This window comes from Lygodium microphyllum, chromosome 17, assembly GCF_053477565.2.
Source record: "Lygodium microphyllum isolate KBCC chromosome 17, Lygodium_microphyllum_v1.1.10, whole genome shotgun sequence".
NCBI lineage: Eukaryota > Viridiplantae > Streptophyta > Polypodiopsida > Schizaeales > Lygodiaceae > Lygodium > Lygodium microphyllum.
This window is the reverse complement of record NC_141151.1, coordinates 138,064,310-138,136,398: the sequence shown is the minus strand read 5'-3', so window position 1 is coordinate 138,136,398 and position 72,089 is coordinate 138,064,310. Positions and strand designations below refer to the sequence as shown.

Below are 72,089 nucleotides of genomic sequence, written 5' to 3'. Positions count from 1 at the left end.
TTCTATTTTCTTAGTTGGGAGACAAGAGCACTATGGTAATCAAACATGTTTTGTCTAGTGCAATGGTGTGTATATGTGATTATCTTCTTTTTTCACAATTACAAGCTTGTGTATTGGCAAGAGACCCTTTCATCAACAACACAATATGCTAATGGAATTGCAAGTCCCATGCTGCTTGAACTTGTTGTTCAGATAATGCATTTTGTTAGAATATAGTCCTCTAGATTGTTTAATTTTCACTTTAATTGTGGTGGAAAATTGAAACTAGTTTTAGTTAAAAAAACATGCTTGAACAAATTGATAGTCTGGCATGCTATCAACTAACCATCATAGTTGTATGTTTTCTATCTAGATAGCCACACAATTGGGTGACATCATTCTTGAATCATAGATGGACTACACTCATTGTGTTTAGGATCTATCTTGGGTACAACACATTCTCAGAGATGCTTCAAAAGTCATCAACTCCACTATCATCTCAATTCCCCTAATCCTTGAGATGTGAAGACCAAGGGATCGTATAATTCTTATTTCTCTATACAAACTTCTCTCATCAAGTATTTGTCATATATTGTGATTGTGTATTGTTATATATTCTATGTGCTCTTTACTTGCCCCAACCCTTTCCATCCCTAAGAGTTTGGAAGAGGAGGGATATTAATGTTGAATTTAAAATTGGATGTAGCAGCTAGAAGTAGTTTAGAAGTCTGGGAAAACATATTCCTACATGAGTAGATAAGAATGGATACAAGCCAGAGTGTATATAGACTTGTGAGGCCTATGTTACTTAAGAGTTGAAAATTACAATTAGATATTTGATGATGTCATGGAGAAGATGTATCATGCATATCATTGTGAAAAATTCTAAATTTTTCCTAGCTTTCAACAATTACAAAATAGTTGAAGGTTGCATGTTCATCATGATTGGGATATTCCATATTCATCTCAAGGCATGAGCATATCAATCTATAGCTATGAGGATAAGTATAGTTGGTCTAACAAGTCTATTTCATCTCAAATTCTATCCATCATAGCTATGTACATCGTGCTTCAGATGGTGATATTGGTCCTCTCAATCACTAATAATAATCAAATTGTTATGCACTTTCTACGATCTCATTGGAATAAATACATCACTTAGTACTTGCTTGTTGTCTACAATATTAAAAGTTTGGCTACAAGCAAGTGTCTCATGTTGCTAGTGATGAATCCTCTTATGTATGTTATGTCATGCTTTAGATGGTGATATTGCTTTTGCTCATTAGTACTAATAATCAAATTCTTATGCTCTTTCTCTCAACTCACTCGAATCAATATATCATTTAGTATTTGCGTATAGGTCTACAATTTTAAAATTTATTTGTTATAAGTAGGTGTCTCATGTTGCTAGTGGTGAACCTTCTTATGTATGCCAATGTTTGAAGCTTGTTATGCTTCTCATGCTTTGAGTGGTGACAAATTGTAATTTCTTTTAGTGAATGAAGCTTCAAATTTGTCTCATTAGTTAGAAAATGTATGCTTAGAGGTGTTTTGAGTATTATAATATGTCTATTATAACAACTATAGATAGATTTCTCTCTTGATCCATGGCATTCCCTATAATAGCTAAAGATAGATTGTTCCAACTCCCTGTTGCCAATGTCGTCCCTTACACAAGGAACTTTTAATCATTGCCTACATAGGAAAAAAAAGGGAATTCCCTATCAATTCCCTACTTAAGAATATATATAAGTAGAAAAATTAAATGATAAGAAAAATGGAACATTTCGTAGTTAGAGAAATTCCTACATAGGAAAACTTCTCTATGTAGAAAATTTCCCATAGAAAGTTTTCCCATTGGGAAATTTCCATTTCCTATGTGATTCCCTAGTTTATCTAGCTAGGAAAAGTTCTATTTTTACTATCATTTACTTTTCCTACTTATGTGTATTTTTAGTTAGGGAGTTGATAGGGAATTCCATTTTTTTCCTATGTAGGAAATGATTAAAAGTTCCTTATGGTAGACTTGCATTCCATTGGATTCTTGTTTGTGCATGGATTTGATACTTTAAAGTACATGGATGGAGTGCCAATGTTTCACACTAGGGGTTTGGACTTAGCAAGGTGGGTCCAGAGCTAGTGAATGTTGGCCAACTTCATGATATCTTGATTGGAAGTAGATCAGGGATGTTTGGAGGATGGATCCTCTAGGTTAGGATCTTTACCATTATGGTCCTTGCAGATAATCACTTTTGGGTGCTCTTCTCCTTGATTGAGATGCAATTCCTTCTTAGCTTTGGCTCTCAGCTATAGGCAAGTTCTCTAGGGGCATTTGGAAGGTGAGGACAAGAAATGTTAGCCTTCTTCATTTTTCAGGATGCTCTAATAGCCTATTGTTCATCTGTCCTACCAAAGAAGGTCAATTTCTACTTTCTAGTCTCAGTTCAAGTCTAGCACTACTTGTTGTAAGATATGAATCCACTCCTCTACCGCAGTGTTTCACTACTCTAGTGCTTGGTAGTGCTCCACCATCATCCAGCACTTCGAATTTGTGGAGCTAGTGCTATTGGAGAAGTCAAAAAAGTGTGTAGCTAAAGCCTTTGGTGATACATCCTTATCACTCATGGCAGTGTTGGTCTCTTTCATTGCGAGCTGCTTCCCTTTTCGTGGAGGCGGGGATGTAGGATACTTTGCTACTATATTGTGATCCCTAGGCAGCCAATCCATGATGAGGATTCGGAGAGTGGGAAGATGGGTTGAGGGCAAGGCCACAAGTTCAAGTTGGCAGCAAAGCCAAAGGTAGATTGTGAGTGAGAAAAGGCAAAACCAGCATGAGCGCTTTCACTTTTCCTACTAGTGGATATGTAAAGTGGTGATGGGTTGAGTTGGGTAGGAGGGTCGGGCTTTGCATCCATATTTGGCTCATCTGATTTGCTAGGAAAAGGTAGGAGCTTGGAGGAGGAGTTTGTCATGGAAGCTTGGAGTTTTTTATTTAGCTTTTTCTAGTTGTCAAGCCACTCCACCTCATAAACTCGCTAGAGTTCCGCAATGGTCTTTAACTTGAGTGGGATTGCTCCATCGGGGTGCTTTGCTCCTATTGCATGTGCACAAAGGAAGACATTCTCCTTCTCCAATCTCTTGCACTTTTCTCCAAATGTTATCTACAAAGTCCAGTTGCATTTGCTGGTATGCCTCCAGCCTTTTGTCAGGGAGCTCTGGTGGATGTGCCCTGTTGTGTCTTAGTAGTGTCTTGATCTGACTAGATCTCTTTTTTGAGGTCTTGATCCTCAGAGTGCTACACTACTAAGTCTTGATGAGGATAAGTGCTAAACTCTTTTGAGGCACTAGGCTTAGGATAAGGTTGTGATGCCATGAGGCATATTCCATGATGGATTCCGTGAGATTTTGCGGTGGATTCCATAAAATTATATTTGTTACCAGGGCTCATATACAAGGTGGATTCCTTGTGCGAAAAGTCAATGGGGAGGCCTATGCTTTTCGGGCGTCTTGTTAATTTAATGTGCAAGTGGGTGATTCCATATGGGGTGATTCCGCAAAAAACATATTTAAATTAATGGATGTTTATGAGTTTAGAGTGCGCACTCATAATAAATTAAGGTAAGGATTGAGTTCTAACCAATTTATTTATTTTGTAGCTGAAGACTACTAGGTATTAACTTTTATCGATTTAATTTTATTATTTTCTAACAAGTGTGAATGCTTCAGTTGATGTGTAGAACAGGCAACGATGGCGTTGGGAACCACTAGGCGATAGCATGTAGAAGAAATTATCATTTTTATGGGCGCGCATCTTAGGCGTGGTGCCAATATTTATTTTCACACACTTATTTATTGAAGACCCTAAAATTTATTTATTATTTTGTATGCGCATGGGCGCACGATTTAAATATTTGTTATTGTACATTGTATTTGGGCACAACCCGACTCTTTGGGCACCTAATCGCTTTAATTCTTTAGTGGGACAAAAGCAAATACAAAAGCTAAAGCGTGCTAATTGTAAATTGGACTATTTTTTGAGCTTGGAGATGAATAATATATCAAATACATACTTTGTGGAGCGCTCACACAAGGTATGGGGGGAGATTTGTACCCAATTAGTCTTTTGCTTCATGTCATGCAATTCTTTTCTCTTGTTTTTTGTGAAAAAGTAGAGCTCTTTTGTTCTTGGAACATTCCAGTGCTCGCTAGGTACACATACAATATCCGATCTGTGCCCCAGTGGTATCAGAGCGAAGTTGAGATCGAGGGCTTCCAATCACTTACAATCTCGTACGAAGGCGAAGCTTCTGGAACAATCGAGCTCTACAGTCAGTCTCACGGCAATCTGTCAATACGAGCGTGTTCTTGGTGGTGAAGAACCCCCTTCTACGTTGTTGGATCGCGAAGGACCTCTCCCAAGAAGTAGAGGACCACCTCTGAAGATCTTTTGTAAGTCTCTTTGTTATAGAGAACAGAGAAGATTAAGCTTTGAGTTAAAAGCTTAATAAGATTTATTTAAAAATCTTAGCTTCAAAAACTTTTCAAAACGCTGTGTGAGGATGTCTTTGTTGGCAACAATTCCGCCAATAGCATGCCATCATCCTGATCAACTGATTTAAAATCATTAGGCTTTAACTAAAGCTTAAGGTTATTGAATTTCCTAAAGACTAAAGCTTCTAAGCTTTACACAAAGGCTTTGATTCAATTTTCAGCCCCTCTCATAGTGGCTGTTCATATACAGGTAGTCCTGAACAGGTTTTGACTTCCATCGAAGCCCTTGTTTACACCTGTGGACTGACAGAGTTCAATTCTAGCAAACAAGATTGCTGCACGCAGACTTCACGCACGAAAATCCTCTTGGATGGAGACCGTGACATCAATTTCAACATCGCAAAGAAGAAATACTACAAAAAGCCATATATAAAAAAAAAGGCTTGTAACCCTGACTTTGAGCTACGCTCATCCCGCTAATAAGATTTCGAGTGTGTGAGGTCTTTTGGGATTTTGCAAGATGTCCGATCAAACCATGGAAGATTTTATGGCTGAAGGTGATCTACTAGAACGAATGATGGAGCAAAAACTAGATTTGATTATGATGTAGCTTCAAGAGTAACGAATAGCACATCAAACTTTGCAAGCTCAATTGGCTAATCTACAACGATCTATCACCGACCAAGATGGACTGCAATTTGAAGATCTTATACGATGTACGATCGATGCAACACTTGAAGTGCACTCTATTCGGAAAGAAACGAAGACAAACAAAAGAAATTTCAAATTTTGTACTTCCAATGGGTCACGCGATGGAAATATTGTACTTTCTTTTATCAGTCAACTTGATGATTATTTCCATGAAGAACAGTATGTTGAGAAAGACAAAATTAAGTGTGTCACTAATCATCTAGTGGACAGAGCATCCCTATGGTGGACTGTTGTCCGTAAAAGTATTGATTGTCCTACTACTTGGGAGACTTTTCAAAAGAAATTTTTGCAGAATTTCCTTTGACCCCAATTCCACAAAAAAGTAATCAAACAATGGGATCTTCTGCAAACAGAGGGATCATAAGCCAATTTCACAATATATCGAGCGTTTTTGGAATGCTTTATTGCAACTTCGAATGCTCAAAGATGTAGTTGAGGAAACCCATAAATGCAAGTTTATGTCTGGCTTACTTGGACATTTTTATGCGGAGGTGAACATGTTCAAGCCGACTCTCGAAGATGCAATTTCCTTGGCCCATGACACTGAAGACAAAATTCGAGGACGAGAGAAGCGACCACAACAATTTCAAACTAATGGTAACTTTGATTCAAAACAATTCAATTCAAAATTTTGAAGATTCAATCAAAATCATTTCTTTCCATCTTCATTCCGTAAATCTTGGACACGACCCCCTGCTTTACCATTAAACACAAATCCAAATCCTAAGCCATCTTTCCAGCCAAATCCCAACATTCCTAAACTTTCTGCTATTACCAATAATGTGTCTAAAGCCAAACTTATAGTCTCTTACAAATGTCATCAACTTGGACATCTAGCGGCGAATTGTCAATCCAAAAAGCTAACTATTCACATCAACAATTTGGAAGCAACAGAAGATGTGGAATATGAAGAAATGCCAGATTTCATGAAAAACGATGATGATATGGGTACCACTTTAGATACTTTACCAAGTATGCCAAATCTCCATTCTTTATTAATGATGAAATGTCTTGTGCATAGTAAAGAAAAGATTGTTTTACATGATGATGGGAGCACACACGACTTTATTTTTGCAAAATTTGTCAAAGAATTGAATTTACATACTGTTTCTACTCATTATCGCATCAAGGCTGCATTCTTAGGCACTAGATACAATGGAACATAAGAAGTGCATGACTTAGAAATTAAAATTGGTGACTATGTTGAACGTAGAAATTTCTTAGTTGTGCCTTTACAATCTAGTGACATTATCTAAGGAATGACTTGGCGTCATCAATATAATCTCGATATAGATTATTCCATGCATTCAATGAAGATTCATTCTAATGGGAAACAAATCACATTGCATGATATGCACACTTTCGATAATTTTCCATTGCTTAGTCATATACAAGCTAAACGAGCACTACGAAAAGATAGCAAATCCTACTTAATATGGTTGAATGAAATTGAAGCTAAAGAAAATCATATGCATTCTAGGAAAGCACAATTTCTTTCACAATTTCAAGATTGTTTTACTACTAACTTACCACCTGGCTTACCACCTATACGTCCTGAAGATCACAAAATAGACTTAATTTCTGGATCACAACCACCATGTAAAGCACCATGTAGACATAAGCAAATTGAACAGAAAGAAATTCAAGCCCAAGTTGCAGAATTGTTAACCCGAGGACTCATTAGACCCAGTAGTTCTCGATTTGCTACACCTATCCTATTAGTGAAGAAGAAAAACAATACCTATAGAATGTGCATTTATTATCGTATCCTAAATAAGATCATTGTTAAGAATAGATATTTGATTCCTAGGGTAGATGATCTTATGGACAAACTACAAGGATCTGTAATATTTAGCAAGATAGATCCTGAATCTGGATACCATCAAGTACAATTGGACACATCTGATATTTTCAAAACTGCATTTAGAACACAATTTGGACATTATGAATTCCTTGTTATGCCTTTTGGTTTAACTAATGCACCAGACACATTCCATCGTATGATGAATTGCATATTTTTGAATCATCAGCATTGTGTCATTGTTTTCTTTGATGACATATTGGTTTTCAATAAGAATGAGAATGAGCATTATGAACATCTATCCTTGGTTTTCAAATTATGGAAAGAGAATAAATTATATGTTAATCCTGAAAAGAGTGAATTTTTTAAAACACAATTCGAATACCTAGGACATATTGTTTCATCTGAAGGTATTAAATTTGACCCTAAAAAGATAGAAGCAATTTTGAATTGGCCCATACCTAAAACTATGCACGAATTACGTTCTTTCTTAGGTCTTGCTAGCTTTTACAAAAAATTTGTGAGAAATTTTTCATTGTTTGCATTACCGTTGACCAAATTGTTAAAGAAAGGCATTGTGTATCATTGGTCCGACAATCAATAAAATTCCTTTGATTTACTGAAACATGCTTTAACTCATGCTCCTATATTGCAATTACCAGACTTCAATAAACCATTTTTCCTCGTGGTCACTGATGCTAGTGGATTTGGAATAGGAGCAGTCCTTATGCAAGATTCCAATCCCATAGCCTACTCTAGCTACAAACTTAAACCCTCTAAACTTAAGTATTCTACTTATGATAAGGAATTGCTAGCTGTAGTACAAGCTTTACGTTAATGGAAACACTATTTAATGGGATCTAAATTCATGATCAAAACTGACCAATAAAGCATTAAACATCTCCTTAGTCAACCACAAATATATGACCGACACATTAAATGGGCTGCTTTTATTCAAAGTTTTCATCCACTCATACAATATCAACCCAGAAAAGAGAATGTTGTTGTCGATGCTTTAAGTAGAAGACCGACTATTCATAATATCTCTGTGATATCTTTTGACTCTCTTGTCCCTATGAAAGATATCTACGACCAAGACCCTAGTTTTCAAACTGATTGGAATAAATTAGTTTCAAATAATTGGATTCCAATGGATTCATTTTCTTATGCTGATGGATCTATGTTCTATGAAAAAAGATTATGTGTAATTGTTCCATTTCAATCATTTGTTTTGCATGAAATTCATTATCCCCCATACCAAGGCCATAGAGGAATTATTTCTACTTTGTACACTGATTGAAGATTTTTATTGTCTACACATGGAATCTGATGTATCTAACTTTGTATCTGAATGTTTAATTTTCCAAAGAGTTAAACGACACCATGGTAGACTATATGGTTTATTAATGCCTTTACCAATTCTAGAATGACCATAGAAACAGATCTCAATAGATTTTATGACTGGTTTGTCTAACCCTAAAGCTAATCATGATATGATTTGGAATATTGTCGATAGGTTTAACAAACAAGCATATTTCATTCCATGCAAGAAAATGTTAACTGCATCTCAAGCTGCTCAATTGTTTTTGAAAACTATTTTCACTAATCATGGTTTGTCAAAAGTTATTATCTCTAACCATGATTCTAGATTTTGCAATAATTTTTGGATTACTTTGTTTGCCAATTTAGGAACAAAGAGTGATTTTTCATTTGCATTTCATGATGAACTTAAAGATATGATTGTGAAAGCCCAGCAATCATACATAAAACAAGCCAACAAGAAAAGAAAAGCTATGAGTTTTAAAGTTGATGATTATATTTGAAAAGAGAAGATTACAAAGTATTGACAAACACCTTGTTGTAAAGTTAGCTCCTAGATTTTATGGACCTTTCAAAATCATTCACAAAATCAATGACAATGCATTTAAACTAGAATTACCACAACACTGAAAAATCCACAATACTTTTCATATCAGTTTGTTAAGACCTTTACATGTACATCCTGTCTATGAAAACCCTCCTTTGCTAGAAGAAGAAAAAGAAATCCTTAAACATGAAACTATTCTAGATACTGACTTTATGACCACTAGAACTAGCCGTAGATATTCTAGATATTTACCTGTATGATGTCAGGAGGCATATACACAGTGGATTCTGTGAGGTTTTGCGGTGGATTATGTAAAATTATATTTGTTGTCGAGGCTCATACAGAAGGTGGATTCCTTGTGCAAAAAGTTGATGGGGACACTTGTCCTTTTTTGGCGTCTTGTTAATTTAATGTGCAAGTGGGTGATTCCGCAAAATACACATTTAAATTAATGGACATTTATGAGTTTATAGTGTGCACTCGTAATAAATTAAGGTTAGAATTGAGTTTTAACCAATTTATTTATTTTGTAGCTGAAGACTGTTAAGTATTCACTTTTGTTGGCTTAATTTTATTATTTTCTAACAATTGTGAATGCTTCCGTTGATGTGTAGAGCAGGCAGTGGTGGCGTTGGGAAGCACTGGATAATAGCATGTAGAAGAAATTATTATTTTTATGGGGGCATATCTTAGGTGTGGCGCCAATATTTATTTTGACGCGCTTATTTATTGAAGTGCCTAACATTTATTTATTATTGTGTATGCGCATGGATGCATGATTTAAATATTTGTTATTGGACATTGTATTTGGGCACAACCCGACTCTTTAGGTGCCATCACTTCAATTCTTTAGTGGGACAAAAGCAAACACAAAAGTTAAAGCGTGCCAATTGTAAATTGGGCTATTTTTTGAGCTTGGAGATGAATAATATATCAAATACATGCTTTGTGGAGTGCTCACATAAGGCTTGGGGGGAGATTGTACCTAATTAGTCTTTTGCTTCATTTCATGCAAGTATTTTCTCTCTTTTTTTGTGCAAAAGTAGAGTTCTTTTATTCTTGGGGACCTTTTGGCACTCGCTACGTATGTATACAGCATCTGATCTGTGCACCAGGTTTGGGATGTCCATCACATGCAATGTGTGCGAGGGAGGTGGTGGAAGTTGTCAAACTAGGTAGATGAGAGTAGGTGGTGAAAAGAGAAAATTAAAGTGTTTTTCACATATCACTTTTATTGATTTGTTGGTTCCTATGTACTAGGAATTTTTCCTTTACAAAGAGGCGATTGTGGAGTATATGGGCCCAAGAAATAGGAAGAGTGGAAGGAGATAAGATATCTTTTTGGATACATTGAACCTAAATGTATCATGCTTGGGCATGTGGGAGTCAAGAAGACTCATTAGGCAATATTCTTTGTAAAGGATTAGACCAAAGATATCATTGATATGTAAGGTGGAAAACAAAGAAGGATTGGGGTCACCATTACTAGGGAGGCATAACCTATCCTTGATCGACTTGGTGGAAAGGAGGAATAGAAGGAACAACAACTAGAATGGCAGAGGAGAAGAATTGAATGACTAATTTCATTAGTATTTGAGTGTTGAGAGGTGGAACCGATGGAGATCCCTGAGTTGGAGAAAGCAACCATTATTGCTTAGCGTGCAATGACTCAAGAATCCCATACTCATCAAGATCATCACCACTTTAAGAAGTGTGCAAAACTGTAATCTCTAGAGTGCATCCATCTGATGTCCTACCCAAGAGTATTGAGTCGTATTTGCATGCATTAACTTTTGAATCCAATCTATATATTATAAGACATTACATTGAATAGCATAATTTGAGACAACAAAATGTTCAATAGGAATAGCCAAGTGTTGTATATATTAATAGAAATATACAAAAAGTATAAAAAATATATTTACATGATTTTGAATCCATCTATTATGGCTTTGTGTAGTACCTAATATCTACAAGTACTATTCTATATACATAACTAACTATATCTCCTTCCAAGAGCTAAAATAATCATCTCATCCTTTCTCACTAATCTCTTAGTCATCCTCATCATTGTTACCTCCATATCATCATACTCTTTTCTCTCCACGTCATCGCCTACTTCACTCTCCTCCTCTCTAGCACCTCTTTGCATTGATGCATCCTATAGATGTAGAAAATTCAAACTTGGAATAATGAAGAGCTTTCAAAGCATTCAAGAAAAGAAACAACATATTAAAATCTTCTTATTATGATCTCACATTGCTATTCCTCCATGACGATACCCCCTTTATACATGTGCATCCATGTAGTAAACCTATTATGATGGCACTTATAAGCCATCTCATGATGGTTAGTGGAGATTTGGCCCACAATGCTCAACTACAAAATGGAAACATTGGTAGTATTAGATATAGTCTCGGGGCAGTTCACTATATATATATATATATATATATATTCTTTATATCACCTATGTTCAAGCCTATTTATAACTATCATTATTTAAGAAATTTTCTTGAATAAAACAAAAACTTTTTAAATTCAATCTATAAACAACCCCTTTATATGCCACCCTTTTGTATGCAAAAATGTATAAATATATATTTTTAAAGCCCCTTACTTTGAAGTCACATGATACACACATATACTCATGAGTGACCCCCCTCCAGGATACAATGGATCATAAATAATTGCACATAAAAACTTAAGAAAATTTTTAGATACCTATAAAATCAGCCTCCTACATGTGATAGTCTCCTTGTCTAAAACGGAATCATCAAAATCGCTCTATGTTGCTGGGAAAAATTTGGACTTAAGAATGGGCCCTTTAGGGTATTTGACTCACTCTCTCTTTGTTGAAAAATGGGGCCATCATGAAATTTTTGCAAAGGAACTCCAAATTTGTCATAGCCTGGATCTTTAGAATAGACTCTTTGAGGTCTTTCCATAGATCTAAAGCATGCCATGGTATTCCTTCATAGTTCAAAAGGTTCTATATTTTTGTGATCCTTGGCGTGACAACTAGGGATCCTAAATGTCATGTGAAGGGTCACATCGAACTTGAATCTTTTAATATGTAAACAATCTCATGGTGTGTTAGGTCAATAAAAAGAGCTCGATGAATATATTCTAAATATCTATGGCGTGACAAATTTGGTATTCTTATATAAAAATTTCATGGTTACCCCATTTTCAAGGATAGAGTAAGTCAAACCCCCTAAAGGGGTCATTTTTTATTCTAATTTTTAAAACCCCATCTCCCTCTATTGTGGGCTGAAGATTGTGCATCCACCTTGATTTCAACTTCATTCTACTCTATACCATATAAAGTGATTTGCGTTGGCCTAGGATCCAAGCCATGCTTTGGCATTTTCTTATTTTATATTACTCTCAATTTAACCATGTATCTCTTGTGAGCAATTACCTTTCAGATTGTCTGTCATGCCCAATGGTATGAACCTCAAATGCAAAGGGGATTAAGAAAATTCTCATGCACTACAACAATGGTTATTTAGAGTTCACTCAATTCTTGGTCTTGAAAGAATTTAAAGTAATCTCGATAGTTTTAATGTATTATGCCAGATATGTAGCTCACAATCTAATTTCCCTTATTCTTATGGAGGATGCCAACCATATAATTCATTTGGTAGTACACACATGGTTGGATTTCTCTGGGCCTATCTATTGGAATACTTGTGGAGAGAGGATTGAATCACCACCAAACAAATTTCATAGATATTCTCTACTATGACTCCTCCTCTTTTGGGATAGCCCCAGCAATGGAGATAGAGCAATTCCATCTTGAGTAGGCAATGCTACTACTATTGGATTGTATGGTATTGAAGCAGTTGGGGATCATGAAGCCTCTATAGTTGAGAAAGCTAGGGGATAGGCATACGCTCACAAAGATCAACTAGGATAGAGGAATGCCCAAAAAAGGCATATATCTCAATCATAACTCTATCTGATTTATATTGCCATTGGGATTTTTTGACAAATGACCCTTACCACATCAATATTTCTCTTAACATGAATAGATTACATCCATAGAAACACAATATAACAGTTTTAGTCGCATGAAATGACATACTACTAAACATAGACTTATGCACATGATACGCACTCATATAGGGGTGTGTGTGTTTATGTCTATATATATATTATGCATAAGTATACTATATGTATGTATGTATGTATGCATAAGTATACTATATGCATATATTTCTATGTACACATGGATTATGCATACCTATACATAGGTTTTGCCTATGTATACACTATATGCATATACATCCATATACTATGTAGATGCATACACATAGGTTATGCATGCACATCAATTATACACATGCATAGGCTACAAACAACTATACATATAGGCTACACACATACAAATGTATAGGCTATGCAAACTTTGCATATGCATGCACATGTCTATTACACACACACACACACACACACACACACACACATTTATGGGTAGCTTGTGTGGACACATACACATATACACATAGGCTATGCATGTGTATACAAATGGATTATGAATACCCATTGGCTATGTATGCACATAGGCTACATGCAAGCACAACATAGGCTATGCACATGACTACATAGATACCACATACATGTATATAGATACATGTAGACTATACACATGTGCATACATATGTCTAGGCCACACACATGTACGCATATAGGCTATAGGCATACACATAGGTTATATACATGCATAGAAAAAAGAATAGGCTATGCATACACATACATAATATGCATAAGTATACCCATACACATATGCCTAGACAACACACACACACACACAAAAGCACGCGCACACGCGCACATGCACACACACACACACACACACACACACACACACACACACACACACACACACACACACACACACACACACACACACACACACACACACACACACACACATGCATATGCACAAACATGATGTATGCATAAGCATAAACATACACATAAAAATATGTATATGAGAAGCCTATACATGTGTATATGCATATATCAAATGCAGTTCCCATGTGCACACATGTACATATGCATAGCCTATGTGCATGTGCACAACCATAAACATTCACATATTTATATGCGAGACCTAATAATTATCTCAAAACTACCAATATCAAATCGAATATACTACATTTTTCCAAAGAAATTGGTGATCATATTCCCACATAACAACATATAGGCTCCTCCTAATAGCTTAATTGACATGGGCTCTAAAATTGGAATGCCTTATGGCTTAGTGATTGTATACTTGACCATCCCCATCTAAACACATATAATGTTACATACATTCACTCCATACATGTGAGACATTAGTGTCCAAAATCTTCTAATGATGCCAAGAAATGACTCAAATACCCTCACCCACTGGACTATTACAATACCATATAATGAGTACAAGAAAATTAAACCAAATATCAAATAAGCACAAGAAGCCATACCTTTGATTTTTTCAAGACTCTAGAGATTATTTCTCTAGTCCTTTTTCCTCTACTTCAGGTACTAAAGAAGAGAAATCATAAATCATGAAATCATAACGAATTAGCTCCAAGATAAGTAAATAAGAGAATTATTTGAAACATTTACCAAACATAAAATCATGAATGCTAAAAAATTATGTATTAGCTAAGTAAAGATGAGAATGATTTGAAATAGCTATCAAATATAAAATCCCTACAAAAAGTAGAAGGAACATAAAAATTTACAAACTAAATGCATCTATTAGATATGTGAGATATTACATCTATGAATGTATTTAATGTGGCACAAGAAAACCTACAAAGACTAGGCATGTTTATAGTCATAGAAAAATTCATGTTTTTTGTACCCTAGCACATTTACCAACATGGACGCAATCATGTCTGATTATAATTTTTTTCATGATAAATAAACCTTTAGTCTAGATATTCTTGACCCCTTGTAGAGTTCCATATTTGCCTCCTTCTTTAAGGAACCAACAAAAGGGTGATTGTCATTGAGAAGATAGTCTATCATTTCATCTATATCTAGCTCTATTGGATCCATCTTTGCCTCAAGGGGATCATTCTCAGCCCTTTGTTAGATGCATTTTCTATTGGTTGTCCTCTTCAAGGATTTGCAAATGGCTCACCACCTCCACTTGTGGCACCTTAGAACACACCTCACTAGTTTGTAGTTTTGCTCTTTGTGAAAGTTCCTTGACCTCTGGTTCATGAATATTCTAGTCATAATCATTAATGAAGCTCTCATAAAATCTTATACAATAGGTAGATTCATGAGTCACATCAAAGTCAAGTTAACTTGTCACACAAGTTGATGCAATTGGAGGTATTGACATTACACAATAGTCTACAATTAGCTCTTATATGATGTGATGATGTCATCTAATAGTTATCTTGCATTGGCTACATGGGCAAGGTATTCTTCCATTCAAATATCTCTAGTTCAAAACATTACCTTGAGCATTATTTGAACTCGATAAAGTTGGTATACCTAAGTCAGAGTAGAAAATAAAATGTTAAGCCTGTTCACCCTACTCTTTGAGCTTATGATTCTATCAAGCTCAATGTGTATGTGTAGCTTGAAGAAGCCCTTGTGTTTAGTTAGTCTATATATCTACTACAAATCCACTCTATGTATAAGCAAGGTTTTTTTTACATGTGTACTCTCATGTAACTTGAAGTTTTGGCTTATATATAGCCTAGCTATTGTAATCCTAATCCTAATTAACAACTTCTTGAATAGCTTTCTTAATCATAAGTACTAATTTAAAAAAATTATTTTGAGTCCTTTTTCTATCCTTTATCATATTTAAAAGCTCCTAAAAATAATTACATCATAATCCTTATTCCATTCTAATCTTCATGGTAATTCTAATTTATATTTAAAAAGTATGGCCACTCAAAAAAGTATAATTGTGTTAGGAACTAGTGATGGTTGGTGAATAAGGTAAGGAGAAGATTATCTAATGCTAAGGATAGTAGGGTAAGAATAACTTTAAACTAAAAGAATGATTAGTACCCAATGATAATGAACTAATCAAGTGTTGGCTATGCAAGCTCTAGATGCAAGTGTATCCCACTCTGAAACCATTTTGGATTTTGAAACAATATGTTTATGACTTGATCACATAGCGCCAAACTCATATGGACTAAGTGTGCTTCAGTGTCCCTAAAAAAGAACCCTAAAGTTTGGTTGATTTCATATGGATGAGTAGATAATGTGATAGGTCACTTGTATCACCACCCATACCACTCAAAGTGAGTCTTCACCTCAACTACCATTCTTTATTATCATCATGTTTAGTCCCCATGTTTGCTTCAACAACAGCTATTGGAGACACTCCAACAATTGTCATATTCATCTAGATTATAGCATTTATTGTCCAAGTAGGCCAACAGATCAACTCATGGTCTATTTTAGTAAGAATTTATCTCCATCGGATGGTGTGTGCCTCCATGAAGCACGCATGCGATGAGTGAAGATGGGATTGGGGGAGCTTCACACACACATACACACCCACACTCTCTCTCGCACACATTTACCGCCGTACTGCGCAGATGGAATGAGAGAAGAGACCGATGCAGACAAGCATGAATGTGCTTGCAATATTCTCCTCTGATCATTCCTTCAACAAATTATGAATAAAGATAGGAAAAGAGTCAACGAGAATATCTCAATACAACATTAACAAGGATCGCTGTCGTGGTCGTTTAGGGCCAGCTGTACTCTTGGCAAATTCATCAACCAAGGAAGGCCGATCGAAGGAGACGCTGTGGATGGAAACCCCATAGTGACCAGCGTCTAATTGGCTGCGCTTGTCGCAGGATCTCCCTGGCGAGCAGCCTTGTGGCAGCATCCATATTGTTGTCGTACAAGCACTGATCAATATCCGTCTGACAAGATGGTCGGTCTTCTCCTTCCTCTTCTCCGGACGATGAAAAATGACAAGTAGACGAAGAGGAGGGGCTAGATGTCTTGGAACCATAATTGAAGTCGCTCTTTGATGATAAGGTTGAATATGGAGCAGAGCTACTTGTACTGTCGCTCACGCAGCTGCTATGGTCGTCGTGAGCATGGTCTCCTGGCCGGGTGGGCGCCACGATGCAGATATCGATAAGCTTTTGTACCTTGGCTGAAGATGCTAGCTTGCCGTGCACCACACTTTCCACCAGAAAATCAAGCAGGGTCCGCTGGGATGCGAGGCTGAGACATGGACGACGGGCATGATCATCATCATCATGATTTTCTTCATGGTTGCTCCACGCGATCCTGAAGTTGAGCAGATTGATAAGGCTGTTGCAGCTGCTCGACCTCACGCGGATGCCGTTAAACTGCTGCACCACTGCCGCAGCAGCAGTTTGGATACTATTTAGCTTTCCATCATGATCTGCAGGTCGGCTGTCGGCCGCAAGGCGGCAGCGGCGCAGACTGGCCTTCTTTTTGGTACTACTTTCTGAAGATGTTATCGAATGATTGTAAGCTGGAGCTGCGTCGACGACATGGACGCCCATCTTCAGGCCATGATCGTGATCAGCTGGTGCAGGACGTGTAGCAGTGCCCTGGAAACAATATTGTACGAAGTGCAAGAGCCCCATGGATTATTGAATTTTACAGGCGGTGGGTGATCTGATCGCTGAGAAGTACCGCACTACCAAACAGACAACGCGAGCGAGCGAGCGAGAGAAAGAGAGAGCAAGAGCCGAGGTCTCACAGAGAAACACAGATGGCAGAATAAAAGTTCTCGTGGGGTGCAGGGGCTTTTATATCACTCACGTGCTTTTGACCAATCCCGCATTTGGGGGTCACGTGGCACGCGTCATCGCTTTTCGGCTTCTCCGCCATTCTACCTCGTTAGGAAACTTCAATATAGAAAAAGAAGAAGAACCACTAAAAGAAAAGGAAAAACTTGGGAAAGAGAAAATGCGGGGCGAAATCAAACAAGAAAAACCAACCAACCTCGTTAGGAAACTTGAATATAGAGCGTAAAACGCTATATATGAATCTGATTGAAAAAGGGTGGTTGTAATGTTAGGAATCTGATTGTCATGTTAGGAATCTTTGTGAGACATTCGTTAGCTTGGTTATATTATGCGTTGCTACTAGCCTCAGGGTAAATCTATCGATCTTCTAGCTTGGACCATGCAAACATCGTTGCACTTCGGAGAGCACACACATTCCAAAAGTTAACGCAAGGTGTAGACATGATGACAAGAAGTATCCACCTTCAATCCAATCCTTTCTCTCAAACAGAAGAGCCCTACGTCCATTTCGATCCTCATGGCCTTCACCACATTGCGCATAGTAGCTCCCTGTACCCGTTTTTCATCTAGCTAGACAATCATTGCTATCTTCACTCATGGCACCATTCCTTTCTCACCCAGGTTTCTTTGAGAGCTCCTCATACAGTAGCTACCTTAATATCGAGCCTCATCATACATGGCAGCATCTACACACCCTTAGTCCGAGCCACACCAAAGCATATGGAGCTTTTGAACACTTCCTATACAGGGAAACTTATTGAATGTAGGAAATTCTCTAATATTTCATAAGTACATACATATGCATTCCCTACATATAACTAGGGAATCACTTTTCCCACATGTCATAGTAGGAAATCCTAGACATGCCTATATGAATTCCCTATATACAACTAGGGAATTCTATACATACATATGCATTCCTTACATATAACTAGAGTGTCACTTTTCCCACATGTATGATACAAGGATTTCCTAGGCATACGTATACGAAGTCCCTATATATAGCTAGGGAGTTCTATTCGCAACATCTTATATTAAGGAATTATAGCTCATATAACTAAGGAATCCCATTCCCTAGATGTCATGGTACGAAATGATAGGTCAGACAACTAGGAAGTTCCATTCCCCACATCTTATATGAATTAATAAATGGACAAATCAAGACATATTTAGTCATGGTATTAAGTAACAGTCTATTGTCCTCTCTACCACGCAACAAAATGGTTTGGCTAAACACTGTAATCGTACGTTGATGGATTCAACTAGGAGTAAGCTTGTTGTTGTGGGGGCTACCTCCATCTTATTGGGAGGAAGCACTATCAATCACCTATTTTATACAAAATAGAGTCTATTCTAAAATCATCAATTCTTTCCCATTCACTTGATGGTTTGATCATCTCCTTGACTACACTTCCTTTCATGTGTTTAGCTCACCAGGATATGCCGTTTTCCCTCTAGATGATTCCAAAAAACTACAAGTTCATGCTACCCGTGTTAATTTTCTATTGGATATGGGGAGCCACATGGTGTTAAAAGGGCTACGTTTGCCTTCTGTCATGTCATATTTGATGAAGACTCACTTATCTCTACTCTTGATAATAACCATGACCACTCACCTACTGCTGTCACATTTATCAGTCAATTCCATTGATGATCTTCCTACCAAAAAGGCATCTCCCACTATAAGTTGGTAGGCTCCTCTTCATCCTATGATTGTGCCACCTATCCTGCAAGCAGTACTTGTTCCAATTGTTTCACCACCCCTTTCTCTCCTTCCTATGTCAATTCCTATCCATTCACTAGCAACCCCACAAGCTAATTTGAGGACCACACGAAAATTTGGTCACCCTACACGGCCATCAAACATTGAATTCTGTTGTGAGAAATATGATAGGCCGATTAAGGATTTTCATTAACAACAATTATATCCTCCTTGAATACAAAAGCATTAAACCAAATAGAAAATCTAAGTGATGAATGAGTTCTTTTCTACCCACCTAGTCAATGCTAAGTTATATTTCTCATGGGTAGAATACTCTCTAAGGAGGAGCTTGAAGAATGGGTTGAATGCAATTTTATAAGAAAGGGCTATGCTCATACTTGGTTGGTTCTTGAGGGATCTAGTCCTCTATCTTCTCTAGTTATAGCACACTTATCTCTTGAGAAAAGAGAGTGTATGTTACAACATTACAAGATCATGCACTTAGGTAGTCACAAGACAATGTAAGGTGTAAAGAAGATTAGTGAGGACCAATGGGAAGCAACTCAATAATGATGGTGGTCTCACAGGACAAGAGTGAAGCATAGATTAAGAATGAGTGAATGATGAGTGTAGCACACAATCTGTGGGATACCAACTAGGGTTGCCTTTATGTAGGCTACAAGTGGAAATCAACTCAATAATGATGGAGATCACACAAGAGTTAACCCAAAGCAAGCACATGAGAATAGTCACAAAAGTTGAAGCAAAGAGTGAAGCACCAACCAACAATGAGTGGATGAGTGTAACATAGAACATGTGGAATGCAAAATATGGTTGTCTTTATATGGGCTACAAGTGGAATGAGGCCCAAGAGGATGAGATTAAAGAGGAAAGAATTAGAGAGGACAAGACTTAGGAGGATCAGATCTAGGAGGAGTCTCAAAAGAGAAAACCCAATAGCACTTTATAGAGTAATATACATGTTAGCCATGGTCATGGTCTCACACTTTATGGATCATGTATTATACCGTTAGCATGGTTGGACCTTAGTTATGTTAGTCTTATGTGTGAGGCAACCTTTATTTATCTTATGAATTTTAGTGCCGCATGAAGTGCAATTTTGAGGCAGTTATGAAACATGACCTAAAGAGGCACTTTGGTGTGTCATTTTCGTGGATCTGATCATCCTGGATGTCTATGCTTGATGTATGATGGATTTATTTGGATATATTGAGGATTTGAGAGTTGGTGCCATCATCTACTGTATCTTTATCTTATTTGCAGCATGTTCTTTGTGATTAGTTCCTATAATTCTCTAATTTGTAGTGTTGAAGTTAGTGTGTCTCTATATGGTTAGTTTTGAGTTTCTATGAGTTTTGGTTATGAGATTTGGAATTTATCCCATGAAGCATTCTCTGTCTTATTATGTATTCTACATAGATCAGGCAACAACACTTTGGCAATCTTGCCATGCTTTTTTAAATCTCTAGTGTGGAAGTTTTATAGAAAAATGACTTGAATTGATGCTAGAAATTTAAAGCTCTATCAAAAAATGACCATGTTTGGGGAAGGAAACCTAATTTCCTATATGTAATTTGAAAGGTTTTCTGGGTTCAAAATTTGAGGAGAAACTTGAAGTAGTAACAACTAAGATTTGTGAAAAATGACTTTGTTTTATGGATGAACAACATATTTTCTGTATCGAGTTCGAAGGGTTTTCTGTTGGTATATGCTGCCATTGATTCTCTATGTCTCTGTATTCAAACACCATATAAAATGGCAAAGGTTGAGGCCATTTTGTTTTATGGATCATGATCCTTGTATGGAGTGCAATTTCTATATGAAGATAGTTTTCTGTTTGAAGTATTTTCCTGCATGAAACAATTTTCTGTATGAATTAGAATTGGTGTAGGAAGCAACTATGCAGTATCATAGCCAGGGGGATCGGCCTTATTCTATTACTCTCTGTTTTGGATGTTAAAGCATAATCAAAATAATATTCTTTGATAATATAAATCTGAGAATTCGGTTGATTCTTGAAGCAGTGGTAGATTGCTTGAAGCAGCATGATGTAGATTAAAGGTTTAGCTTTGCATTTCTACATATATGTCGGAGAATTACCTCTACCCATCAAATGTTATTTTAACCCACAACAAAAAAAAAGAAATCAAAGAGTTATTGGCATGACAACAACAAGGATTATTGAAAAATGATGCTGGGGAAGCATCATAAAATCCCATCCTAGATGAAGAAGTACTTTCTGTGTTTAGAGAGGAAGTTTAGGATTTTGGTACCTTTGTTGGTGCCATTACAACATATCATTCTCTAGCCACATCCAATGAATCTCCTCCAAGTCCCATTGAATATGAAAATGGAATAACTAAGTTCGATTATTTTTCAACTCCTCTTGATAGAGCAATAGAAAGATTGCAGCATTTGGTATTAGGGAGTATTGCCTTATTGAGGAGTAGAGTGATTACAACAAAGAAGTCTCTTACTTTTAGTCCCTTACCACCAATAAAGAAGAATAAGCCAAGAACTATGAATCCTAATCCACCACTTAACCCTAAGGTTAGGGCATCTAATTTCTTTGGCAAAAAGAAAGAAGATCGTGATTTCCATATTGTATAGTTTCAAATAAGATGTGTGGCCAGTGGTTTTAATAAAATGTTTGGGGATTAGGTCAAATTACAATTGTTTGCAGCAACCTTCAAGGGTAAAGCCATGGATTGGTACAGTACTCATAAAGATTTCCATATTGCATAGTTTCAAACAAGATGTGTGGCCAGTGGTTTTAATAAAGTGTTTGGGGATCAGGTCAAATTACAATTGTTTGCAGCAACCTTCAAGGGTAAAGCCATGGATTGGTACAGTACTCATGATGCTAGACATTTCACAACATATGATAATCTTAAGAATGCTTTTCTCAACAGATTTAGAAAATATAAGACTACTCAAGATGTTTCCAAAAAGTTAAAGCAAATCAAGCAAAAGAATATGCTAGTTCAAGATTATGCAAGAAATTTCAAGAACCTAGTGAATAGGTTGAATCAATAGGATAGGCCTTCATTGGATTTATAATACTTATATTTTGTTAAGGGGTTGGATAAGGGTATTGTAGGAGCCATTGCTAATGCAGAGGTGAAAAATAATAATACAATTGGTGCATTGGATGAAGCGGCATGAAGAGTGGAAAAAAGGCTTGGTATGAGTAAGTTTAAGAAGAAGAGTAATCACGATTCTTCTAGTTCTGCTTCAGATGGTAGTGTTGATGATGAAGATATCTCATCAAATTCTGAGACAGATTTTGAATCAAGTGATTCAGATGATGAAAGAAGTAAAAGGAGGCAAAGAGGCATAAAAAGAAATCTAAGAAGGATAAGAGTTCTTCTAAGGAGAAGCAGAAGGAGAAAGAGGAAGGACAAAAGACAACTTTGGAAAAGAGGTTGGAAAAGAAGATAAAGAAACAACTCTTGGATATGGGAGTTATGACCTCTTCAAGAAAGGGGAAGCCATGTAGTATATGTTAGAAAGTTGGCCATGAGGCTAGAGAATGCTGATACAACCTAGTAGTGAGGAATACAAGACAACATATAGCACCCCCAATGGCACGGGTAAATCAAATTGTACCAGAAATGGTATAGCAAAGAGGATTTAGAGGTTTTTGGCAGGAAGGGTCAACCCCCTACACAATGGGGCAATGATCAGTCAAGACAATGGAATAATGCTCAGCAAAGGCAACAAGGGCTTTGCTATTACTGTGCTAGGTAGGGACATATGTTAGGATCTAACTATAAGTTATGGGTATGCCATAGGACTAAAAGGGGAATGCAGACCACAGAGCAACAAGGAATGCCACCGGTAGGACTATCCCATGGACAACAACCACCGACACCCATAGTAGTGGTCTGGGTTGAGATACCCTATGAATTCACGGATGGCCAAGCACTAAGTCAACCCATAGATCAAAAAAATAACGCAATAAGTCACAAAGAGGCATTGAATAAGAATGTTTTAGATGTAGTGAACCGTAGTTGGGTTGTGATTGTTCAAATTGCATAGTTGTGGAAGATTTTCCGCATGCGACAATAGTTTTTTCCATTACTAGAGCAAAAGCTAAGCAAAAGATTAATTAGGAGGATCATGAAAAGGATACAGAAGTGGTCTCTAAGGAGGTTATGAAGTTTCAAAAGAAGCAGCACTCAAAACAGTGTAAAGATACAGAATTTCCCCATGAGGTTTAGTAAACTCAAGTGCCCCATGAGGACAAAAAATAGGATAGGGTTTTGATAGCAGAACTAACCACTGTGACCAAGAACAAAGTTTTGACCCATATGAGTCATCTTGTGGTTCCCATGAGTTGTTTGCCGCATTGGTTAAATCTTCTTTATAGTTAACTTTGGAACAAATTCTTGATTTGATTCCAAGATTTAAGGAAAAGCTCATTGCAAAGATTATATTTAATCAGGATAGGGTATGGAATCATCATGATGGTGATAGTGGACTAATATCAAAGTGTCAAGCAATAATCCCACCAAAGTGGGAGGTGGTAGATTATAAGGTTCCAACCATTCAAGTTGAATACTTGGGTAGGAAGTTTGATTATGTACTACTAGATGGAGGTTCAGGGGTCAATATTCTGCCTGAAGAACTATATGTGGCACACAAATTGCAAGGACTTATTGCAGCACCATTTTAAGTTAAAATGACTGATCAAAGACGACTTCAACCTTTGGAAATATCAAGGAATCAACTCATTCGAGTAGGAGGATTGAAGTTCAAGGTTAGTTTTGTGGTTCTCCATATGGAAGGCTTAGGAGATTCCTATAATATGTTGTTGGGAAGACCTTAGTTCAGATTAGCCAAGTTGAAACAAGATTGGGGTTCTAATACAATAATTATCCCTAGTGGGGGGAGGGAGGTCAAGTTATCTATTGAGAATCAAGTGATATTGAAGTCTAAATACCATCCACTAGTTGCTCAGACCATTAATGTACCCCATGAGATTGAAGATGATGAGGAGTTTTGTGCAGGCTAATCCTACTATTATACAAGTGTTTGAAGTGGATGTTAAAAAGATTTTGTCTCAATATAATGGTTTTCCAACAGTATCGCCTTTGGAACATGGTAACTCCATGTAGCAGAACAATGACTCCATTCTTTCATTCATAGATTCTTTATTGGATGATGTAGTGGGCCATGAGATATATAGTTTCTTGAATGGTTTCTTTGGATATAATTAGATCCGCATGCATCTAGATGATATGGACAAAAGAGCCTTTATAACAGAGTGGGGAGCATTTGTGAATACAGTTATGAATTTTGGGTTAAAGAATGGACCACTAGAATTTCAAGGTGCACCTTATAAAACATTTGATCCATATCTTACATCTTTCATGAGAGTCTTTATAGATGATTTTTGTGTCTTTGGTAAGAAAGTGGATCATTTGCAGCATCTTAGATTGTGTTTTGAGGGATGCTCACTATTTTGAATGTCACTTAAGCTGTTTAAATCTATTTTTTCTACTAAAATAGGAGTTCTTCTTGGACATATTATATCAGAGGAAGGTATGGCTATTGACCCAGGGAAAATTCAGGTTGTGCGCAGGAAGGTTGATGTCCCTACTATAGTCTCAAAGGTGATGTGTTTTGTGGGGCAATTCAACTGGCATAGTGTGTATTTGCGGTACTTAGCTAATATTTGTGCTCCTCTTACTTTTCTTACTAAGAAGGGAGTTCAATTTGTTTGGAGGCATGATCAAATTAATGCTTTCGGGATACTGAAGAAGATGTTGGTAGTGGCTCCAATCTTGCAACCTCCCCAATGGGATATACCATTTCATGTGTTTGTAGATACATCAGACATTGCAATGGGTGTAGTTTTAATGTAGGAAAGAGTGGCTGGTTGGTTTAGGCATATTTACTATGTAAGCAGAAGGCTTACATCAGCTGAAAAGAACTATACAATAACTAAAAGAGAGGCTCTTTGGATGATATTTGCATTGCAAAAATTTCAGCATTATCTATTGGGAAATCAAGTCATTTTTCATGTTGATCATCAAGCTTTATTGTATCTCATTAACAAACCACAGCTTACGGGAAGATTGGCAAGGTGGATGTTACTTTTGCAAGAGTTTGACTACAAAATAGTACATGCACCAGGTAAAGAGCATGCGGTAGCTGATTTTCTGAGTAGACTTGAGTTAGTGGACTCTGTATTGGGCTCTGGATTGGGGGCAAATGATCAATTGCCTGGTGGAGAGTTGTTCAGTGTGCAAGTAAGTCAATTCAATTCCTTCTATAATCAAATGTTGAATTTTTTGCTTCATGGAGTGATGTCGACAGACTTAGCAAGAGACCACTGTAGAAGGTTGGCATTATAGAGTAGAAACATTCATGTTATTATGGGAGTGCTCTATAGGAGGGGCGTTGATAATATGTTAAGGAGATGTGTAACTCTGCAAGAACAGCTAGTTGTTCTAGATGAGGCATATGCAGGACTTACTAGAGGTCATTTTTCAAGAGAAATTACAAGTAAAAAGATTCTTCAAGCTAGTTTGTGGTGGCCTACTATACTTAAGGATGCTTATCAGTATGCAAATTAGTACATTATCTGTATGAAGGAAGGTCAACCACAATCTAGGGATCGAATGCAAGATCATCGAGTTTTACGTTTAGAACCTTTTCAAAAGTGGGGTATTGATTTTGTGGGTCCTATCAAGCTAGCTGCTCATCAAAGTAAAAAACAATATATTTTGATTTGTATTGATTATTGTACTAGGTGGGTTGAAGCTAAAGCTTTGTTGGACAATAAGACAAAAAGTGTGGCACATTTTCTTTACTCTAACATAATGACTCGCTTTGGATGCCCCATAGAGTCTGTAAGTGATCGAGGTAAGCATTTTCTAAATGAAGTGATTAAGGAATTGACTTCTAAAGGTATGATTTTGCATAAGAAATCTACCCCCCTTACCACCCTCAAGAAAATGGGCAACCTGAAAGTTCTAATAAGATTTTGCTTTCGATTCTTAAGAAGATAGTTGCTGATAACCGTAAAGATTGGGATACTAAATTGAACTCATCATTGTGGTCTTTTTGAACAAGATATAAGGTGTCTATTGGTCTAACTCTGTTCAAGTTGGTTTATGGCCTTGAGGTAGTTGTCCCCATGGAGTTCTTGGTTCCTACTTTGAGAATGGTAATTACTTATAGGTTTGTCCTAAAGAATCAGTTCATGATAGGTTGTAGAAGTTAATGCAGTTGGGAGAAGATTGGATTCTAGCTCATTACCTTTCAGCAATGATGCAATCAAGAAGACAAACATGGGTAAATAGACACATCAAGAAAAAGATAATTAAGGAGGGAGATCTTGTTATGGTGCATAATTCAAGGCTTGGAAAGCATCTGAGAAAGCTAAAGTTGAGGTATACTGGTCCTTATGAGGTTGTCAAAGATGTGGGTCAGGGTACTTTTGTGTTGGCTACTTTGCAAGGTGAAATAATCAAGTCAGCAGTAAATGGGTTCAGAATAAGGAGGTTGGAACAACAAGATTATGATGATTTATCTCCTGAAGTTCGAAAGAAATCCACAGTTGCAATTAATTTGATTCAACTTTCTGCAGTTTTGCCGCATAGAGTAGGCAATACAAGTTTATGCCAATGTCTTGAGACATGCTGACCCAAACATAAAGTGGTTGCTGAACATCCCTCCGGCACAAATATGCTCCCCACACATATTCATATTCTTGAAGCAGCCCCCCTCTTCTTTTGGTACCATAGAATGTAGTCCCTTTAAGAACTTCAAGAGTAGTTATCTCAGAAATGGACTCGTGTCCTTCTAGAGTAAGAGAGAAACCAAGACTTTGAGCAGTGCAATCTTCTATTTCCAGCTGAAAACATTAAGGAGCATCCTCAATCATCACAGATTCCTCATTGTCAAGACTTACAACACATGACTTGCTTGGTAGAATTGCGCCTAGTTGAATTCTGTTGGAGTACGTGTCTGCTTGCACCTCCAAAAGTATTGGTCCTTCGCTTATCTGCTTGTATCTTCGAAAGTATTGGTGATTCAATTTATCCGGCTATTCAGCTTTCTGCAAACCTTAGACCAGCGATCCAATGTTGTTAGAGATGCACAATCGAAGCATTGGTCTTTGTTCTCCACATAAAAAATATCAATTGTAGCTACAACTGACTTCATGGTCGACTTCCTTCAGTGCTCTCAGCACTGCATTTGATGTCTTCGTGACAAGATCTGCTAGTCCTTCTTGCCTAAAACTATCTTTAGATCGATCTCTTCATCATCAGTGCGTACACGCTGTTGAACTGTAATAATGTAGCCACAAAAAGTGGGGGTCAACAAATACCTATCCCACCCTTTTTGGTTTAAGTAGGTTAGTCCTACAAGGATGTTTACTTGCACCTATGCTCTTCACCAAAGTTGGTGAAACACTAGCTAAGATGGTGGATATCAAAGTGTAGAGAGGACTAATTCATGGTCTCCCTCTACTAATAACTCCCAAATATGCACCCATATTTTTGTCAATGATAAGTCAAATCTAATTTTAGATAATATGGCTAATTTGGGGCTAACATTTATGAGTAGTTTTGAGGCATAAAAAACAGTAAGCTTAACATGTATATTCTCTAGCAGAAGATACCTTGGATTCCTCAATTGGGTTGTAAGATAATCCAAGTGAGGGAAGTTTTCTCATACCTAGAGTGCCCTCTAGGGTTGGGCATATTGGATACTAGGAAAGAGGAGAAATAGAATAAACACATTTTGTACCTTGGCTCTAAGTTTTTGAGGTAATTAAGTAGTGGTATACAAGATACTCTCAGCTTCCTTAATGCTTTTAGTAGTAGTAACCCTTGTTAAAAGCTCATGTGGATAATTCAATTTATTGCTAATGTACAACTAATCCTTGTTAAATGTCCATGGATAATTCAATGTTGTCCATATCAGAGACAACAAATTTTCCCCTCTTGCTAATCAAACTATCATATCTACTAGTGTTTATATGTATTGAGCTACTCAAATGTTGGCTAGCAATTAGTTATTAGTAAGTCATATGTTATCTTGACATGGCTTGCTACACCATTGAAATAAAATTTTGAAGGAGTAAGGAGGAGAAATTCTCAAATTATCCAAGAAAATTATTAGAGAAAAATCAACAAGCATTGTTGCATTAGATGGGCATGAAATAAACAAATTAGAGCCATGTTTGGCATAGGATTGAGTAACTAACTAGATTGAGGCTACCCATTTGTACAGTATACACCATTTCTAGCTAGTTTTAAACAATTAATCTAAGAAAAAACAAGTCCATAACTACATCTAGATAGGACTATTTAACTAGGAGTAGAGAGGGCATGTGTAATGGTGCATGGATGTACACATGTGTATATGCATGTACTTGGAGTAGATGGCTCTTAGACAATCTAAGGTTCATCTCCATAAGTTTGATCCCAACTTTAACAATTTTATATATTTTTTTAAAGTGCTAGATCTTAAATACCTAGACCAATGCTTCAATTCCTTATATTCTCCTAGACAAAGAGTTTTGAGAGAATGCAGGTAATTCTCTATATGTACATATAATTTCCTACTATCAAAAGTGGGGAATGATATTCTTACATTCTCTTATATAGGAAATTTTCAGAGAACATAGGAATTCACTAAAGTGTTCTATCATTTCTTGCTATTAGAAGTGGGAAAACACATGATCATATTCTCTTATATGGGGAATTTTGAAAGAATGTAGGAAAATATTTATTTTGATTTGTAATTCCCTACTAGTAGACGTGGGAAATTTAATTCCCTAGTTCTATGTAGGGAATATATGAATGCACATATAGGAAATATGATCCAATTTTCTACATTTCATAAAATTTCCTATATAGGAAATGATTAAAAGTTCCTTGTGAATATGGTATTTTAGGGTTTGTTTCTACCATTTTGTTTGATTTGTTGAGTGTGAAACTTGATAGCCTTGGTCGAGTTTGGTATTTTTTTGGACAGGTTGAAGCTGGAGTTTGCTAGTAGCTGCCAAACATTGTGGAACAAAGTATATTTTCTTGTCAAGACTCTTACACATCACGGGGATTATGGGTTCACAAGGACTTCACATGGCACTTATTGATGCACTACAATTTGGGGGTCGTCTCATGTTCTTACCAAATAATTCCATGCCATGGGTTGGGATTATGCACATTTTGCACCATCGTTGAGCACTAGCATAGCATGAGACCCGTTGTAGCTATATGCAGTAAAGCCTAGTTGCACGCGCACATAAGAGAGCACCTGCCATTGAGCACGCACATTTCTTACATGCAAGATATTTGGGATGTTCATCACAAAGTTAGGAACCTGTGATAGAGTGTGTAAGGTGGTTGGGTGAGTTAGAGGGCCATGAAGGACACCGCTAATTGTGAGATAGGTTGTTATTATCTAGTCAACGTCTTGAGGACCATCATTTTCAGAGCGACGGTGAGATTATGGTGGGTGGAGCGGAGTATGACATATTTTCTTGCTGAGATAGTTTATTATTATCTGGTCAACATCTTGAGGACCATCATTTTCAGAGCGACGGTGAGATTATGGTGGGTGGAGCAGAGTATGATATATTTTCTTGCTGAGAGTTGAGGGGCGAGGTTAAGGATTTGAATAATCAAGGAACTTTGTTTGCACTTTGCATGATGCACAAGCACGAGTAGATAGGATAGGCACAATATCTTCAAGTGCATCCATATTTTTTCGTGTAAGCATCACTTGAGTGTTTGCAAAGCATGAATTCCAATTTGCATATCTTCTTAAATCATGTATGTATGGGCATGAAGTTATATTCCAAAGCATATACTTCTTAGGGCACATTGCACGAACAAAATCTAGGAATATATAAAAGAAATTATCAGCTATACTGAAGACTTAAAGAGCATGTCAAGGTGGCTTTTTATGGTGATGTGTGTTGTTTGCAAGCAATCAATAGAGAAGAGCCCTTTTATTGATGTCTTCTATGGTAAGTACATGGATCACATCATGGATGTCTTAGCTTCTGGAATTCCTTATACAATAATCAAGGTAGCTTGTAGTAGCAGCACAGATGGATAGGGGTGTTAAGACTCGTGCCCTGTTATGAGATGCAAAGAAAGCAGCCAGCTTATTTGGCAAAGAGAACTTTGACAAAATGCACTTTTTCATTGGAGATATAAGGAATATAGAGAAAGTGGATTGTTATGTTTTTTGAATATGTAAATGCAAGGTTAAGCCCAAGTGAAGATGAAGAATATCAAGATCAAGCCCAAGTGAAGATGAAGAATATCAAGAAGAGTACAGAGACCAAGCAGGCAAAGAAGACCACCATGAAGTCCACCAAGAGGAAGAAGTCATGATGATCAAAATATGAAGCCAAAGCTGGTGCCAAAAGAAAATGAAAAAGCTAGGATCAACAAACCAAGACCAAGAAAATTGATAAACATGCTATAGGTCATGTTGCTTGCCAAAATCTGAGAGAGTTAAAAGCTGGAGCTAGAGGCTTGCTACAGGTCTAGGAGTTAGACACTACAAGATATAGGCCTTATACCGATGTTAAAAGCAACGAAAATGTTAATAAACAAAAATTTCCCTGTCGTCGCAAAAAGTGTCGTTATTGGTGATGCCATAGAATAGTCGGTATTAGCGTCGTTATCAACGTCGCTATTTGCGTCGATATCAACAATAAATATCGACACAAATAACAACCTTGATAATGACGCTTTGTGACGCATTTTGCGACGCTAATAGCAACGCATGCAGTAGATTTGTGACGCTAATAGCGACGGTAACAGGGGAAAAAAATTGTGGCAAGGTAGCTAGCACTATGTGCTTTATTTGGGCTATACAAAATAGTTTAAAAAATGTGTACAATGCTCGTGTAAATAAAGACAAAGTGTACTTAAATCATAACACTGATACATGAAATAAATACATGATCGCATAATGAAAGCGACCATTATAATCATGGCAAGATACTACTACTACATAGAAAATGTCTACACAAATCACGTGACTAAAAAAGAAGGGTGTGTGAGCTCCAGGGATCCAAGGGCGGGCTATAGATCATCGCCAACATCCGAAACCTCGTCTCGCCGCAAAGGAGCATCGAATGAACTCTACAAAAAAAGAAACAACTACACATCAGTCCACCATACAATAATGCATTCTAATTAAACATGTTAACTACGGACAAGAAAGATGAGTGACTTATAGGACCACCGCGTCCATACAATCGGTTGATCAATGTAGTGAGACCGTACATCTCTGCATATCAAGTCTCACGGCAGCTGGGGGGATCGCGATTTGTAATGGAGTGCTGCACAGAAAACAAAATACAACTGCTAGAAACACGATTGTCAGTACAAAGGATATTGCAAAAAAATAAGCAAGCAGAACAAAAGAAAAATTTACAAAGTCCTTCAGATATGTCCTATGGCCGCCACTCCCAAGATGATGGACCACTCAGGCCTCTAGTCATGCCATCGCCACCTCATACTGCTTTCTCCAACATCCTCGAGAATCTGTAGCCTTCTCCCTAAGTCGCCGCCAGTCATCCGCGCCTCGCCACTCGGGCTTTGAAACCCCACTCTTGAGTGCCTTGCATGCGTCCAATCATCTGTGTGACATATATGCACGCATGCACTCCATCATCTAGCCTGTAGAAAACCTATATGTTACAGCTGGTATCGGAAACTCCTCATGCAAAGATGCTACTATGTAGTCCTTGCTCCCCTTTGGTATGTTCTTCCAATGATCTAAGACGTTGTGCCGAAAAACTTGTTGGCACAACTCTCTCATGCGAGCCATCACCCTCCTCCCCTCATCATTCATGATGATGACTCCTGACCTATCATCTACAAGATAGACATATCCCTCTGGGGTTTGCCTAAGATGGGTTCTCTCCCACATGCGACTATGCTCCTAGGCATATCCAGGAGACCCGTGTACATCTTGTGTACCTACCGAGGTAGTATCTATTGGAGTAGCATCCATAGAGCTGCCACGTGCGGATGGTTGAGAAAAAGCTAGAGTGAGTGGAGTAGATGTCCCCACAGGTGTGACTAATCTTGGAGGTGACGCAACTCCAGTAGAACGACGAGCCGGAGACACCACGTCCGTGCCTCCACAGCAACCACCTGTGCCACACTCTCTCTAATTGCCAGAGAGCGAGGAGTAGCACCTGTATCTTGAGTTGACCATGGGACTCACTGCATTCGGATCTATGCAGCATCTCCCTAAACCACTCCCTCCATCTGGCCCAAGTCTGCAATGTGGAGCTCATTTGCTAAAACTTGAAGCATCAGATCGTGCCGAAGTAGATCTAATAGAGCGGCTTGACAGTGTCCGAGACAGCTCCTAGTCTGCCATGTCCCTGAATCTCGCTATCTGATCTAGAGACATATGCATGAAGATCTCTTGCAGCTCCTCATCACTCATCCCTCGACTCATCCTGATGATCTAAATATGCACAAAGGTCACCTACACAAACAAAAAATGATGTTAGCATAATCAATATAAATCATAAAAAGCACGGTAATATAAATCTTTAAAAAAAGGATCTTACTTAAAATCCATATCTTATGTACCCTTATAAGCGATTGGTCAACAAATTGAGTAGGTGGATGCTCCAAGTATGAAGTATCCTATGGTCCCATGTTGATATCCTGACACAACTCCACATACACTGGAAGGTCGATAGACATGTCACCACAAAAGGATGATTCCACCTCGTTCTCAAAGATTTCTTGGACTCTTGTATTTCCATCGTTGTTACCAAATGTTGGCTTCTCTACATGGTCCAAGATTTCGGTAGCCTCCCCCCCTTGCAATATGGACCCCTCTATTTGCATATCATCCTCATCTATGCTAGGAACATTGCTTTGATCATATACTCTCGCACTTTGGGGAGCTGAAGGTATAACATACCACCATCAAGGTTGTCAAGGGTTTGGATAGAAAATTACCTATTTAGTCACGTACAAGAGAGATTTAACTATTGTGACATGTAATGTCATAATACAATTAAAAAACACATGAGTTCATGCACCTATTCACAATGGACTGGCAACACAAACGTGTCGCGTAAATCTATCCATTTTTTTTCGGAATCTATTTTGAGAACTCCAGATGGACCTCGTCGAACTGTTGCTCCATCTCCTTCAAGTACCACTTTGAACCACTACACATCGAATAGGATCATGGAGAAGCTACGATAATCCACCGTGACAATACTTTGCAAGTTTCCTAAATACTCCATCTCATCTATAACCGTGCTTCGATCCGTTGCTTGTCGTCAGCTCTCTTGCTCGAACCTTGCCATGATACTGCAATCTGTTGTGGAGCTCATTTTGTCAATATGCTCCACGCGAAAATGTCGTCCGTGCGACCATGTTGCACTATATATTTTCTAATGTACATTGAAACACTCAATTAGTTGTCGCATATAAAATATAGATATGACAAACCCTAAACACGTTATCACCTTTGGACTACATCCCCTCGAGAATTCCCACTCCTTGGTTGAGATCTCTGCCCCTTTGTGAGACGCTGCGGTCAAAGCTCCATGCATGCAACCATCCCATTAACATAAACCGCGGCATGTCCTCCATGCCACTTACAATTCATTTGTAGTACAAACCTGACATATCTTATGCCAATCATGGGATTTTAGCCCTCATAATTGGTCGTCTTTGGAAAACGCAAACATAAGAGAATGCATCATACCCATGGGAGTGCGGATAGACTTGACTATTTGCTTCACAATGTGCTCTTCTTTAGTGGAAAAAACCCAAGGAGCGTGAGGTAGCTGCAAGCGACCATCAATACTCGGCTGCAGCCAAAGCGCCTCCATCTTGCTTACCTCCTTAAAATCCATTCGTGCCCCTATAGTATCTCTCTTTTCTGTGATGTGGTCCCATAGCAAGCTCCACACGTTCTTGAAAATATGCATGGGATCCAACAAGTGGTTGATCTGTAAGGTCATCCAATATGGCAACTTGTGGAAAACTAAGAACCGTTGAATTCCATTTGGATGTGACTCCGTGTGGACTATTTTCAGCTCATACCACCTTAGGGCATTCATACGTGTTGGAGGTCATTCAAGAAAACCTTCCCTGAGTTCATGACCCTCTGACAAGAAAGCGGCCTGTCCTTGATATACCATCTTCTTCATGGTTCATGATCTTCGAGATTCTAACTGTGGCCCGCACAATGGACATGCATGATAACTTGAGGTAACTAGACATGTCCCAACACCTCTATCCAGTGAATACAATCTTGAACGAGCTATGATAGATTACCAACGGAAACATAAGCCTACTTACATGAGCACTCTCTGAATCCCAGAAATTCATGCATCGTCCACATGAGAATGGCTTAATATTGGCAGACCATCGACCATCGCACTTGCTCATATCTTGCACGGTGACCCCCTCCTCCCAAAAAATCTTAAGCTCATCAATTAATGGATGAAGACACACGTCCATATTCATGACTCTGTAGTGGCCATGAATGAGTAAGCTAAGTATGAGATGTCCTTTAACACAATATTAGTGAGTTTGGGATTCTCCCAATTCTCATTTTTTGAATACTAAAAAGGTGGCACTTGAATAACATGCCCATAAGTTTCTTAAAACCATATGATGTGACCTATCATTGGAAAGCCCTTGAAAAATGAAATCTATTGAGCTATAGAGCACTCAATTTGGAGTTATAATATTCAAGTTATGGCCAATCCAAATATTTAACCACGTGTCCCAAACTTATGGAAAATTTCCATATTCCCCAATATGGTGTTCTTTCTTCGTAGAAAGCCATGGAGGAATATTATAGTTGACAAGGACTATAGGCCACACACTGTAAGAAGTTGAGCGCAGACCGAATGGGTTCATGCCGTCCATTGCAAGACCAAGCTGAAGATTCCTTGGCTCTCGGTGGGAAAAGCCTGGTAGAGTCAATGTGGCTCCATACGCGTGAATCGGCTGATATTCGTTGAAATCCATCTGTACACCTATTCTGCGCATGCCACGTTGTTAAGCTCGCCATGCTGGACATACGAAACATGTGGTTTATGCGGGGGATAAGCGAAAAGTGTCTAAGAACTTTTTAAGGGATGGTTTGTCCTTGCAAGTCCTGTCGATACCTGTGAGCACCACACTTTGGACATGTCTCCATAGTCTCGTATTCTCCTCAAAATAGTATGCAATCGTTGATACATGCATGGATGTTGTTGTAGTCCATGCCAAGCTTTCGTAAAACATGTCGTGCATCATCACGAGAATCACGTATGGTATTTGTAAGTGGTAATATATGATACTTCAGTAACCTGAAAAAAATCATAAAACACCTTGAAAAAACACAAATATTTTTAATGATAGTGCCAAAAAGAAATCAAGGAAGCATACATACAAGGTACCTGATCAACTCGGTCACACTCGCATCGTTCCACCCATATTTTGCTTACACACTTAGGAGTGCAAGCACTGTCTTTAGGTGAGATACTCGGCACCCATCATATAATAGTATGGATTCTTCCTCTCTAAGTGGATCAGAAGTATCGACATCCATGGGTATCAATGCATTAATCATTGTCTCCATCTCAGGCTCTAAGATTATAGGTAAGTCTCGAAGGTTGTCTGTCTCCTCTGGTATTGACGGTATAGATTGGGTAGTACCTTCCAAGTGGTGGATTGGCTCAGGCACTCCATCCATCGCATGCCCACAAACTCTTCTAACTGGCTGTAAAGGGTGCACTCCTTCTTGGGACGAGACGTCACCTCCCTGGATAGAAAATTTGCCAGGCACACCCAATCTTTTTGTATATGGTATTCAATTAGCTTGCGAACACAATGCATGATCTATATAAAATTTTCTTACCATTTGCTCAAAATCTAAGATCACCTGACCAATGATCTCAGATTCCAACTCGCCGACGCGTCGTACTTGTTCTATAGTCAATCGACGTTTTCGTCTAATTGCCAGCTTACATTGAGAGTAAGAACATGGGACATGCTGATTAAGATACACCTCACGATCTTGAACATCACGACCTTCATCGCTTTCCATTTTGTCTATGTTACAACAAACAATTTGTTTTTGTTATCATTCTTTTTTTCTTTCTTAAATTGTTTGAGAAGGGATTTCTTCTCTTCTAACTCAGCAAAAATTAACGTATGTAAAGTCTCCACCCACCCACAAATTAATGTATGTCAGAGTGTCTCTCGTCTCGTGGTATTGCATCGGACCTCACCACCACTCTCTCTTTATTTTTTATCTATTCATTCTCTCCTCTCCTTTCATCTCTCTCTCTTTTTCTCTTTCTTTATTATGTTGTATGTTTATTCCCTCTCTCTCATTCCTTCTTTCTTTTTCTCTTTCTCCCCCTCTCTCATTTCCTTTTACAAAACATATCTCTCTCTCTACTACCAATTTCCTTTAACAAAACATCTCTCTCTCTACCACTACCACTACCACTACCAATTTCCTTTAACAAAATATCTCTCTCTCTCTCTACCACTACCACTACCACTACCACTACAATAAATAAGAAAAGAAAAAAAACAACAACAAAAACAACAATTACTACCACTACCACTACCACTACAACAACAAACAAGAAAACTAAACAACAATAAACAAGAAAACAAAAAAAACTATTACTACTATTACAACAACAAACAAGAAAATCACTACTATTACTATAACCACGACTAGGAAGACTACGACTACGTCTATGTCTATGACCACGACCATGACTATGACTAGGACTACGACAACCACTACCACTACCACTATAATAAACAAGAAAAGAAGAAAAAACAACAACAACAACAACAACAACTACTACTACTACTACTACTACAATAACAACAAACAAGAAAAGAAGAAAAAACTACTACAACAATAACAACAACAACAACAACAAAAAACAAGAAAAATAAAAAACAAGAAACAAGAAAAAAAAAAACTACTACTACTACAATATCAACAAACAAGAAAACTACTATTACTACTACTAGTACTACTCCTACAATCACGACTATGACGATTACGACCACGACTACCACTACCACTACCACTACCATAAACAAGAATAGAATAAAAATTAACAACAACAATAACAACTACTACTAAAATAGCAATAACAACAAACAAGAAAAGAAGAAAAAACTACTACTACTACAACTACTACAACAACAACAAACAAGAAAACTAAATAACAATAAACAAGAAAAGGAAAAACACTACAACAACAACAATAACAACAACAAATAAGAAAACCACTACTACTACTACAACCACGACTACGAAGACTATGACTATGACTACAACTACCACAACAACAAACCACTACCACTACAATAAACAAGAAAACAAGAAAAAACAACAACAACTACTACTACTACAATAACAATGAACAAGAAAAGAAGAAAAAACTACTACAACAACAACAACAAACAAGAAAACTAAACAACAATAAACAAGAAAAGGAAAAAAACTACTACTACTACTCCTACAAACAAGAAAACTACTATTACTACTACTAGTACTACTACTACAATCACGACTACGATGACTACGACCATGACTACGACTACCACAACAACAACAAACTAGAAGAGAAGAAAGTAAACAATAACTACTACTATCACTACCACTACCACTACTACTACTACGACTACCACAACAACAAATAAGAAAATTAAAAAAAATTAAACAACTACCACTAGTGCTACCGCTACCGCTACCACTACTATGACTACCACAACAACAACAAAAAATAAAAAAAGAAAAGAAAAAATAAAACAACAACAACAATAATAATCTCTCCCTCCTTCTCTCTCTCCCTCCCTCTCCCTCTCCCTCTCTTTCTCTCTCGCCCTATTATGTTTAATTTTTTCTCCCTCTCTCTCTCGTTCCTTCTTTCCTTTTCTCTCTTCCTCTCCCTCTCCCAAAACACATAATTTTTAACAAAAACAAGTAAAATGAAAAGAGAAAAAACAAAAACAAAGCAAGAAGAAACAATGCACTCACTGTAAAGGCCCGAGGATGGATTCGGCCGCTCCTCTTCGCCCTTCGTACACTTCCTCCTCTTCTTCGTGAATGGTAGGTGATGGCGGTGAGAAGATTTCATTCTCACTCTTTCTCTCTTTATCTCCCTCTCCCTCTCCAATGCAAGATGGAGTTCGCTCTCCCTTTCGCTCTCTCTTTCGTTTGTTCACGCAAAATAACATGCTCACATTTCGGCTCCCGTTTTTTCGTCTGAGCACTGTTGCTTTTAGCATCGCAAATCACACTTGTGACATTAATAGCAACACCGCTATTTTGCATCACAAAGCACCATCGCTATGCCTCTGTATCCTTGTAGTGAGACAAATTAGAAGGTATGTTTGTGCGGAAGCTTGTGGGACTCCTTAAAGCCTTGAGAGGTGAGTGGACATAGGGCACTCTTGGCAATGAATGGACCTAGAATCCTTCAAGTGGGATGAAGATGAGGAGGATCCTCCTTCTACAGTACTAAACAAAGATACTGAACATCAGCTTGAGATTCCTGTTGGATCTCTTGGAATCAAGGATCTTGTTTGGTATGACATATAGGAGGACAAGGTGTAGAATATGGTGGGGTGTTTGGGTCCAAGTCAGAGTACGGATTGTATGGACATAGATATAGCAGATGCCTAGAGCAGCCCGTAAGAAAGATAGTTTTGGCTAGTTGTGTGAGAGGAGGAGAACAAAAGAGAGTATGGCTCACAAAAGCTATGGCAAGTGCAAGGTGGTGGGGAGGCCCCTGCTCTCATCCTCCTCTTCTGCAAGGGGAGCCTCTGTTAGCAACAGAGGCCTCGAGGTGGGCCATAGAGACAGCAAGAAGAAGGCCAATATCGTGTCCATGACAAATCAAATCCGTTCTATTGAGCACCTTTTCAGAAAGGCTTTATCAGTGGAGGTAAAAAATGCTCAACAGAAGATATTAGAAGACTTGAAGAAACAAGCTGAACTCCATGGCCATGGTGAACTTAAATGGAAGACGCCACTTCGATATCCGAATGTCAAGTTCTTTGAGAGGAGGAAGATTGAATGAGCTATTCGAAGGTGGATGCATGGTGGAACGTGGTGCAGTCGCGGCCAAGATGGAAGCTGAACCGCGGAATATTGAGCCCTTGAAGGTTGAACTAGAGAGAGTACAGGATGATGCTCAAAAGCTTCATGTATCTTGTCAAGAGTTAAATACACAGGTGAAACAAATAACACAAGAGCTAGTGAGAGTTTGCACTAATGCTCAGCAGGTTCCAACCATGAAAGCTGAAATCGAAAGCCTCAGGCAGGAGATTCAATGTGCAAAAACTGTGTTTGAGTTTGAGAAGATTGCCAACACAGAATTTCTAGAGCAGAGAGGTGCAATGGAGGAAAACCTTGTGTTTATGGCCAAAGAAGTAGAGAAACTGTGTGGAGATTTAATGGATCATGATGGCATACGCAAATCGCAAGCAGTTTGGCTATTGACCAATGTAGAAGATGGCAAACGGCCAAAGAAGAAGGAAAAGTGGGCAAGCCAGTGATTCAGGATGCGTGTAATAAGTCGAAAGCAAAAGGGTGGTATATCGAGCATGTTATCTTTTAAAAGCTACCCATAAAAGCATAAGCTTTGAAGCTTAGTCTTAACGTTCTGAAAGTAAAATGTATAAAAAAGCCTTAGGCTTTATAGAAAGCTAAAAGGAAATACCAAATGTATGCACATTGAGAATTCCTATATAGGGAGAGAAGAGTGGAGAATTATGGTGTTGCCCTTTGAGTCTTCTTATATATGGTGAGAGATGTGAGAGGAGGATCACATGGGAGAGAAGAAACTCTTGTTGTGCCAACTAGTGAAGTCGGAGAATTTGTAGTTGTGGTGCAAAGCATCAGCTCAAGGGTTTCAAGGTATGAGAATACAATTCACTTGGTTTTGTCTTCAAATTATTAGTGTTTTTGAAATTTGAGTTAAAGTGATGCTCCACTCGCATTCGGGTTTTAAGTTGTTTTGAGCTAGGAGAGGCATTCTTTGTTTGGTGTGTGGTTTGCGTAGTGTTTGAAAAACATTAAATTTTCCTTTTGTTGCATTGTGCATTTGACAAAGTCAATTTCCCCAACCAACACTCCCTAACATCTCGTTATCAGGTTGTGAGTGAGGCTTGCTCTCGATCACGGCTCGCATAACAACATGAGGGTCAGGAAATTCCTAGGAGGGATCTAGTGATTTAGGGCCAAAGCCCCCCTAGCACTCCCGCCTCCTCCAACCTAATGGATTCCTCATCGAGCAACCTCTCACCATCGAGGCCGGTCCAAAGCTTCTCGCAACAGTACAAAACAATTCCCCTTGGAGTAGGGTTCCGCGTCTAGCCATGGGGGAGGCATAGTGCAATCTTTCCTCTTTATTGACAAATTCTTATCAATGTCCAATAAGTCCTACAGACTTCCAATACTTATTTAATTTCTTTATACTGATATTTTTAGGGTTGTCGAGTATCTCATAGTTTTTTTTGCTATTGTATTGGATTTAGATACCAATATGCACTTGGGAGTTCCTATTTCAGTATATTGTCTTGTCTATATGTTATTTTGGCGATGTCTATCTCTAGATCATGGACACCAACTATAGATTAGGATGTGAGTGTCCACCTATGTCTATTTTGAGTATAGCTTCTCTCTACATTGTGGCATTCATGCTCTCTATACTTTGTTTATGTCTTCTGGTTGGCCATTAATTTGGTGATAATAGAGACTAGAATTTCTATGGATGATTGATAATGTAGATAGTAGGTGCTCAATCACTTCATTGAAGAAGTGTGTCCACTAATTATTTCAATGGGCAAGCAAGGCATGAGATAACTTACTTTGAGAGAAACCATGTAGCGATTTGTATATCATTCTTATGGATTCCTCTAGCCTCAACCTTTTTCGTAAATAATTGGTAGCAATAATGATATATCCAACATGTAACTATTGTTGGTGGGCTAATGGGTCCCATTAAGTATATATTTCTTTTTTCAGAAGGTTGGTGGATAATTACTGATGTGAGTTTCATTGTATTCTTCAAACAAGTAACTTTGTTCATTGGCACTCATCATAGTGTTTGACAAATCTAACTGCATCCTTAAACAGAGTGGGCCACTACAATTGGGTGTGAATCACTTTTTAAATGGTGCTTTCTGTATCAAAGTCTCCTCCAATAATGCCAATGTGTACCTCTTATAATACATCCTCAATATTTTGTTTACAGACTCACTACCAAAGAAGACCATCCTATCTTAGGTTGTACAATCGACCAACGATCACTTGGTAGCATCAAGAGGAATGTTAGTTGAGCTTATTTTATTAGTCATTCTAGTAGTCAGTACTTAAAATAATGCATGATATCATTAGCTAAATGAGATGTGAGATTGGCCATAATGATCTTAGCTTCTTGGTTAACATATAACAAATGAGCATCATGGAGTTGGTCATCGACTCGTATGGACTTTTAACCATTGATCACTCATGTCAAGTGATTAGAAATGAAGTGCTATTTTTCTCTATGCACAATAGTCAAGAAATAGAACTCCAATAGTAGCTAAAACCATCTAACGATGTATCCATGGCAGAGGGTTTATTTACAAGGTATAGCAATATTGCAGGGAAGAGAGTGTGAGAGAGAAACCTAAATAATGAAAACTATACACAAATAAGTAGAGACATCATTATGTACCACAAGCACTATCATAGATTCAAGTGGAAGAAGCCCTACTCTTTATAGGAAACACTCAAAGTATAATGACTGTGCATGTAATATTTGCAGATGTGAGTAATAGGTGGACAGCAACAGGGGGTTCCAATTTTCATCAAGTCTTTCAGTTATGGTACATTAGCACATGTTAATCTTGTTATTGAGGGGCTTCTCCCCTCATTTAGATAGGCAGAGATTCTTATTGAAGATGAATACATAGCATAATATAGACTGATGCAATTTCCAACAATTCTGACAAAGTGTTGACATCCATTTCTGCTGGAGGCATCCCTGTAGGAATTGATTTGATAATGCATGTGGGTGTTTGACAGTAGGGGAGTAGCAAAGAAAGGGTAATCTACTACTCATGTCTTTCTCGAATATGTTATGATATGATGGAATGTAAAACATCACGTTGTCGTGATGTTATGAGGACATGGTGTGAAAATGTATGGAATGCATCATCATCCAACTTCTTTATTGATCTAGAGAGTCAATGTGATCTGAGTCATTAATACTAGTGTGAGCTGCATGAATTATCCAAAAATACTAGATTTTTGGATAATTTTAGTCTATTTTTTATATTATTTATATGAAAAATTTAGAAAAAGCTTCTAGATTAGGATGGCATGCGAAAAAGCTAGTTGCTTTTTCAGCCAGTTAAGGGATTTTCAGAAGAAGGACAGATTGACAAAATCGCGCTCGTCGCGATCGCTCTAAACAAGTTGAAAACTACAGATTGAACTGAAAGAAGAAGAAGGAGTGATCTGGGAGATCCATGAGCAGGAGTCTTGGGGTTTTACCCCCCCTTTTGGAGCCAACGGAGCCATTAGATTTGGGTTTTGGGCAGCAGAGAAAGAGCAGATTTTTCTGATCCACGTTTTTGGTCTACGAAGGAGCTCCAGGAGAACTAATTCCTGGAGATTGCTTTTGAGTAGAGCAAAGATTCCAGGTTCTTTCAATACATATTGTTTCAATTCATTGTGATTTGTTTTTGTCGTGTTTACCACTTGGGTATTCTCTATCTTCTCTTCCATCTCCTATCTCTACTTCCTTCTACTTCTAATTCCCGGTGGATTCGACCTTTCGACAAAAACCCCTCTGACATTGGTGAACCCAACGTGAAAGGTCCTCACAGAAGAAGGAAAGATAAGATGGGAGAACCTTCAAATACAATCTCAAGTGATGTTTTGCAACAGTTGGTGCAAAATATGAATATGCTTATGCAGGTACAACAACAACAGGTGATGCAAGCTTCAACTCAAACAGAAAGTGTTGTGATGAATGCTTTGCAAGCAGTTGAGCGTGAGGTGAAGTTATTCAATTGCAGGAATGTATCTGCATATGTACATACCTATGTTTAGAAGATGGAATTTTTGGGAGTGGCTCAATCTGCATGGAGCCAGTATTTTGTACGTGTTACTGTTCATGAATTGAAAGCATGGATTACTGAATTATACTTGTAGGATGCCGACTGGGTAGCCTTCAAGAAGACACTCAAGGAAGAATTTTACATTGAGGACACCAATTTGATTATACACAAGACTTTTCAGGAGTGGGTTATACAACCTAATAAGGGTCTTGTGGCTACAAAATTGTTAAGAGAATTTGAAAGTAGATTTGAGTAGTTGGATCTTGCAAAATAGCAAGCTCTTGCATGTCAGAAAATTGATTTGTTTCTACAGGCAGCTGATCCTGAGCTTCAAGAGAAGCTTGATGATTCGCTGGAGGATCAGACTATAGAGACAGGTTTGAAAACAGAGTGGCAACATGTCAAGGAAGCTGTTACTGCACTTGTGAAGAAACATAGAAGAAGAGAAAGATTGCATGTCTCTAGCTTGCCCACTATTACGGTGTTACGTGAGCAGTGATTGAGAACAAGCCTCACTCACAACCCGATAACGAGAAATTAAGGAGTGCCGGTTAGGGTAATAAACTTTGTCGAATGCACAGCACAATGTGGAAATTTTAATATATTTAATAACACACCATGAATCACAAGACAACTCACAATGAAAGTAACAAAATTTTGACAAAAAAACCAAGAAAAATATATTCTCATACCTTAATAGCCTTGATCCGAGGCTTGACACCACAAAGTCTAACTTCTTCCACTTCAACAATAGCATGTCCAAAATAATTCTCTCGCATGCAACCCTCCTCTCACATCTCTCACAAGATGACAAGAAGATACAAGGCAAGGGGGCCCTAACTCTCCACTCTCCTCTCCAAAGCCAACAAATCCATCGCCCTTGGATCGGCCAATCAATGTGTCCATCACAACCTTGGCACCCTTCACAGAAGAATAGCGGCCCTTGAATCTTTGGATCTGGTTGCATCTGCCCCCCAACCAGAGGGCTGCTTATTCACTAGACTTCTTCCCCAAGAGAGATGAACTGCCTGTTGCCCAATTACTGTCCCATGTAGCTTCTGTATGGCCTCCTCAGCGCAAGATCTGTGCACAAACTGCACAAAATCACAACCCTTTCCAGCAGGAATCTTCACAGAAACAAGTTCACCATATTGGCCAAAAACTTGACGTAGGTCTTGGTCAAACACATTTGGATCAAGACCACCAACAAACACAGTTGTGTTATTTGGGTCACTATTTGATGAGAATCCCTCGCTGCAATCGTGTGTTATGCTCTGTAGCCAGTTCTGCTATGGACTTTTTGGATGTGCCTCTACATTGTTTCGTACTATGAAATGTAGCCAAGAGTAACTGGAGAGCACCAAGGTCAGCCCAATTTGCATTTCCAACCTTTTTCCAAACTTTCTCAATAGTAGAAATTGTAATTTGTGCATGGTTCTGAACCTATGCTACTGCACTCTCGTAGACTTTGGTGGTATGTGTATTAATTTGACTAATATCACCCTTCATTCTCACTACTGCCCCACACTCAGAATCCACTAATAAAATATATGCAGTATCTGAATCCCTGCGGATGGCAGACTTCAATTGAGCCATTTTGCGAGAAAGTAACATATACAAGTCATAAAACATAGCTTGTCCCACCAAGTACAAGAACAAGCCCATTTGGCTAGGATGAGCTTTTAAGCTTGTTTTCAGCAAGACAAACTCTGATATGTCCTCCCATAAAGCAAAAGCACCACTGTTACTCTTTCCTACAAGAGCGGCACAATGAGGCCCCTTCACCTTCCTTGAGGAATGTTTTTCTCCATATGCATTCTTTGAGCCAAAGCCATGTGAACCAGTAACAAAAATTGGGGAGCGTTCATCTACACTCCAGAAAGTTTCCCACAAGCCTTGAGCACTTGCATGTAAAAAATCCTCAACTGTAAGACACATTTCAGCTTCCACAGATGTAGATGACTAGACAAAGGGCATTCTAAGCAACTATTGAAACTGCACAACCTCCAGTGCAAAGCCAAACTGCCGTAGTTCATCTAGCTGAAAAGGCTTCTCAATCAAGGAGTGTCCATCATCTTGAGCAGCTGACAAGTTGGTTTCAAGCCAACTGAGCAGCTTTGTGCTGAAAGTCTCACTGTCGGCTTGTCTCTTCAAAAATTCTTTTAGGCCAGTTGGACTATTGCTTGATGCAAATAAGTGACTCTTTGGTGAAAAAATCAACACATTCTTCTCTTGTCACTAGCTCTGAAACTTGGTTTAGAGGACATTATCTAGATTTTCATCAACTACTGGCTTGTTCTCTCAGTGCTGACCATGAACTTGTCATCCTTCAGAATGCTAGGAGCGAAACCATTCTTTGAATTTTGTATTTTCATGCAATGTGCGCTAGCAGGAATATGATTTGAAAAGGAACTTCATGCACAACCATACATGATTTGATAAAGCATGCAATTAATTGAATCCATGACCTGCTACCATTCAAATAATTCTCACACAAAAAATATGGATGCGCTGAAGATATATGTGCCTAGCTTGTCTAGAGGTGATTGTGCGTCATGCAAGATGCAAAGAAAATTCCTTGTTAATTTAAAATTCCTTATCCTCACCTCTCAAGTTTCATAAAAAAGATATGATATACTCCGCTCCACCCATCCAAAATCTCACAATCTCTCAAGAAAATGGTGGTCCTCAAGATGTTGGCCAAATATGAACAACCCTTCTCACAATTGATGGCGTCCTTCATGACCCTCTATCTCACCCAACCACCTCACACTCTCAACCAGAGGTTCCTAACTTTGTGATGAGCATCCCAAATGGTGCCTGCAAGAAATGTGCATGCTCAATGATAGGTGCTCTCTCATGTGCGCGTGCATCTAAAATTTAGTGCATATAGTTGTAGCGGACCTCATGCTGTGCTAGTGCTCAATGATGGTGCAAAATGTGCATAATCCCAACCCATGGCATGGAAGTATTTGATAAGAACAGGAGACGACCCCTGAGTGTATTGCATCAACAAGTGCAATGTGAAGTGCTCATGAACCCATTATTCCTTGTGATGTGCAAGAGTCTTGACAAGAGAACGTACCTTGTTCCTCAATGTTTGGTAGCTATTGACAAACACAAGCTTCATCCTATCCAAAAAAATACCAAGCTTGACCAAGGCTATCAAGTTTCACACTCAACAAATCAAACAAAATGACAGAAACAAAACCTAGGTTAAACAAACACAAGAAATCCAACTACGAAAGAACAAAACAAACTATCACACAAACAACTAAGCTAGCAAGAATCAAACCTAACTACAATTTGACTTGGGGATTTCATTTTTCAGAAAAACGCTTGACATATTTAGCCCTCTCCCTAGTTTGCAAACATTCATGTGCAGCAGTTGCTTTCAAAAAATGATGCAACATCTATCATCTATTCAGTTTCCTCATTCTTTTGTTGAAATTGTTATTCAGACCACTCCTCTATTTGTATTGTCATTAACCTTGATATGTACTTCGTTAATCTATATCCATTTGTCCTTTGCTTATGTGCCTTCCCATCCAAAATTTCTAATGCATAAGTTCCATTTTTAAAAACTTCAGAAACCCTAAATGGTCCTTCCCACTTTGTTTGGAATTTCTTTTGAAAAGTATGATCCAATTTACTATTGTGTCTTAAAACTAAATCCCCTTTTTTTATATTTTTGTTTTTTATTTTTTATTAATCTCTTGTAAATTTTTTTCTTGACTTTTCTCATAATGATCACACACTTCTTGTCTGTTTAATTGTGCTTCTTGCAATTGTATCAACCTTCCTGTGAAATAATTTTTTTCCCCTCCTTCAGTCAACATTTCAATCATCCTTAAAGCCGGTATTTCTACCTCTATAAGTAATAAGGCTTTCTTTTCATAAACCAATTTAAAGGGAGAATAGTCTGTACTTTCTTTTCTTGCTAATCGATAAGCCCACAAAGCACTTGGCAATTCAATATCCCATGTTTGTGGACGATCCTTTGTCATTTTAGACAGCATTCTTATTAACTCCCCGTTAAATCACTCGTTGAGACCATTACATTGAGGATAGTATGGTGAAGCAAATCTTTTTGTTATTTTCATTTTCTCACAAAGAAAGTCTATTAATTCTCCCTTAAAACCTGGTCCTCTATCTGACAAAATCTCTAAAGGTGTTTCAAATTTACAGCATATATCTTCATAGACAAATTTTTCGACATCTATGGCTCTGATGTTTTTTACAGCCTTAGCTTCTGCCCATCGAGAAAGATAATCAACGGCTGTCAAAATATATATTTTTCCTCGTGAAGTATGTGGTAATGGACCAACTGGATCAATTCCCCATTTTTCAAAAATGTCATATGCAGGAATTGTTTTTCTTGTTTCAGGTTTCAATATCCTCTTACTCATTCTTTGACATTCATGACAGGATTTGCACCAATGATTAACATCTTTTTGAATGCTTGGCCACGTATATCCTTCAGTTAAAATCTTTTGTAATGTTATTTTGTAAGAATAATGTCCCCCACATGCCCCCTCATGATTTGTTTCTAAAATGTGATATATGTCTTCTTTCCAGGGTACTCTTCTTAAAATTAAATCCACTCCTTTAGCATAAAGAACATCGTTCACCAATTGTTTCTTTCTCCATCCGTCAAATCTTGACTTAACATTTTTTCCAGAAACTCTCTTTTTTTTGTTGAAACTTTTGGTAGTTCCATTAATTTTTCTAATTCCTCTAATTTTCCTTCTTCATCATCTTTAAAAAACCCATCTTTTTTATTTCCTTTGGTTTTAACATTTATGTTTTGGACTTTTTTTGAATATTCTTCTTCTGAAGTTGATTCTTCATCTTTTAACAAGAACAAGGTTCCTTTTTCTTTAGAAGGAAGATTTAAATTAGGACTTTTTTTGTTTCTTGATACCCTTGTAACTATTGATGGTTCTATATGAGTTATTGACCTCATTCTGTTTTCTAGAGATATTTCCTTCTTCTTTTTATTATTTTTTCAATTATTATAGATGAAATTTCTGGATGTGAATCACTTTTTGATCTTCCCTCCTCAGTTTCATCTTCTTCTTCCGTACTATCACTTTCCTCTTCTTCTTCCTTGCTAGTATCCTCATTCACTAATTCCTTTCTCAAGGCCATATCAAACTTCTTTGCTACTCCTCTACGGTCATAAATTGTTAAGGTTTCTTTCCCCCAATCTTGTATTGCTCCTGCTTTCCTAAGCCAGGGTCTACCCAGAATAAGCGGAAATGCTCCTAACCCTGTTGGCATAACATCATGACAAGTAATTTTCATAGCAACTCCATAAACCTTGATTTCAAGATTTTGAATTATTCCTATGCATTTCACTTTAGCATGATTTGCAAGCCTAATTCTAAAATCGGATCTTGCCATTATTCGAAGTCCAAACTGTTCTACACATGCTTGGGTAATAAGCTCTAATTTCTCGAGGAATCGCCAAGGATACTCTCCTTTTTTACCATAAAATTCAGGAAAAGAACTAGCCATTTAAAAAACGATTAAAGACAAACAATCAATCCACAAATCTCGAACAAAGTCAAAATTTCAGCACTCCTCAATAGGGGCACCAAAAAAGAGATGTTACACGAGCGGTGATTGAGAACAAGCCTCACTCACAACCTGATAACAAGAAATTAAGGAGTGCCGATTAGGGTAATCGACTTTGTCGAATGCACAGCATAATGTGGAAATTTTAATATATTTAATAACACACCACGAATCACAAGATAAGTCACAATGAAAGTAACAAAATTTTGACAACAAAACCAAGAAAACTATATTCTCACACCTTAATAGCCTTGATTCGAGGCTTGACACCACAAAGTCTAACTTCTTCCACTTCGACAATAGCACGTCCACAATAATTCTCTCACATGACCCTCCTCTCACATCTCTCACAAGATGACAAGAAGATACGAGGGAAGGGGGCCCTAACTCTCCACTCTTCTCTCCAAAGCAAACAAATCCATAGCCCTTGGATTGGCCAGTCAATGTGTCCATCACAACCTTGGCACCCTTCATAGAAGAATAGCGGCCCTTGAATCTTTGATCTGGCTGTATCTACCCCCAGCCAGAGGGCTGCTTATTCACTGGACTTCTTCCCCAAGAGAGACGAACTGCCTGCTGCCCAATTACTGTCCCATGCAGCTTCTGTATGGCTTCCTTAGCACAAGATCTGTGCACAAACTGCACAAAACCACAACCCTTTCCAACAGGAATCTTCACAGGAACAAGTTCACCATATTGGCAAAAAACTTGACGCAGGTCTTGGTCAGACACATTTGGATCAAGACCACCAACAAACACGTGTTATTTGGGTCACTATCTGATGAGAATCCCTCACTGCAATTATGTGTTATGCTCTGTGCCAGTTCTGCTATGGAATTTTTGGATGTGCCTCTACATTGTTCCATACTATGAAATGTAGCCAAGAGCAACTGGAGAGCACCAAGGTTAGCCCAATTTGCATTTCCAAACTTGTTCCAGACTTGCTCAACAGTAGAAACTGCAATTTGTGCATGGTCCTGAACCCACAATGTTGCACTCTCGTAGACTTTGGTGGTATGTGTATTAATTTGACTAATATCACCCTTCATTCTCACTACTGCCCCACACTCAGAATCCACTAATAAAATATATGCAGCATTCTCAACTGCAAGACACATTTCAACTTCCACAGATGTAGATGACTGGACAGAGGCCATTCTAAGCAACTGCTAAAACTGCACAACCTCCAGTGCAAAGTCAAACTATTGTAGTTCATCTAGCTGAAAAGGCTTCTCAATCAAGGAGTCTCCATCATCTTGAGCTGACAAGTTGGTTTCAAGCCAACTGAGCAGCTTTGTGCTGAAAGTCTCACTGTCGGCTAGTCTCTTCAAAAATTCTTTTGGGCCAGTTGGACTGCTGCCTGATGCAGATGAGCGACTCTTTGGTGAAAAAATCAACACATTCTTCTCTTGTTACTAGCTCTGAAACCTGGTTTAGAGGACATTATCTAGATTTTCATCGGTTGTTTGCTTTTTGGCTCAGTGGTGACCATGAACTTGGCATCCTTCAGAATGCTAGGAGCGAAACCGTTCTTTGAATTTTGTATTTTCATGCAATGTGCCCTAGCAAGAATATGATTTGAAAAGGAACTTCGTGCACAACCATACATGATTTGATAAATCATGCAGTTAATCGAATCCATGACCTGCTACCATTCAAACAATGCTCACACAAAAAATATGGATGCACTGAAGATATTTGTGCCTAGCCTGTCTAGAGGTGATCGTGCGTCATGCAAGATGCAAAGAAAATTCCTTGTTAATTTAAAATTCGTTATCCTCACCTCTCAACTTTCATAAAAAAGATATGATATACTCCGCTCCACCCATCCAAAATCTCACAATCTCTCAAGAAAATGGTGGTCCTCAAGATGTTGACCAAATATGAAAAACCCTTCTCACAATTGATGGCATCCTTCACGATCCTCTATCTCACCCAGCCACCTCACACTCTCAACCACAGGTTCTTAACTTTGTGATGAGCATCCCAAATGGTGCGTGCAAGAAATGTGTGTGCTTAACGATAGGTGCTCTCTCATGTGCGCGTGCATCTAAAATTTAGTGCATATAGTTGCAGCGGACCTCATGCCGTGCTAGTGCTCAATGATTGTGCAAAATGTGCATAATCCCAACCCATGGCATGGAAGTATTTGATAAGAACAGGAGACAACCCCCGAGTGCAGTGCATCAACAAGTGCAATGTGAAGTACTCGTGAACTCATTATTCCTTGTTATGTGCAAGAGTCTTGACAAGATAACATACCTTGTTCCTCAATGTTCGGTTAGCTATTGACAAACACAAGCTTCATCCTATTCAAAAAAATACCAAGCTCGACCAAGGCTATCAAGTTTCACACTCAACAAATCAAACAAAATGACAGAAACAAAACCTAGGTTAAACAAACACAAGAAATCCAACTATGAAAGAACAAAACAAACTGTACTCACACAAACAACTAAGCTAGCAAGAATCAAACCTAACTACAATTTGACTAGGGGATTTTAGTTTTCAGAAAAACACTTGACAATGGGTAAGATAGTTGAAGTATCCAGTAAGCCACTTGCTTTTGTGGCTAACCCTATGGATGTACCTGCTATTGTTCCCTCTGTTAGGGAAGATGTCTTAGATGAATTGGTCAAAGGGATGCAGGATCTTTAATTGAAGGTTGCAAAATTGGATGAAAAAGGACAAGAGGAAAGGGGACGGGCAGCAGCCCCTAAGCCTGGAAAAAGATATATGTGGTGTGACAGTTTGGAGCATGAGAGAAAGGATTGTGCTGCCTACTATCAAGAGGCCTTGGCACGACAACTTATCTTTTGGAAAGATGGAAAGATCCATGCACAAGAAACGGGATTGCCTCTTGCTTTGAATTTTGGAAAGGGAGGTATGCAGAAGTTGTTGGAAGACTTGGCTGTCCGAAATGCTTATGCAGCGGTACATGCTTCTACTTTTGGTCTACAGTTCGATAGAATGCATGGCCATCGTCCAAAGGCTGAAATATGGACACATGCTTTACATGCAACTGAAAAGAGAAAGGTCACTGATAGTGAAATGTCTCATGCAGGGCAAGACATTCGTGGCAAAACTGGTTGGGAATCACCAGTAGATGCATATTCAGTGTATGCATATTTAGCAAAGGTACAAAACACACTTGTACTTGTGCAAGAAAAATGAAAAAGAGATGAAGATATTGCAGGGACATCTAAAAGAATGACAATAAAGTATGGATCAGCCTAAAGCTCCAAATCAGCCACCTCCCGAGCATGATATGGAAGAGGTCAGCCAGAAGCAAAAACGGGATAGCAAACAAGAGGGCAAATAAGCTGCAATCTGACATTGAGACAGCCACAGATCTTAAGAAGGTTCTTGAAGAATGGATCTTAAAGAGTCAGGTGGAATTTACCTTGGGAGAGGTGCTTGGCATTGCCAAGCAAGAATTTCATGATGAGATCATTGACATAATTAAAAGGAAGCGTCAGTTTCTTGGTGATACCACTAGTGCATTGCTACAATTTGAAGAAGAAACTGGTTTGTTGGGTATTCATGCTGAATATGAGCATGAAGTAAGTTCAAGATTGTCTATGCAGGATGGTACTAATCAATGGACAGCAAGTGGAAAAGAGAAGAAAGTGGCTGAAAATGCATTGTCTTATAGCAATATGCATGGTGGAGTAAGGCAAATGCAACAATATGGAGAAGAGACTCTAGGATTTATTCCTCGAAGTCACTACACAAGAAATCATTGGGCTAGATCTACCACTGGAACGGTAGTGAAAATAGGGGAGCGTGAAACTCCTTGTGTTGCTTTACTTGACCATGGGTCTGAGCTAAATGTCATTGAGCGGGGATCATATGAAAATGGTGCATGGCCTGTGGACACTGATCATGGTTGGCGTATGAGGGCTGCAAATAATTCTTCAGGGAAGCTCTATGCTGCATGTCCTAATGTAAAAGTGACAATTGGTGATGTATAGGAAGAGCAACACTTCTTTGTACAAGATAATTCCTCATATGCAGTGATTTTGGGACAGCCCTATATTACAGGTGTGTGTATGAAAACAAAGGTGCTTGATGATGGTTCTGCTTATGCAAGAATCAAAAGCAAAGATGGGAGGAAAGTAGTCCAATTTCTTACTGTTTGTGTTAATCATCCTAGAAATCGTGATATGCTTCGAGAGTCTCCCTTGGTTCCAAATGAAAGGGAATTCAAAGACCTAGATTTTCATTAAGCACTGCTGTAATGCGGGGCTACAGTAGTGCTGATCAGAGGGTGTACTCGCCTCTTGATGAAATGAAGCATGTATTTACTATTGGTAATTCTTAGTTTACAACAAACAGTTCATGTTGGTTTAAGACTATGGAAGCTATGTGTAGGGCTGAACGCATATCTATGAAACGGGCTATTAAGAAACTGAGATCATTGGGGATATTATCTGAAAATGATGGCATTTCAGGAATCTTTTATGGGCTGAATATTATTGACACTATGGCTGAAATTTCAGCAACTATACATGCAGAAAATGAGGCTAAAAACAGAGTGTTGTCAGTATGTTCTTTGGATATGTATGATGTTATAGCATTGTTTGCTCAGCAGGAAGGATTACAATGGGCTGAAGCTCTTGTGGAGACAAAGTATAAGACAGTTGACAAAAATGTGAAATCAATTGCTTTGCCATTTCTACCAGAGAGTGAGGGTATATATGAAAAAGTGTCAAGGTAGCCAAGCTTACGGGATCCTAAAGATATAGGTCATCAGTTTACATCTGAAACATTACAGGAATTGAAAGTTGGTGCAGAAGGGTTTCTTTTGCCTATTGAGAGAAACTGTTTTATGCAGATGTTGGCTAGACATGGGAAGGCATTTGCATTTCAACCAAGTGATATAGGTTTTGTGGATCCAAATGTTGTCTCTCCTATGGTCATATTTACTGTGCCACATGTACCAAGGAACTTGAGTCCTATTCCAGTGCCTAAAGCTTACTTGCCAAAGCTAATGGATTTGCTAAATGAAAAGATTTGCATGAAGTTCTTGGAGTCTTCTTTAAACCCATACTCAAATCATTGGTTTACTGTGACAAAAAAGAATGGAGCTTTGAGATTTATTCAAGACATGCAACCGGTCAATAAAGTGACCATAAGAAATGTGGGTGCAAGTCCTATGGTTGATGAATTTGCAAAGGCTTTTGCAGGCAGAGCGATCTATTCTTTGGGTGATCTTTACTCAGGGTATGATCAGTTTCAACTTGCAATTGAAAGTAGGGATATCACAACCATGAAGACTCCTTTGGGGTTAGTATGGATGTGCACTCTCCCACATGGTGCAACAAACTTAATGGCACACATGACAAATGCTATGAATAGGGTACTCAGGGATTTTATACCACAATTGACTATGCCCTTCTTGGATGATGTTCCAATCAAAGGGTGTGCAGTGGATGAAAAGAATGAAGAGATGGATGCTCATGGATGTAGATAGTTTGTTGCAGATCATATTGTGGATTGTGAGAGGATTTTAACACATCTAGAAGAGGTGCATTTAACTCTTTCTGGACAAAAGTCTGTCTTTGGATTTGAGGAGGTTTTGATTGTTGGGCATATGTGTGGGCCTTATGGGCGAAGGCCATCACCAGTAAAAATAGATGGGATTGATATAATGCAAGATGTATGCACGAATGTATCAGAGGTGCGTAGATTCTTGGGTGCATGTGTGTTCTATTTGATATGGATTCCTCACTTTGCACATGTAGCCGATGTTCTTTATCAGCTTCTATGAAAAGGTCAAAATTTTCATTGGGAAAGGAAGCATTAGAAAGCAATGAAGAAATTGAAGCAACTCTTAAAATCTGTTCCTACGTTGAGAAACGTTGACTATTCACATGGAAAGCCTATCATTATTACTGTTGATACAAGCCCAATCGGGATTGGATGGCCAATTAGGCAAGATGATGAGGAAGGGGAAAGGTATGCAATACGCTTTGGTGCAAAAGTATTGACTGAATGACAGAGAAGATATCCACAAGTAAAAAGATTATTATGGGGAATTGTGACAGCCCTTAAATGTGATAAGGAGTATTTTATGGGTGCTCATGTAGTCATTGAGACTGATTGTTTGCCAGTATTGGGTATGATTACTAACTGTGCTACCCCGGATATTGCTGTGCTCTGGTGGATTGCATACATCAAATCTTTGAACCCTGAATTTCAGCATATTGCAGGAAGAGATAACCCAGTTGCAGACATGTTATCTCGAGCATGCTATGAGAATGAAGATGGGATGATGGATGAGGAGGAAGAAGATGACTTTCTTATGGCTGAAAATGATGTTACAAAACAGAATTTAGTAATGCAAACTGTTGCTACAGCATTAAATAGAAGCTTGGACAACAAAGAGAAGACATTTTAGATGTTTTGCATCTTGTGCAGAAGTGTTTCTGGAAGACAAATATGTAGGAGAATGGTTGAGAATTGGTCAATATCTTAGTACATTAGCAAAGAGAGATGAATGGTCAGATAAGGAGTTTAAGAAGATCAAGAGGAAAGCCTATGGATTTTTCTTAAAAGATGGATACTTATGGAAACATGCTAAAAAGAAATAGGGTATGCCATTGCGAGTTTTGGGTGACAAAGCTTCAGAAGTAAAAGTAATGCAAGAATTTCATGAAAGTTTGTGGGCTGATCATAGAGGTGTTTGGGGTACTTTTACAAAGATCAAAGAAAGATATTGGTGGCAGGGTATGTATAAGGATGTTTCTCACTTTGTGGAAACATGTATGACATGTCAAATGTATTCAACTGTGAGACATCGGGATAGATTGCAACCCACATATCCATTGTCTCTTCATTTTAAGCGGGTGGTGGATTTGGTCACAATGCCTACAGGTCTTTGGCAAATGAGGTATCTTGTGCTTGCTCGTGAAGACTTGACTTATCAAGTGGAAGGGAGAGCTCTACGTACTAAGACGACAAATGTCGTATGTACTTTTCTCTTAGAAGAGATATTTTGTCGATATGGCCGTGTGGGAAAAATTACAGCAGATAGGGGTGAGTTGGATGCAGATGAAGCTCATGATTTCTTTGCATGGTTGGGGATAAAGCTTGCTTTAACTTTAGCCTATAACTTTGAAGAAAATGGAAAAATTGAAAGAGGTCATCCACCTAATGTGAAGGCATTGGCAAAAGCATGTGGAGAGAAGATAAAAGAGTGGCCACGATTGCTCCCTTATGCTTTGTGGGCTGACAGAACAACTCATAGTGCTGTTACAGGATATATGCTTGCAGAATTGATGTATGGTCAAAAATCTATCATGCCGATATAAGAGATGACTGTCACATGGAGTGTGTTACCTTGGGAGGAGGAGTTGAATTGAGAGGAGTTGTTGGCCTTACGCATTAGATAGTTGGAAAGAAAGTCAGAAGACATAGAGGCAGCAACTACAAAGTTAAGGGTAGCAAGGATACAGAACAAGAAACAGTTTGACAAAAGACATAGACTGAGACCAAGAACCATACAAGATGGGGATTGGGTATTGATTTATGATAGCAGTTTAGATAACCAGCATAGTGCCATGCGTAAAGTTTCCAAGAGATGGTTTGGACCCTATGTGGTAAGACAGCTGTTTGATAATGCTACTTATGCATTAAATGAGCTGGATGGGATAGCCATAAAACTTTCGATAGTAGGGAAAAGAATCAAATTATTCAAAAGGCGGGAATCTACTGCTTATGAGTTGCCAAAATTCGAAGAAAATAGTGGCCATGATACAGGTGCTAGCCAGGAAGATATGGAAGATGAAGAAGTAAAGGATATGGTTGCAGAGGATGAGGAGGACTCAAAATCCGGTGACAACTAGGATCTTGGCACATACCGGAGGATGTGCAGGTTCAAAGGGGGTGGATGTCGTGATGTTATGAGGACATAGTGTGAAAATGTATGGAATGCATCATCATCCCACTTCTCTATTGATCTAGAGAGTCAATGTGATCTGAGCCATTAGTACTAGTGCAAGTTGCATGAATTATCCAAAAATACTAGATTTTTGGATAATTTTAGTATATTTTTAATATTATTTATTGTAAAAATCCGAAAAAGTTAAGAAAAGCTTCTAGATTAGGATGGCATGTGAAAAAGCTAGTTGCTTTTTCATCCAGTTAGGGGATTTTCACAAGAAGGACGGATTGACGAAATCACGCACGTCGCGATCGCTGTAAACAGGCTGAAAACTGCAGATTGAACTGAAAGAAGAAGAAGGAGTGATTTGGGAGATCCGTGAGCAAGTATCCTGGATTTTTACCCCCCTTTCAAAGCCAACGGAGCCATTAGATTTGGGTTTCGAGCAGTAGAGAAAGAGCAGGATTTTCTAATCCACGTTTTTGGTCTGCGAAGGAGCTCCAAGAGAACTAATGCCTAGAGATTGCTTCTGAGTAGAGCAAAGATTCCAAGTTCTTTCAATACATATTGTTTCAATTCATTGTGATTTGTTTATATTGTGTTTACCACTTGGGCATTCTCTATCTTCTCTTCCATCTCCTATCTCTACTTCCTTCTACTTTTGATCCCCGGTGGATTCGACCTTTCGACAAAAACCCCTTCGACAACGTGTCTATATTTCCAACTCATAGAATTGCATCAATATGCACAATTGGTTAAAAATTGTCAATAGGATGGGTAGCAACACTATAGTGTAGGCATGAATTGTGCAATACATACCACTTTTAAGATCCATGGGTTTTAAAGATTGCTTTCATCCTTAGATCTATTGTTGACATGAGGAGTGAGTCATTAGAAATTATCTTCGTATTAGGTTTGAGCTATGATCTATTTTGTGCACAAAGACTAATCACTTTTCGTTAAGAGGAGCACCATATATAGTGCCCTCCTGATTATGTGATGGATATCAATGGCATTTATAGTGAAGCTGGCTATAGTTATCCTGAGTGGCATCAAATACTACTTCAGTTGCTATTGAAGAATGCCAAAGGGTGTTCATCTTATAGGAATCAGATTGGCTGCTTCGAATCTGGATCCTATACTTGTTGTGTTTTCCTTTTCATGTGAATAAGCTCTTTCACTTCCATTGTGGACAAAGTCACCTATTTAGGTGAGGGACTGCTACAGTGAGCTCCCCACATTCAGTGGGGCTGGATGTTGCAGGAAGGGTTGGTTTCAAGCAAGTAGTACACAGCAGGCTTTTTGACTTGTAGAAGGGGGGGCACCATAATCAGAGAAGGCGGCTGGAAAGAGTTACCTGTTACGGATGATATAGAGGTGGCCATTTTCCTATGTTTGGGGGTTGTAGTAGGTGAGGATGACAGTGAAGAATGGGATCAGCTGGGAGCGTTGAAAGAAAGCTAGATGGCCTGATTGGATCAAAGGGCAGCTACATACAGAACTAACATCTACATGTCCAGCTTCACCTAGTCCTTGAAAGATAGCCTTCTTAAATACCCTCAACTATTAGCTTTGGGTCAAGCATGTTATAACCTTGAACCATGTTGAGTCCAAAAATGGTACCACAACTAATACTATTAAAATTAAAGTTATCTTGAATCTCTCTGTATCTAACAATCCAAAGGGGATGCAATGCTTCCTTGGCCATACTAGGTACTATCCACGCTTTGTGTTAAACAACATTGCTATTAGACAACCACTTTACAAGTCAGTTATTACCTGGGTCTAGATATAGAAATGCCAAGCTTCCTAATAGAAGAGTTAATAAAATATGCTCATGATTTCTCCTATTTTAGCATCCTTTTATCGACCAAAACATTCCATGTACATATTGATCCTGAGGGGTGCACCTATAAGAAAGCATCTATATAATGTGTGTTCAATGGGTATTAAGAAATACCCTTTCTTTTAAATGCTATGAGGCCATATAACGACCCCTTTTACTTTGCTAAACTCACATGTGTTTTTCAAATTGTAATTAAAATTTTCTTTTTGTAAATATAATTCTATAAATTTTACTAAATAGAATACCCTTTCCTTTGAACTCACATGGTATCTTGCATGTTCTATAAGGTGACTCCTTGGAACATTGATACCTTTGAAATTCCTATTGTTACAACATTATGGCTATTGAATGAGCATAATATGGATTTTTCCATGAGCTTTGCTAATTGACAACTCAACAAAAAGAAATAAATTCTTCTATTACATTGAAAGAGAATGGTTAGCAATGGTTTACACTATGGAAAAGTTTCGTCATTATCTCCTTGCTATATCTTTCACTTTCTTTGTTGATCAATATTGCTATACCTTGTCAATAAACCCTCTGCCTTGGATACATCGCTAGATGGTTTTAGCTACTATTGGAGTTCAATTTCTCAACTATTGTGCATAGAGAAAAATAGCACTTCATTGCTAATCACTTGACATGAGTGATCAATGGTGAAAAGGCCATGCGAGTCGATGAGCAACTCCATGATGCTCATTTGTTATATGTTAACCAAGAAGCTAAGATCATTATGGCCAATCTCACATCTCATTTAGCTAATGATATCATGCATTATTTTAAGTAAGGACTGCTAGAATAACTAATAAAAAAAGCTCGACTAACATTCCTCTTGATGCTACCAAGTGATCGTTGGTCGATTGTACAACCTAGGATAGGATGGTCTTCTTTGGTAGTGAGTCTATGAACAAAATATTGCGGATGTATTGTAAAAGGTACACATTGGAATTATTGGAGGAGATTTTGATGCAAAAAGCACCGTTCAAAAAGTGATTCATGCCAAATTGTAGTGGCCCACTCTCTTTAGGGATGTAGTTAGATTTGTCAAACACTATGATGAGTGCCAATGAACAAAGTTACTTGTTTGAAGAATACAATGAAACTCACATCAGTAATTATCCACCAACCTTCTGAGAAAAGAAATATATACTTAATGGGACCCATTAGCCCACCAACAATAGTCGCATGCTGGAATTTCATTATTGCTACCAATGATTTTACGGAAAAGGTTGGGGCTAGAGGAACCCATATGAATGATATACAAATCGCTACATGGTTTCTCTCAAAGTAAGTCATCGCATGCCTTGGTTTCCCATTGAAATAATTAGTGGACACACTTCTTCAATGAAGTGATTGAGCACCTACTATCTACATTATCAATCATCCATAGAATGTCTAGTCTCTATTATCGCCAAATTAATGGCCAACCAGAAGACATGAACAAAGTATAGAGAGCACGAATGCCACAATGTAGAGAGAAGCTATACTCAAAATAGACACAGGTGGACACTCACATCCTAATCTATACTTGTTGTCCGTGATGTGGAGATAGACATTGCCAAAATAACATATAGAAAAGACAATATACTCAAATAGGAACTCCCAAGTGCATATTGGTATCTAAATCCAATACAATAGCGAAAACAACTATGAAATACTCGGCAACCCTAAAACTATCAATATCAAGAAATTAAATAAATATTGGAAGTCTTTAGGACTTATTGGATACTGATAAGAATTTGTCAATAAAGAGGAAAGATTGTGCTATTCCTCCCCCATGGCTAGATGCGGAACCCTACTCCAAGGGGGATTGTTTTGTACCGCCGCGAGGAGCTTTGGATCGGCCTCGATGGTGAGAGATTGCTCGGTGAGGAATCCATTAGGTAGGAGGAGACGGGAGTGCTTGGGGGGCTATGGCTGTAAATCTCTGGATCCCTCCTAGGAATTGCCTAACCCTCACGTTGTTACACGAGCCGTGATCGAGAGCAAGCCTCACTCACAACTGGATAATGAGATGTTAAGGAATGCTGGTTGGGGAAATTGACTTTGTCGGATGCACAATGCAACAAAAAGAAATTTTAATGTTTTTCAAACACTATGCGAACCACACAAAACAAAGAATACCTCTTGTATCTCAAAACAACTTAAAACCCAAATGCGAGTGGAGCATCACTTTAACTCAAATTTCAAAAACACCAACTATTCGAAGACAAAACCAAATGAATTGTATTCTCATACCTTGAAAGCCTTGAGCTGATGCTCAACACCACAACCTCCAAATTCTCCGACTTCACTAGCTGACACAACAAGAGTTTCTTGTCTCGCATGCAATCCTCCTCTCACATCTCTCACAAGATATAACAAGACTCAAAGGGCAACCCCATAATTCTCCACTCTCCTCTCTCTATATAGGAATGTGCATACGTTTGGTATTTCCTCTTAGCTTTCTATAAAGCCTAAGGCTTTTTTATACATTTTTATTTCAGAATGTTAAGACTAAGCTTAAAGGCTTATGCTTTTATGAATAGCTTTTAAAAATTAACATGCTCGATATACCACCCTTTTGCTTTCAACTTATTACTGGCATCCTGAATCAGCGGCCTGTCCACCTTGCCTTCTTCTTTGGCTGTTTGCCATTATTGCTAGCTTCTCAAATAATCGTTGCTTTCTTCATAAGAGTTGCCATCTTCTACATGTGTCAATAGCCAAACTGCCTGCGATCTGCGTATGCCATCCTGATCCGTTAAATCTGCACGCAGTTTCTCCACTTCTCTGGCCATAAACGCAAGGTTTTCCTCCATTGCACCTCTGTGCTTTAGCAATTCTGTGTTCGCATTCTTCTCAAACTCGAATGCAGTTCTTGCACGTTGAATCTCCTGCCTGAGGCTTTCCATTTCAGCCTTCATGGTTGGAACTTGCTGAGCATCAGTGCAAACCCTCACTAGCTCCTGTGTTAGTTGTTGCACCTGTGCATTTAACTCTTGACGAGATACATGAAGCTTTTGAGCATCAGCATGTACTCTCTGTAGTTCAGCCTTCAAGGGCTCAATATTCTGCAGTTCAGCTTCCATCTTGGCCACGACTGCTCCACATTCCACCATCCATCCACCTTCGAATAGCTCGTTCAATCTTGCTCCTCTCAAAGAACTTGACATTTCGATATCGAAGTGCCATCTTCCATTCAAGTTCACACGGCCATGGAGTTCAGCTTGCTTCTTCAAGTCTCCTAATCTCTTCTGTTGAGCATTCTTTACCTCCACTGTTAAAGCCTTTCTGAGAAGGCGCTCAATAGAATGGATTTGATTTGTCATGGACACGATCTTGGCCTTCTTCTCGCTGTCTCTATGGCCCACCCTAAGGCCTCTGTTGCTAACAGCAACTCCCCTTGCAGAAGAAGAGGCTGAGAGCGAGGGCCTCCCCGCCACCCTGCGCTTTTGCCATAGCTTCCGCGAGCCATACGCTCTTCTGTTCTCCTCCTCTCACATAACTAGCCCAAACTAGCTTTCTTACAGGCTGCTCCAGGCATCTGCCATATCTATCTCCATACAATCCGTACGCTGACTCGGACCCATACACCCCACCATATTCTACACCTTGTCCTCCTGTATGTCATACCAAACCCGATCCTTAATTCCAAGAGATCCAGCAGGAATTTCAAGCTGATGTTCAGTACCTTTGTTTAGTACTGTAGAAGGAGGATCCTCCTCATCTTCATATCCCACCACTGAAGGATTCTACGTCCATTCATTGCCAAGAGTGCCCTACGTCCACCCTCCTGTCAAGGCTTCAAGGAGTCCCACAAGCTTCCGCCCGAACAGACCTTCTAATTTGTCTGACTCCTAGACCTATAGCAAGCGTCTGGCTCCAGCTTCTAACTCTCTCAGATTTTGGCAAGCAACATGACCTACAACATGTTTATCAATTTTCCTAGTCTTGGTTTGTTGATCCTAGCTTTGTCTTTTTCTTTTGGCACCGCCTTTGGCTTCATATTTTGATCATCATGACTTCTTCCTCTTGGTGGACTTCATGGTGGTCTTCTTTGCTTGCTTGGTCTCTACACTCTTCTTGATCTTGATGTTCTTCATCTTCACTTGGGCTTAACCTTGCATTTACATCTTCAAAAACTAGAAGGGTCCACTTTCTCTATATTCCTTGTATCTCCAATGAGAAAGTGCATTTTGTCAAAGTTCTCTTTTGCCAAATAAGCTGGCAGCTTTCTTTGCATCTCATAACACGACAGGAGTCTGAACACCCCTACCCATTAGTGCTGCTACTACAAGCTACCTTGATTATTGTATAACTAATACCAAAAGACAAGACATCCATGATCTAATCCATGTATTTACCATAGACGACATCAATAAATGGGCTCTTCTCTATTAATTGCTTGCAAAGAACACACATCACCATAAAAAGCCACCTTGACATGCTCTTCAAGTCTTTAATAAGTGATAATTTCTTTTATATGTTCTTGGCTTTTGTTCGTGCAATGTGCCCTAAGAAGTATATGCTTTGGAATAGAACTTTGTGCCCATACATACATGATTTAAAAAGATATGTAAATTGGAATTCATGCTATGCAAACACTCAAGTGATGCTCACACGAAAAAATATGGATGCACTTGAAGATATTGTGCCTAGCCTATCTACTTGTGCTTGTGCATCATGCAAAGTGCAAACAAAGTTCCTTGATTATTTAAATCCTTAGCCTTACCCCTCAACTCTCAGCAAGAAAATATGTCATACTCGGCTCCACCCACCATAATCTCACCATCACTCTGGAAATGATGGTCCTCAAGATGTTGATCAGATAATAACAACCCATCTCACAATTACCGATGTCCTTCACGGCCTTCTAACTCACCCAACCACCTTACACACTCTATCAGAGGTTTTGAACTTTGTCATGAACATCCCAAAGATATTGCGTGTAAGAAATGTTTGTACTCAATGGCAGGTGCTCTCTGATGTGCGTGTGCAACTAGGATTTATTGCATATAGCTACAACGGGCCTCATGCCGTACTAGTGCTCAACCATGGTGCTAAATGTGCATAATCCCAACCCATGGCTTGGAATTATTTGGTAAGAACATGAGACGACCCCCGAGTTGTATTGCATCAATAAGTGCTATGTGAAGTGCTCGTGAAACCATAATCCCTATGATGTGCAAGAGTCTCGACAAGAAAATATACCTTGTTCCACAATGTTTGGTAGCTACTAGCAAACTCCAGCTTCAACCTATCCAATAAAATACCAAACTCGACCAAGGATATCAAGTTTCACACTCAACAAATCAAACAAAACGACAAAAACAAACACTAAAACACCATATTGGGGAATATGGGAATTTCCCACAAGTTTAGGACACGTGGTCAAATCTTTGAATTTGTCATAACTTGAACACTATAACTCCAAATCACGCGCTCTATAGCTTAATAGATTCCATTTTTCAAGCACTGTTCAATGATAGGTCACATCATATGGTTTTGAGAAACTTATAGGCATGTTATCTGGGTGCCACCTTTTTAGTATTCAAAAATGGAAATTGGGAGATTCTCAAACTCACTAATATTGTGTTCTAAGCTAGACAAACACAAGAAATTCAATTACAAAATGACAAAACAAACAAACACGCAAATAATTTAGGTAATAAAAAACAAACCTAACTACAGTTTGATTAGGGGTTTTGCATTTTTAGAAAAATGCTTGACATATTTAGCCCTCCCCCTAGTCTGTAAACATTCATGTGCATCAATTGCTGTCATAGAGTGATGCTATATCTATCATCCATTCAGTTTCCTGGTTCTTTTGATGAAATTGTCATTCTGACCACTCCTCTATTTGTATTGTCATTAACCTTGATATATAATTTTTTAATCTATATCCATTTATTCTTTGTTTATGCACCTTCCCATCCAAATTTTCTAGCGCATAAGTCCCATTTTTAAAAACTTCAGAAACCCTGAATGGTCCTTTCCACTTTGTTTGGAATTTCTTTTGAAAAGTATGATCCAATTTACTATTGTATCTCAAAACTAAATCCCGCCTTTTTTTTATTTTTATTTTTTAGTTTTTTTAAATCTCTTGTAGATTTTTTTCTTGACTTCTCTCATATTGATCATACACTTCTTGTATGATTAATTGTGCTTCTTGTAATTGCATCAACCTGTCTACGAAATATTTTTTTTCCTCTCCTTCCTTGCTAATCAATAAGCCCACAAAGCACTTGGCAACTCAATATCCCATGTTTGAGGATGATCCCTTGTCATTTTAGACTGCATTCTTATTAACTCCCCATTGAATCGCTCATTGAGACTGTTATAGTGAGGATAGTATCGTGAGTCAAATCTTTTTGTTATTTTCATTTTCTCACAGAGATAATCAATAAATTCTCCCTTAAAACTTGGTCCTTTATCTGACAAAATCTCTAGAGGTGTTCCAAATTTACAGCATATATCTTCATAGATGAATTTCCCCACATCTATGGTTCTGATGTTTTTTACAGCTTTAGCTTCCGCCCATCAAGAAAGATAATCAACTACTGTCAAAATATATATTTTTCCTCTCCAAGTATGTGGTAATGGGTCAATTGCATCTATTCCTCATTTTTCAAAGATGTCATATGCAAGGATTGTTTTTCTTGTTTGTGGTTTTAATATTCTCTTACTGATTCTTTGATATTCATGACAAGATTTGCACTAGTGATTGACATCTTTTTGAACACTTAGCCACATGTAAGAATCATGTCCCCCACATGCCCCCTCATTATTTGTTTCTAGAATATGATATATTTCTTCTTTTCAAGGCACACTTCTCAAAATTAAATTCACTCCTTTAGCATAAAGGACATCATTCACCATTTTATATCTTCCCGCTCTTCTTAAAAGCCCATTTCTTTGTTTTTCGGAATACTAGAAGGTACTTTCTCTGTTAAGAGAAACTCTTCTTGAAAATTTAGAGCTTCTCTTTCTCTATAAAGAGGAAGATCTACTTTCATTACAAATACTTGACAATATGCTAATTGGGCTGCATTGTGAGCTTCTTGATTTTCTTCCTTGGGTATATGTTTCAAACTCCAGGCTTAAAACTTTTTTAAATCTCTTTGAATTCTATTACACATCCTTCTCAGTTTGGGATTCTTGATCTACCAAACTCCAAGTATTTACTTTACTAATAGTAGAGCATCACCTCTAATTCTCAACCTTCGAGTTCCCATTCTTTGACAAAGCATAATAGCTGCTTGAAAGGTTACATACTCAGCTTCATTGTTACTTGTTGCCTCAAGTTTAACTGTTTCTTTTTTTATCAACTTCCCTTGAGAATCATAAACTACTATTCCTCCCGATGATGCTTGGTGTGCTTCCTCTATAGGTCAAAAGGTTTGCTATTGTAGCCCTAGTTGAGTCCTCAATCTGGAACTTATACTGAAATTCTTCAAGTTCAACAATCCATTTAACAACTCTTCTTGAGAGATTTGAGTTATTCGCCAACTATGGTAATAGTGTATAGCTTGTCAGAATAGTAAAGGATTTTGGTAGTAAATACCTCCTAAACTTCCTACAAGCAAATATCACCCTTAACATTACCAATTCAATTTCTGTATATGATTTTTCTATTTGCAACTTTACTCAACTTGCGAAATAGATAGGCCTCATATATCTAGAATTCCTTCCTTATTGCATCAGAATTGCTCCAATAACATCTTCTCCAACTAAAGGATTCACAAAAAATTAATTTTTCCAATTAGATGCTTGAACTAATGATGTATGACCCACAGTTTCCTTGACCTTTTGAAACACTTCCTTAGCCTCTTTAGTCCACTCTAAAGGATCCTTCTTGGCTACCATCTGTAACAGATAGAGTAATTGAGATGCCAAAGGAATGAACCTTGATAGATATCTTAACTTATGAATAAAAGTCATAAGTTCTTTAGTATCTGCACGTGATACTAAGGTTAGTAGAGCTTCGACTTTTTTAGGATCATGCTCTGTACTATTTTTCGAAACTACATGACCAAGAAGTTTCACTTTTGGTTGGGCTATCTTGCATTTTTTTGGATTTAACTGACAATGGTATATCCATCCAATCTTTCAAATACTTTGTCAAGTTTTTTCACAATGTTCTAATCTTGTACTATGAACACAAATATCATCAATGAAATCTCTAACAAACTTCCCTAAGTAAGGAGCTAGCACTCTATTTACCCTCCCTTGATACCAAGCCAGTCCATTACTGAGTCCAAAAGGTAAAACTCTATAGCAAAAACAACCCCACGGTGTTATGACTGTCATTTTCTTCTAATCTTTAGGAGCAATGGGTAATTGAAAATATCCGAAATATCCATAACAAACACTATACCTTTCAAAACCTACAACTGAATCTAAAATTCCATCTATGAAAGAAAGCTGATAATGATCTCTTTTTGTGATGGCATTTAGAGGTTTATAATTTACACAAATTCTCCAACCTCCATTTTTCTTTGATGCTATAACTATTGTACTTACCCATTCTAAATGTTCTACAAGATAAATAAATCCTACTTGCAATAATTTATCTACTTCTTCTTTCAAGACTACATTTGTTTTGAAGTCAGGGGTTTCAAATTTTGACATACTACCTTGGCATCTTCTTTCAATTCTATTTTTAGCCCTTCCCCTTTCATTCCTCTAATTTTTGTGTATGAAGTTGCAAAAAGATTTGGATACTTATTGATGAGTGTATGATATTGTTTTCTTTCTCCTTCTGTCAAATCTTGACTCAACGTTTTTTCCAAAAACTCTCTTTTTTTTGTGGAAATTTGAGGTCTTTCCATTAATTTTTCTAGTTCCTCTAGTTTCCCTTCTTCATCATTTTCAAGAAATCCGTCTTTTTTATTTCCTTTAACATTTATAATTTGGACTTCATTTGAAATTTCTTGTGAAAATTCTTCTTCTAAAGATGATTCTTCATCCTTTAATAGGAACAAAAGTCATGTTTCTTTAGAAGAAAGATTTAAATTAGGATTTTCAATGTTTCTTGATACCCTTGAAACTATTGATGGTTCGATATGAGTTATTAACTTCACTCTGTTTCCTAAGGATGTTTCCGTCTTTTTGTTTTTTTCAATTTTTATTGATGAAACTTCTAGATCTGAATCACTTTCTGAACTTTCGTTCTCAATTTCATTTTCATCTTCTGTACTATCACTTTCCTCTTCTTCTTCTTCGCTGGTATCCTCATTTACTAATTCATTTCTTGATTTCATATCAAACTTCTTTGGTACTCCTCTATGGTCATAAATTGTTATGGTTCCTTTTCCCCAATGTTGTATTACTCATGCCTTCCTAAGCCAGGGTCTACCTAGGATAAGCTAAAATGCTCCTAATCCTACTGGCATAACATGACAAGTGATTTTCATTGCAACTCCATACACCTTGACTTCAAGATTTTGAATTATTCCTATACATTTCACTTTAGCATGATTTTCAAGCCTAATTCGAAATCCAGATCCTAAAAATATTCGAAGTCCAAATTGTTCTACACATGCTTGGGTAATCACATTGACTTGTGCTTCTACATCTATTTAAGCCTCTCCTATGTTCTGGTTTTTATACCAAGCATCAACTACAAGACAAATATCTGGTAACTCATCTACACTCAAAACTCTTACAGTCCCTTTTTTTCTCTCTCTCCCTTTCAAATTTACTATTTCTTCCATTGCCCTCTGATCCTAGGGCACAACTCCATCAACTGAGTAAAAGATATATCAGCTTTCCTACCCATCATATCCTTTTTAAGGTCATAGTCACTCTCTCCTTCCCCCAAAGGAATATCAATAGCACGATAATGTTTTCTAAGGACTCTCGATTTATTTTCTTATCTTTTATCTTTCTTCTCTCCTCTCTTTGTTTTTCTTCCTCTTTCCTCACCAGCCTTACTAGTTTCAGGTTCATCTCTCTCATCATTTCCTCTTCTTCTTTTAATTGCAGGCATTACATCAACAATTTTACTTTCCTCTTTTTTATTTTCTAAAAGAATACAATTTATGGCAATTTTCCCTTTCTCCTCTTCATTTAACCTAGGTTCTTGAGAAGTAGAATCATTTTTTATTTCTATCCCAAAATAATTATGTCTATTGGAAAAATTTTGAGGTAAGGGATACATATCCCCCCTTGCTCTAGGTGGATACAAACAGTTTGTACTTATATGACCTATCTCTCCACATGAATAACAAGTTACCATTGGTCTACGAATATATCCTTACCATTCCCTCCTCTTCCACCTCTCAAATTTTCTTGATTAGATTGTCCCATTAGTCCTCCATTACCTCTTCCTAAGGATCAACCTCTTAAAGCTCCTAACCTCAAGTTTTGCATTTGACCTGATAATTGATCTTCAACTTCTGGTGCTAGTTGAGCATTTTGTATTGCTAAGATTTGATAATTTTGTTTATCCCTTTGCCAAGTTGGATCTCTATTGTCAATAGGTGTTCTAAATGACTCTCTTTTTTAAAATTTCTCAAATTTTCTCTCTTTTTCTATAGCAATTCTCACATCTTCCTGAAAAGTACTAGGTTCTTTAATTTCCAATTTTTTCCTTACCTCTCCCTGCAGTTTTTCTACAAAATGTTTTATTTTCAACATTTCTGGAGCTTTCTCTCCTGGGCCTAAAGATACATTCCAACAATCCCAAAGTCTAGTGTACTCCATGGCATAAAATTCTATGGTCTTCTCGCAAGTTTCTATTTTTCTCCAAAGGTCTTATGAAGTCTCAATTTCCTTAAAACAGTCAAGAAACCCTTGCTTAGTTGCTTCATATTCCATAGGAACAGGAGGATTTCTCAATCTAAGGGTCTTTTCATAATCTTCAAACCAATTACGACCTTCATCCAATAATTGAAATTTGCAAATTTGGAGTTTCAGGGATGAGTCACTTATTCGCTGGATAATACATCCAAGCTCTAATTTTTTGAAGAATCATTGAGGATCCTCTCCCTTCTTTCCATAAAATTTGGGAAAAGAACTGGCCATCAAAAAATAATCACAAACAAGAAATCAATCCATAAATCACACAAAGTCAAAATTTTCAGCACTCCTCAATGGGGGCACCAAAAAAGAGATGTTACATGAGCGGTGATCAAGACCAAGCTTCACTCACAACCCGATAACGATACATTTAGGAGTGCTGGTTGAGAAAATTGACTTTGTTAGATGCACATCGCAACACAAGAAATTTTAATGTTTCTCAAACACTACACGAATCACACACAAAACCACACACCAAACAAAGAATGCCTTTCGTAGCTCAAAACGACCTAAAACTCGAATGCGAGTGGAGCATCACTTTAACTCAAATTTCAAAAACACCAACAATTCGAAAACAAACCCAAGTGAATTGTATTCTCATACCTTGAAAGCCTTGAGCTGACACTCGGCACCACAACCTGCAAATTCTCCGACTTCACTAGTTGGCACAACAAGAGTCTCTTCTCTTGCATATGACCCTCCTCTCACATCTCTCACAAGATATAAGAAGACTCAAACGGGAACCCCCCAATAGGAATTTTCAATGTGCATACGTTTGGTATTTCCTTTTAGCTTTCTATAAAGCCTAAGGTCTTTTTATACATTTTACTTTCAGAACATTAAGACTAAGCTTAAAAGCTTATGCTTTTATGAATAGCTTTTAAAAGTTAACATGCTTGATATGCCGCCCTTTTTCTTTCGACTTATTATAGGCCTCCTAAATCAACGGGATTCTCACCTTGCCTTCTTCTTCGGTTGTTTGCCATTATTGCTTGCTTCTCAAATAATTGTTGCCTTCTTCATGACAGCTGCCATCTTTTGCATGTGTCAATAGCCAAACTGCCTACGATCTGTGTATGCCATCATGATCCGTTAATTTTGCACGCAGTTTTTCCACTTCTATGGCCATAAACACAAGGTTTTCCTTCATTGTACCTCTCTGCTCTAGCAATTCTGTGTTGGCATTCTTCTCAAACTCAAATGTAGTTCTTGCACGTTGAATCTCGTGCCTGAGAATTTCCATTTTAGCTTTCATGGTTGGAACCTGTTGAGCATCAGTACAAACCATCACTAGCTCGTGTTCTTTGCTACACCTGTGCATTTAACTCTTGACGAGATACATGAAGCTTTTGAGCATGAGCTTGTACTCTCTGTAGTTTACCCTTCAAGGGCTCAATATTTCGCAGTTCAGATTCCAACTTGGCAACGGCTACTCCACGTTCCGCCATCCATCCACCTTCGAATAGATCGTTCAATCTTCCTTCTCTCATCAAAGAACTTAATATTCAGATATCAAAGTGCCATCTTCTGTTCAAGTTCAACATGGCCATGGAGTTCAGCTTGCTTCTTCAAGTCTTCTAATCTCTTCTATTGAGCATTCTTTACCTCCACTAGTAAAGCCTTTCTTAGAAGGTGCTCAATAGAACAGATTTGATTTCTGATGGACATGACTTGGCCTTCTTCTTGCTATCTCTATGGCCCACCTCGAGGCCTCTGTTGCTAACAGCGGCTCCTGTTGCGGAAGAGGAGGATGAGACGGGGGCCTCCCCACCACCCTATGCTTGCCATAGCTTCTGTGAGCCATATGCTCTTATGTTCCCCTCCTCTCACACAACTAGTCCAAACTAGCCTTCTAACAGAGGCTACTCCAAGCATCCAACTTATGCCATATCTATCTCCATACAATCCGTACGTTGACTCGGACCCATACACCCCACCATATTCTACACCTTGTCCTCTTGTATGTCATACCAAACAAGATCCTTGATTCCAGGAGATCCAATAGGAATTTCAAGCTGATGTTTAGTACCGTACTGTAGAAGGAGTATTCTCCTCATCTTCATATCTGACTTGAAGGATTCCAGGTCTATTCATTGCCAAGAGTGCCCTGCATCCACCCTCCTCTCAAAGCTTCAAGAAGTCCCACAAGCTTCCGTGCAAACATACCTTCTACTTTTTCTGAATCCTAGACCTCTAACAAGCGTCTGGCTCCAGCTTTTAACTGTGTTAGATTGGCAAGCAACATGACCAACAACTTGTTTATCGATTTTCTTGGTCTTGGTTTGTTGATCCTAGCTTTGTCTTTTTCTTTTGGCACCGGCTTTGGCTTCATATTTTGATCATCATGACTTCTTCTTTGGTGTACTTCATGGTGGTCTTCTTTGCCTGCTTGGTCTCTATACTCTTCTTAATCTTGATGTTCTTCATCTTCACTTGGGATTAACCTTGCATTTACATCTTCAAAAAACATAAGGTCCCACTCTGTCTATATTCCTTGTATCTCCAATGAAAAAGTGCATTTTGTC

General features: G+C 38.1%; 1 protein-coding gene across 1 annotated transcript; it reads right to left on the bottom strand.

Annotated features, from left to right (window-relative positions):
* Nucleotides 1-70,627: 70,627 nt before the first annotated feature.
* Nucleotides 70,628-71,012, bottom strand: LOC148022406 (protein FLX-like 3). The gene is made up of 2 exons (XM_087696861.1): nucleotides 70,878-71,012; nucleotides 70,628-70,828 (listed from the first exon to the last, which is right to left on the bottom strand). Exons 1-2 carry the CDS (start codon nucleotides 71,010-71,012, stop codon nucleotides 70,628-70,630), a joined length of 336 nt encoding a protein of 111 aa, XP_087552987.1.
* Between the last annotated feature and the right edge of the window lie 1,077 nt (nucleotides 71,013-72,089).

What these genes read in the sequence shown, in the direction of transcription:
- LOC148022406 (XM_087696861.1), bottom strand. Translation starts at nt 71,012, where the DNA reads ATGGCGGAACGTGGAGTAGCCGTTGCCAAGTTGGAATCTGAACTGCGA. An exon ending in GTCAAGAGTTAAATGCACAG is followed by an intron (nt 70,829 to 70,877) that starts GTGTAGCAAAGA and finishes GATGCTCAACAG; the next exon opens with GTTCCAACCATGAAAGCTAA.